Raw genomic sequence first — 72,089 nt, 5'->3', positions numbered from 1 at the left:
CCACACACACAAACTAAGGTAGTTTATCATCTCAATAAACAAAGTCTAAAGGTTGGGGCAATTATGTTTGATTTTATGATTCAATAGTGTCATAGTGGAGTGGAGCCATACTTTTGTTTTGTTTTGTGATTCTTAGCTCTGACATCTGTAATGTGTCAGAATTTCCAAAGTTTTGATTCCAGTAGGAAACATGGAAGCAAGTGTTCCAGATTCAATTCTAAACAAAATTATGTTCATCTTTTTTTTTTTTTTTCCATTGCTTTACTTTCTTTCTTCTTTTGCTTTTTCTCTTCCTTCTTCCTTCCTCCTCTGGTGCCTCCTTCCTCCTCTTCCCTCCCCCACCCCTCCCCCTTTTTCTCCTTGTCCTTGTCCTTGTCCTTTCTTTTTTTGGAATGAGGAAATCTCTCTGGGATTTACTAAGCTCATTTATCCTTACAGTTCATTTGTTCAAATTAGACCATATGATCACTGTCAAGGTCAGAATGACCATACTAGGCTTACACTAGTCATCTGTGCTCTAATGAGGGCTTTGGTGTCAACCACTTCACTTGTATCTCTCTGTCCGAGAACAAGACTCAAGCTCTGTGGAGACATTTGGAGAAATGGTAATCAGTAAAATGAATAATGCATAAGAATTCTGTTCCTGTGTTTATACCTGGAGACTGGAGGAAATAAGTCTCATTGTGGTTTGGGACCTGGGAAACTGTGTTTGGTGATACAAAGTTAAGAGTAAGCATCTGGTGACACTATAATTTATTCAAGAAAGAAACCAACAGATACAAAGAGCACCTTTGAATTTTTCCCTTTAAAAGTCATTATCTCTTTTCCCTCTCCTCTATGTAAAGCTAGACACAGTAGCATCATTTTTCCACTGAAACCTACAACCTACCTGGAAGAAAAAGGTGATATGGTAGAAAAATTATGAGTGAAAAACACAATTTTGCTATTTGTTTGACTCTACTCAATATAATATAAATATTTAATGCAAACATCTTTTATATATTAAATGTTTTCCTGGGAGATAAATTTTAAAACTTCAATGACGTTTTTGACTACTCTTCTAAAATTGGAATTCTATTCATACAGGAAGCAGATGGTCTAAACATGTAAAAATATAATTGTGAACACAATAATTATTTTAAAATGAGATATTTAAATAGAATTATTTTATGCACATGTTTTAATATTATTAAAAGCACAAATACTGTAAGTAAATACACAACATTGTATATAAAGTGTGGTTGCCTTCAGGGCAATCTTGTGGCAGAAGGATCTGCATTCTGGATACTATTAGGTCCATTCAGTTATTCGGATTTTTCTCCCTTACTCCATCATCACAAATTTATTGATTTATTAGTGGTAGCATCTCTTCTGTAAAAGAGTACTTAATCCTCTTAGTCAAAGAACTGCTCCATCATGTGGAGTTACCTAATTTAAAACATATACCTTGAGTATGGGGCATATTATCACATTTAACATTTAAAATGTCTTGCATTAAAGTGGTATATTTTAGATTACATGTATTTATGTTTGTAATATTAGGTCTAGCATAAAACTGTGAATATAACAGTTACTTAAATGATATTTGGGAATTGAATTCATTCTCTTCATGTAAAAAATTTGGACTTTAACTTATAGTTAAAAGAATTTATCTCAGCTGACTTATCACATGTTCCCTAAAACATTAGTTCTTTGAGGTAATTTAACCTTATTACATACATTAGCTAACGTGATTGCCTTGAAAAGTCTTCCCCTTACTTCATAGAAAGAGCATCACTTTGCTACTGTTAGGAGGATGACTCAGAGAATGCTGGCCTCGTGGACAATAAATAGGAGGGTGCCTAGAAAGTTTTATGGGGATTAAGTATATCATAGAATACATAATTATTTTGGGGGGAGTTTCTTTCTTCAATTATGAGAGTTTCCATAAACAGAAGAATTGGAAGAGGCAGATATTCAACAAGTGTACGATGTGGAAGTAAGATGATTTTTCTGGGAAAGATGGCCAGTTCACTGTAGCAAGATTTGGACACAAGACTTGGATTGAAGATGAATGACACTGGAAATGTGCATTGAGGTCAGGTTTTGATGACCATATATTTTGAGCATATGTTTGGCTTTCTTGATAACACTCCTACTTAAATGCAAGCCATTAAATTCTCTTATCCTTCACCACTAGAAAGTATTATTTGCTGTCATATGCCTTCAAAAATTTTTTTGATAAGAACTTGAACATTTATATTCAAGTTTCCCCCTCTTTTATAAACTTGAACATATCTTTTACTTTTCACATCTCTCTGATTCCTTTTGGTGTATAAATTACTCTTAGTATATTTACACCTATTGTTTTGCATAGAAATACTAATATCAAGATGTTTTTAATTTTGTGAATGTACATATAAGATAGCCACAAAACATTTTAGTTGGAAATAAAAAAGTCTCTTTGCTTTCTGCCCAAATGATTATTTCAACAAATTGAGAAGAGAGTTATCAGCAAAATCCTACTATAATCAATTTTCAGAGAGTAGGTTTCTTGCTTCCTTTTTATAGCCCTTTATGTAACTGTGCATAGATGAACAGTTGATGAACAGACAGGAAGAGAAGTTGAGTGTGGGGAAGAGACACTAGGGGTTAAGAAATAGGTTTAAATACAATTTCCTCTCCATTATGCCTAGTACAAAATAATAAACCACCACTTGCAATAAAATAATGACAAAATTATTTACATGAAAATGTTACAACAGAAAAATCTCTGCATGTAAAGAGGGAACTAGTTTACTGTCTCACTGATATTAAGAGAATGTTAGCTGGAATAAATTGTCTTTCTTCATGCTGAATTGTGATACTGCATATTTTATGCTTAAGTAATACTGTCACTTTTTATTTGCTAACTTATCCATTTTATCTATAGAATTTTTGTGTATCCATTCATTTCTAATGAATCAAACCAGACCTTAAAGATATGGGATTCTTAAGTCAGATACTTATACTCATAATAAAAGAGAGCTGAACTCAACTTCTCAACAACTAGATATCCTTTCATTATTCAAATATCATAAATGAATCACTTATTTTTAAATCACACTGCGTTAAACATATATAAATAAGATACATTTCTAATAAGTCACTTAGGATACAATTAAATTTGCTTAAAAAGTCTTGGCCCTTATACTCTTTTTTCAAAGGCAACTATCTCTTCTTTTTCATGTTTACTATTTGGCCCAGTAATCATGTATTTGGGTATTATTTTGGAATTTTAAGAGTTGTAAAAATCCATGTTTTAAAATATTTACTTCAGTGTTAACACAGTGAAAAAATGAGAGCCACTCTAAATATCCAATGATAAATTATAATGAATTTAAGTAGGGCACAATCTCAATTTATTCTCTCACCCACAATCGTATAGATTGTATAACATAGAAATAAGATCAAACAGGGCAAATTTTTGACATAGATTCTGATGGCAATTATATACACTCTGCTATAGAAAAAATGGTTAGAAGGATGGTTTGAAAAATGGATACTCATACACAATCATACAGAAAGGTAAAGACAGAAACAGACATAAAACAGCTGTGTGTAAAATGGTAAAGTAAAATTCAACATTTCTACCATGTTGAAATAACTTTATGTGAAAAAGTAGCTAAAAATATAGCCATTTTTACAATTATTTATTGTTCTTAATTGTGTATTATCTATAACTGATGTATTTGATGACTGAAGGGTTTGGTAAATAAAATGTTCTCCATGAGCAAGTCTCCAACAATTATTGAGTGAGATATAAAATGTGACACATTGACTTCACCAAGAATTTTTTGATATGATAGTAGTGTTAACATTTGGAAATCATTTCACTGTTGTTGAATATAATCTGTGTCTTGAGGGTGGTATGAGATGTTCTTGTAACTTAAAGGGAATAGACTTACACTTGTGATTATTAAGATTTGTTAATGGGAAACACCCAAAGTGTTGAGAAATGGGTAAGATTTCAAAAGAAATCTAGGGCTAAGGGAAAAATATTTCATCTTTAAAAAGGCTATTTTCTTTTTTTTTTTTTAATATAATTACTGTCAAGTTGGCTAACATACAGTGTAAAAAAGGAATAAAGATACATATGTGCACCTAAACAAACAAACAAACAAACAAACATTGGAACTCTTCAAGAAGGAAAAATGGGGTCCTATTATCAGAAAAAAATAGCTATATGATGTTAAAGGTCTTTCCTATTAAACTGTTTAAAGAACTCCAAAGTAAAGTATTTAAAGAATTCCACAAACATAATTTAACACTTGAAATGACTTGCTATTAAATTTCTTAATGAAGAGATTATTTTAGTACTCAGATGTGTGAGCAAAATAAATTATTTCAATGGTTATTTGAAAAAAAAAGCTATTTTATATAACAGTACTATAGTAGAGCACTTTCCATTTTGTTAGCACATATCAAATTAATGCTCTTTTTGAGGTATAATTATTAATAGCACTATCTTTCCCTCTCAAAATTGCAAGTTTAAATGGTAAATCCTCTGGTTGACTTATCATTCTGTTTAGGTGATTAACGATCACAAAAAGTACACTTGAATTTCATCTGTGGAAGGGGGCAGAAGTGATTTTGAAAGTAACTGTGCAAAATTCTGAGAAATATAAACTTGGTAGATTGCTGCAGATGTTCTTAGAGAGATCTATTTCAGACCCAGGTCTTGTTTACCTGATTTTTTACAACCTTCTAATGGGGGTTATATTATGAGGACCCTGCTTTTTCAGCACCAAGCTCTCTGTCTGCTTTGAAGTTGTTATGTTTTGCTTTGATCTTGAAATCATTTTTCACAGTGTTTTGATGATTATTAATGGTTAAAGTCACAAAGTCAGGAGATGACTTTAGTCATTCTCTTTTGTAGACTTAATGGGAATGTCATAGCTAAACACCTAAGTTCTTTGATGATATAGCTGAAGTTGTTTTTTCAAACTCATTGTTCCATCTTATGGAGAATAAAATTAAAAGAGACAGGTATTTGTCGGGGCGAGGGAAGGCGAAACCAAACATATCTTGGAAGTTTTGCTTTTTCTTATATGGAGCTTACGTTATCACGAAAACATGAACATGCCTAGACGGAGACAAAGTATGCAAAGAGACTAAACTATGTTTAGCATGGTTTTAGCTGTTGGCTGAAGAGACAGATTACAGAAAAATTCAGAAAAATTTCAAATAGAAGGATAGAGAGTTAAATCTGTAATTAAAAGGTCTTAGAATATTTTTCATAAGATAACAATTCTTAGGTTGAAGTTTGTACTGGGCTCTGACAAAACAGTCCATTTCCTGTGCCCTGGTTTTTAAAGGCAATTTTAACAGCTTTCCTATATAAAAATGGTGGGTAATCATTATTATCAAATGGGATATATACCTATATACCTCATAAAACTTCCTATATACCTCATAAAACTTTGCTATGATTTGAGTAGTAGATTAAACAGACATAGTCACTGCCCTGTTAGTACTTAGCTCCGGGAGGCAATTATTAGCAAGCAGTGGGAACCAGTGGTGACTTTCCACTGAGGGGGAAACGAGAATGCAAGCAATGCCCACTTAATTGTGTTTACTATGTTTCTGGAAATGCCAAAGTAGTTTCTTGGAATTAAAAATTGTTTGGCTGAAGACCCACTTAATTGAGAACTCTATCTGGGAGAGATGAAATTTAAAGGAAAAGGCGTGCTAAGCACACAAAGCAGCAGGTGTATGGATTAAACATCAAGTTAACAGCATACAAAGTAGGGAAAATTTGTGAAAATCAGTGACACAGGGTGTCTTTCAATAACTAAGGCTTTCGTGACACCCAATATAGTTCATTGTTTCTAGACAGAAATGCAGGTTGAAGATAAAGGGGCATAAAAGAACCCAGAGCAATTATCTGTCCCCGCTTCTGTTTAAAGCCAATTATTCCACCTATGACATTGATCTCATCCCCTGCTACCTTCTCTGGGGTTTGCCTCTCTTATCTTCAGGTTTGCTCTTCGTTCTGAATCTTTCCATTCTTCTATAAACATTCTCAAGTCTACCCCATACTTTATCCAGACAAAACAGGCCAATCTTTTTTCACCCTGCACTCCACGTTCCTGTCTCCACCCCTTTTGGTTGTCATTCCTTACTGGCAGTCTATCCAAAACTTCCCAGCTAGATTGAGTGCCCTATTTCTTTGTGTTTTTATTTGGTAGAAATGTATGCAGTTTCAATTAGTTTCATATTGTTCAGCATGTGATAAGGGGCAAGCACCATTGCAACCACTTTATAGTTAATTAATTTTCATAATAACACATGGAAGAAGCTACTATTATTAGCTCCATTTTATTTTTTAATGTTTATTTATTTATTTTGAGGGGGGAGGGGCAGAGAGAGAGAGAGAGAGAGAGAGAGAGAGAGGGAATCCCAAGCAGGCTCCGTGTTCAGCGTAGAGCCCAACATGGGACTCGATCTCACAACCATGAGATCACGACCTCGGCTGAAATCAAGAGCCAAACACTTAACATACTAAGCCACCCCGACATCCCTTACTAGTCCCATTTTAAAAGGGAGAACTATGAGGGCCAGTGAAGTTAAGTAACTTGCCTCGTTAGTAAACTGTAGAAGGAGGATTCTAATCCCAAGCACTCTGGCTCCAGACTTCCTGCTCTTAACGCCTGTGCTGTGTTGTTTCTCAGCAAATTCTCTATCACTGTTTTAGAAACTGCCAAACTGTCAGGAATGTAGAAGCCCTGGCAAAGAGCTCCATCAGTTGATGCTAGAGAATTAAACATGGCCCAGACCATACTCCTTTGTTGGCTACACTGGCTACTCAAACATTTCTCCTTAAACCCATGAAAAATACGGGCAGGCATTCACGGCCCAACAGTCTGTGTTTAGAGAATTATCAACAGAATATCTGACTGATACACATGCTGAATGCCACTCTATGCACAGCGCCAAGCACTTTCTGAAGTAAATTGGTATCTCTCTACAGTATTGCCTCCACAAAGTTAGTTCTTACTAGATTCAAGCAGAAGAAAACTATGGATCTGCACCCCTTTTAAACAATGAAATTCACTAGGTAACCCTCCCTTCTTCCCTTCCTCCTGTTCTCCCTCCCTCCCTTCCTTCTTTATTCATCTGTTGAACGCATAATCACTAAGTACCTAATAAAAACCAGTAACATATCAGAAGAGCCCAGGTTCATATGTTGTAGGAGACCATCCTGATATTCTGACACATAAGTTAAAGGAAGAAAGTGACCAAGTTACATATTCCATCCCTCACCTCCCACAATACACCAATACATTTCCAGCTAATTACAAGGAGAAGCAACCCCAGGCAATATTCCTATTGCTAGGTCCCTTGATGTGTTCAAATTGAATGCATCCTCCTTTAAAGTTGGGTTTTTTTTTTTTTTTTTTTTGGTTTTCTTTTTCTACTTGCCAATTCTCCATCCACATTCCACCTTTCAAACAAAGTTCTATGTCATTGTCTATTGAACTTGGATATTGATTCCACTTCCCTAAGGATGACTTTCATTATTTCCTAGTTTATTACTGAAGTCTCCTTGATGATGACTAGTGCCTCCTTGTTGATTGCTCCCGTTATCTGCCACCAAAGTCTGAGGGCCATTTCATGCCTTTGAGAGTATTTTATACCTACCTGCTAAGTATCTCAGAGCAACTAATAAAAAGGAGCAGAGGAAAACTGATTGCATTAATTGGCTTGGGAATGCAGTAACACAATTATTTATCTCATTGAGACTACAAATTTTATTGATTTGTGTCTAGGAAAATGAACAAAAAAAGTATAGGATAATAAATGTCTGATAAGGTGAACGCTATTTCCTTTTTATTAATATCCTATATTTTCCTAATTCTGATAAAAGTGAATGAAACCTAATAGAATGCCATACTCAGAGTATTTGATAGATGCTAACTTATCATAATAGAAATATTTTCAACTAGGTTACTTTTCTCTTGATAGTCACAAAAAGGTATACTTTATTGTTAACAAGGTTGATCACGTGCAAACTTTATGTACTCAGTTCTGTGAAAGAAACAAAATTGATTTCCCTCAGTAAAGACTGACTCCATTGTGGTTGACTAATTTATTGATTAATAGAATCTGCTTACTAGAGGGCCAGAAAAGGACAGCCCTCTTTCACTTAGCAGGATATAGTAGAAACAACTTGAATTTTGGTATCAAACTGGATTTAAATCCCTCCTTTCAGGGCACTTACTATTACTGTAAATACAGAAGTTACCCAACATGTTTGAGATCTCTTTCCTTACCTGTAACAAGGAGAGTATTATCTAACTTTTAGGCCTCAGGTTATCATGAAATTAGATATTTTATCTAAAATGTCTGGGGGTTCCTGGGTGGCTCAGTTGGTCAAGCATCAGACTTCAGCTCAGGTCATGATCTCACAGCTTGTGGGTTTGAGCCCCGGGTCAGGGTCTGTGCTGACAGCCCAGAGCCTGGAGCCTGCTTTGGATTCTGTGTGTGTGTGTGTGTGTGTGTGTGTGTGTGTCTGTCCCTCCCCCAATTGAGCTGTGTCTCTGTCTCTCATAAATAAATCAACATTAAAAATTTTTTTTTAAAATAAAATGCCTGATATATTATCATGCACATCACAGGCATTTAATACGTGGTAATCATTATGGTTTACAGTGTCACCACCACTGATCACTGAAAATTACATTTTTGTCCAAAGCACCATTTTCAAGGAGGCACAGTTTTTCACTTAGAATTTTTCTCTCTAGCTTTTCATTATACATAAAATAAAACAGGAAATACTCTTCAGAACAAACTCTTCATTCCAAATAAGTTCACCTTCTTAACCCATGAACAAACCTTGCTCTCTCCCCTTCTTCTTTTATGATGTTCAGCCTGCTGAGACTCCAATTCTCTCTTTTCTGTTTAAGTCCTCTTATTTTTTCAAGGCTGAGCTCAAATCCTTCCTGCCCATGAATCCTTTCACTACCACTCCACTCCACAATCATCTTGCTCTTGAACATTTTTTTTTATTCATTTTCTACTCATATTGTCACTTTGCTCTACAGTGAGAATAGCTGTAGACAGTACACTGTTTCCCAAACTGTGGGGTTGGCAACGTATTCTCACATGTGGCCATGACTTCTCTATCCAATGTTACTTTGAGTTATTGAAGATAATAAAAAATTCTTATTCTGAATCATCTCAGTGACCACCTTTTAACCAAATATTGTCTAGGAGCTCATGGCTCATACTTGCATTTTGTATTTACGATTATTTTGGGGCCAAGAGAGCATCTATAGAAATGGCAGTCTCTCAGTTTCAAGATATGAAAGGCAGAGCTTACTGCCCATAGTTCCAATATTAAAACAATAACAAACATCTGTATTTAATCTTGTATTCATGTTTAGTAATTTACCAATAACAGAAATTAAACTTATTTTATGTGATGGTAATATAGTTTGAAACCATTTAAGAGTACAGCATTTCAGTTTTGGAATCATGATAGTCATTATTTGTACTCACCAATATACATGATAATGTCATTCTTGGGACATACAGCAGCCAGCCCTCTTATATTTAGATGGGGCCATGTGACTAGTTCTTATCTTAGTCTTGAGCTGTGTCTCTGTCTCTCAAAAATAAATCAACATTGGGCGCCTGGGTGGCGCAGTCGGTTAAGCGTCCGACTTCAGTCAGGTCACGATCTCGCGGTCCGTGAGTTCGAGCCCCACGTCGGGCTCTGGGCTGATGTCTCAGAGCCTGGAGCCTGTTTCCGATTCTGTGTCTCCCTCTCTCTGCCCCTCCCCCGTTCATGCTCTGTCTCTCTCTGTCCCAAAAATAAATAAACGTTGAAAAAAAAATTTAAAAAAAATAAATCAACATTAAAAACATAAAAAATTAAAAAAAATAAAATGCTGATATATTATCATGCACATCACAGGCATTTAATACATGGTAATCATTATGGTTTACAGTGTTGCCTCAAAGATGAGGCAGGGAAAATTACTCTGCTTTGGTGCTAAGCATGGAGATCCCAAATTAGCATCGTGAAATCTGCCCTAGAGAATCAACGATGTAAGTCATGTGATAGAATTGTATGTGTTAAGGCACTGATATCTGAAGTCCATTATCAATGTAGCAGAATCTACCTATGCAGATAATAAACAGCTTAAGCTATAGCTATCAATACAGAATTCACATTTTAGGAATTTAATTTTGCAAATAATAATGTATTATAATAATGCTGTTAATTTGAATTAATTTTTTACACTTTTGTTTTTACTTGATTGTCATATTTTTTTTAGGGTAAAGGCTTTATTTTGTTTAATATATGTTTAATATACTCATATTCTACAATATGACGTACAGTCTTTATAGATGATGAGAGATAGGATTATGAAACATTTTTTTAATATGTAATTTATTGTCAAATTGGTTTCCATACAACACCCAGTGCTCATCCCAACAGGTCCCATCCTCAATGCCCATCACCCACTTTCCCCTCACTCCCATCCCCCATGAACCCTCAGTTTATTCTCAGAGTCTCTTATGGTTTGCCTCCTTCCCTCTCTGTAACTTTTTTCCCCCATTGTCTCCCCCATGGTCTTCTGTTAAGTTTCTCAAGATCCACAAAAGAGTAAAAACATATGGTATCTGTCTTTCTCTGACTGACTTATTTCACGTAGCATAATACCCTCCAGTTCCATCCACACTGCTACAAATGGCCAGATTTCATTCGTTTTCTTTCTCAAGTAGTATTCCATTGCATGTGTAAACCACATCTTCTTTTATCCATTCAACAGGTGATGACATTTAGGCTTGTTCCATAATTTGACTAAAGTTGAAAGCACTGCTATGAACATTGGGTACATGTGCCCCTATGCATCAGCACTCCTATATCCCTTGGGTAAATTCTGAGTAGTGCTACTGGTAGATCATAGGGTAGTTCTATTTTTAATTTTTTGAAGAACCTCCACACTGTTTTCCAGAGTGGCTGCACCAGTTTGCATTCCCACCAACAGTGCAAGAGGGTTCTCATTTCTCCACATCCTCTCCAGCATGTATAGTGTCCTGATTTGTTCATTTTAGCCACTCTAATTGGCAGAAGGGGGTATCTCAGTGTGGTTTTGATTTGTATTTCCCTGATGAGGAGTGACGTTGAGCATCTTTTCATGTACCTGTTGGTAATCTGGATTTCTTCTTTGGAAAAATGTCCATTCATGTCTTCTGTCCATTTCTTCACTGGATTATTTGTTTTTTGGGTGTGGAGTTTGGTGACTTCTTTATAGATTTTGAATACTAGCCCTTTGTCTGATATGTCATTTGCAAATATCTTTTCCCATTCCACTGGTTGTCTTTTAGTTTTGTTGATTGTTTCCTTTGCAGTGCAGAAGCTTTTAATCTGGATGAGGTCCCAATAGTTCCTTTTTGCTTTTAATTCCCTTGCCTTTGGAGATGTATCAGGTAAGAAATTGCTGCAGCTGAGGTCAGAGAGGTTTTTGCCTACTTTCTCCTCTAGGGTTTTGATGGTTTCCTGTCTCACATTCAGGTCCTGCATCCATTTTGAGTTTATTTTTCTGTATGGTGTAAGAAAGTGGTCTAGTTTCATTCTTCTGCATGTTGTTGTCCAGTTCTCCCAGCACCATTTGCTAAAGAGACTGTCTTTTATCCATTGAATACCTTTTCCTGTTTTGTCAAAGAGTAGTCGGACATACATTTTTTGGGTCCAATTCTGGGTTCTCTATTCTATTCCATTGGTCTATGTGTCTGTTTTTGTGTCAATACCATACTGTCTTGATGATTTCAGCTTTGTAGTAGAGGCTAAAGTCTGGGATTGTGATGCCTCCTACTTTGGTCTTCTTCTTCAGTATTACTTTGGCTATTCGGGGTCTTTTGTGGGTTCCATACAAGTTTTAGGATTATTTTTTCTAGCATTGAGAAGAAGGCTGGTGTCATTTTGATTGGGATTGCATTGAATGTGTAGATAGCTTTGGGTAGTATTGACATTTTAACAATATTTATTCTTCCAATCCATGAGCACAGAATGTTTTTCCATTTCTTTGTATCTTCTTCAATTTCCTTCATAAGCTTTCTATAGTTTTCAGCATACAGATCTTTTACATCTTGGTTAGGTTTATTCCTAGGTATTTTATGCTTCTTGGTGCAATTGTGAATGGGATCCGTTTCTTTATTTGTCTTTCTGTTGCTTCATTATTAGTGTATAAGAATGCAACTGATTTCTGTACATTAACTTTGTACCCTGCAACTTTGCTGAATTCATGTATCAGTTCTAGCAGACTTCTGGTGGAGTCTATCAGATTTTCCATGTATACTATCATGTCATCTGCAAAAAGTGAAAGCTTGACTTCATCTCTGCCAGTTTTGATGCCTTTGATTTCTTTTTCATGTCTGATTGCTGATACTAGAACTTCCAACACTATATTAATGGTGGTGAGAGTGGACATCTTGATTTACAAAATTTATAAAACCAAATGTTGCTTTATTTTTGTTTCCACAAATCTATTAGTACAAGAATTTCACCACTATATTTCTATGTTTAAGTAATATCACAATGCTCATTTAGTTATACAGTAGGAATATTCAGAAATATTTTGATATTTAATGAGGGTACACACATTACTGAAATATGAGAAGCTCTGGTTTTAAATTTTAATTCATTGATTTTGGAATAAGATCTGTGGTATCTTCAACACAATAGCCTTGCTGTGTGGGCTAGGATATAATTCATAACATTGTGAAGACTCAACTTTTTTTTCTATAAAACTGATAAATTAATGTCTTCTACCAGACTTATGAGGATTAAGTGATATTTTTGAAAGTTTATTACAGGCAGGGGCCAACATGGTGGATAAGTAGGGGGATCTGAAGTTCCCTCATCTCTCAAACAAAGCAGAGTTGAAGCCAAAGGACTTTGAGCCCCAATAGTCTGGGAGGCAAAGAGACAGAATCACTTCCAGAGACCCACCGGGACAACCTGATGGGCCATAGGTAAGTGATGGTGAACTGGGAGAGATAAACAGAGGGGAGGGATCCCCTTCTGCAGAGAGACAAAGGAAAGAGAAAGAGAGGCTGGGGAAGCACAAAACTGTATCTGGACGACAGAAAGACCTCAGACTGGGATGGAGAAAGATCCAATCTCTAACCAAGGGGCTTTCTCCGGACTAGGGTCATCTGCCAGCATCAGGCACCTGGGGAGGAGGGGAGCCAGCCCCGGGCCTGTGGCTAGGTCAGGGGTGCAGTCTGCACTAGGAGAAAGCTATCCCCATCCTGGAATGCTGTGATACAGGACAAAGCCTGCCTGTATCCGCCAACCAGAGACCACATATTGGGTGGCACTGAGTGGTGCTTCTCCAGTCCAGGGGCGTGTAGAATGGCAGTTTGAATCCCAGCCAAGTACCAGGGCATGGGAGTCGCAAAGCGAGACAAACCGCCTTATTTGCGCTTGCGGCACAGTGAGGAAGGCTCAAACAGAGTGCTTTGGGATACCACGTCCCTGGAGGAGAGATGGGGGTGTCGCCATTTTTCTCCCCACCACCTCCACCGAGTGGGGGCCTCAGGGACTGGCCCATAGGGACCCAGTGGAGGCGGGACCCGACTATTCCAAATCATGCCCTCTGTGCCAGGTACTGGAGCAGGCTAGACGCTGAGGAACCAGACAGCCCCTCCTCCAGACCTGCACTGCTGCAGTGCCGGGTTTAAATCTCTGACAATTCTTATAATATAGATACATTCTTCCTTCCTTTTCTCCTTCTTCTCTCTTCCCTCCTCTAGCCCGGTTACTCTGGTTGTTGGTTTGTTTAAACAGACATATTTAATCAATTTTCTTGATACATGCTCTACACCTCCTTCCTTATTTTTCTTTCTATCTCTCTGGATTAAGCCGTATAGTTTCCCTGTCTGGACTTTACTTCTTTTCTTTTTCCCTGCCTCCTTCTTTATTTTCCTTTCTCTCTCTTTGGATTAAGCTGTACAGTTTCTCTGCCATGTCGATTTTTTTTTTTTATTTCCCCACCCCTGTTATTTCTTTGTATGTGCTCTTCCATCAGTACCACCTCCATCCTGTTGTTTACTTGCAGCTGGTGTTTCTGGATTTTTGTTGTTGTTGTTGTTGTTGTTGTTGTTGTTGTTTTTCTTTGTATGTTTGCATTTTTGTTTTATGTTTGTTGTTTGTTTTCCTTTCCAGGCTACTTCAAAAAACAAATCAAAGCACACCTGGTGGAGGGTCCAAAACATCACTGTGAATAAGGAGATAAAGTAACCAAAGTCACAACAATAGAGAACAAGTAACACTCTCCAAAAAAACACCTCCTGAAGGGCTAGTCCCTGAACAATGTATGACCCCTCTTTAATATAGTAGTGCTTGCAGGTGCAGGGCACATAACAAGACTTTAAAACACATTAGGGACAGAAAACTAGCCAAAAGGATGAAGCAGAAGAATTTTCATCGAAAGAAATTCCAGGAAGAAATGACAACTAAAGAATTGCTCAAAACAGATATAAACAATATAACTGAACAAGAATTTAGAATAATAATCCTAATCGCTGGGCTTGAAAAAAACATAGAAAACAGCAGAGAATCTATTGCTTCAAAGGTCAAGGAACTAAAAAATTATCATGATGAATTAAAAAATGATACAAATGAGGTGCAAAATAAAACGAAGGTGGCAACAGTGAGGACTGAAGAAGCAGAGGGGAGAATAGGTGAAATAGAAGATAAAATTATGGAAAAAGATGAGGCTGATAAAAAGAAAGATAAAAAAAATCTGGATCATGAGGGGAGAATTAGAGTAGTAAGTGATTCAATGAAACAGAACAATACCTGTATAATAGGAGTTCCAGAAGAAGAAGAAGAGAGAAAGGGGACAAAGATGTACTTGAACAAATCATAGCTGAGAACTTCCCCAATTTGGGGAAAGAGACAGACATTGAAATCCAGGAGGCACAGAGCACACCCTTCAGACATAACTTCAATCAATCTTCTGCACAACATATCATAGTGAAACTGGCAAAATACAAAGATAAAGAGAGAATTCTGAAAGCACGAGGGATAAACGGGCCCAAACATGCAAGGGTAGACACATAGGGTAGTATTAGATCTATCTACTGAAAGTTAGCAGGCCAGAAAGGAGTGGCAAGAAATTTTCAATGCAATGAACAGGAAAAATATGCAGCCAAGAATCCTTTATCCAGCAAGCCTGTCATTCAGAGTAGAAGGGGAGATAAAAGTTTTCCCAAACAAACAAAAGCTGAAGGAATTCATCACCACTAAACCAGCCCTACACAAGATCCTAAGGGAGACTCTGTGAGTGAAATGTTTCAAGGACCACAAAGGACCAGAGACATCATTACAAGCATGAAACCTACATATAACACAATGATTCAAACCTATATCTTTCAACAATGACACTGAATGTAAATGGACTAAATGCTCTAATCAAAAGACATAGGGTATCAGAATAGATTAAAAAAAAAAAAACAAAACAAGCCCTATCTATTTGCTATCTACAACAGACCCATTTTAGACCTGAAGACACCTTCAGATTGAAAGTGAAGGGATGGAGAACCATCTATCATGCTACTGGAAGCCAAAAGAAAGCTAGAGTAGCCATACTTATAACAGACAAATTAGATTTTAAACTAAAGGTTGTAATAAGAGATGAAGAAGGGCATTATATAATAACTACAGGGTCTATCCATCAAGAAGAACTAACAATTATAAATGTCTGTGCACCAAATTTGGGAGAACCCAAATATATGAAATAATCACAAACATAACCAATATTATTGGTAAGAACATGGTAATTGCAGGGGACTTTAATACTCCATTTATAGCAATGGACAGATCATCTAGACAGAAAATCAATAAAGAAACAATGGCCCTGAATGATACACTGGACCAGACAGACTTGACAGATATATTTAGAACTTTTCATACTAAAGCAGCAGAATATACAGTATTCTCAAGTGTGCATGGAACATTCTCCAAGATAGATCACATACTGGGTTACAAAACAGTCCTCAATAACTATAAAAGAATTGAGATCATATCATACACACTTTCACAGATCAGAACACTATGAAACTTCAAATCAACCACAAGAGAAAGTTTGGAAAAATCTCCAAATGCAGGGAGGTTAAAGAACATCCTACTACAGAACAAATGGGTCAACCAGGCAATTAAAGAAGAAATTTAAAAAAATATATGGAGATTTTTTTATGGGGCAAGATGGCAGCATAGGAGGACGCTGGGCTCACTGCGTCCTGATGATCACTTAGATTCCACCCATATCTGCCTAAATAACCCAGAAAACCACCAGAAGACTAGCAGAATGGACTCTCAGGAGCCAACTGTAGACAAGAGACCCAGGGAGGAGGGTAGGAAGGGCGGAGAGGCAGTGCGTGCTACATGGATTGGCAGGAGGGAGGCGGGGCAGTGAAGGGGCAGCCCACCCTGCAAGGCAGAGCCCCCGAGTCTGGCTTGCAAAAACGGAGTGAGTTCTGACAGCCCGTGGGACTTAACATCTGGAATGTTATAAGTCAACAGCTCTGCTCAGAGAGCGGAAGGGCAAGAGGACACCAGGAGGGAGAGTTGTTGAGCCCTGGAAGACAGAGCTCAGCTTGGCAGGGGAACAAAGCTGCTGGCCAGCACCATCTCCCTCTCCCATCCCCCAGCTAAAATCCCAAAGGGAACCAGTTCCTGTCACTGAACTTGCTTGCACCACGCAAATACCCAATGCTGTGCTTCTGTGGATCCATCACTCCAATGGTCTGCCTGCCTCTGTCCCAGTGCTGCAGGTCCCCTCCTGCAGGGGACCACCAACAAAAAAGCGAGCTATGCCTGCCCCTCCTACCCCTGTGCACTTTGCAGATCCACCCCAGCTAATACACCAGATCCTTCGAAGCAGCACCACAAGCCTGGCATTGTACAAGTAGCCCAGACAGGGGCCACACCAGTCCACAGTGAGACCTGCCCCTGGGAGAGGGGAAGATAAGGTACATACCAGTCTGACTATGGCCCCAGCGGTGGGCTAGGGACAGACATCAGGTCTGACTGCAGCCCTGCCCACCAACACAAGTTACTCCAGACAGCACAGGGGAAGTGCCCTGCCTGCAGTCCTGCACCACCCCAGGGACTATACAAAATAACAAAATGGAAGAATTTTCCTCAAGAGAAACTCCAGGAAGTAGAGACAGCTAATGAATTGATCAAAAATGATTTAAACAACATAATGGAACATGAATTTAGAATAATAGTCATAAAATTAATCGCTGGGCTTGAACAAAGTATAGAGGACAGCAGAGAATCTATTGCTACAGAGGTCAAGGGACTAAGAAATAGTCACGAGGAGCTAAAAATGCTATAAATGAGGTGCAATATAAAATGGAGGAGACCACAGCTCAGATTGAAGAGGGAGAGGAGAGAATAGGTGAATTAGAAGATAAAATTATGGAAAAAGAGGAAGCTGAGAAAAAGAGAGATAAAAAAAATCCAGGAGTTTGAGGGGAGAATTAGAGAACTAAGCAATGCAATGAAACTGAACAATATCCGTATAACAGGAATTCCAGAAGAGGAAGAGAGAGAGAAAGAGGCTGAAGGTGTACTTGAACAAATCAAGTACAGCTGAGAACTTCCCTGGTCTGGGCAAGGAAAAAGGCATTGAAATCCAAGAGGTACAGAGAACTCCCTTCATACATAACTTGAATCAATCTTCTGCACAACATATCATAGTGAAACTGGCAAAATACAAGGATAACGAGAAAATTCCGAAAGCAGCTAGGGATAAACACACTCTAACATATAAAGGGAGACCGATAAGACTAGTGACAGACCTATCTACTGAAACATGGCAGGCCAGAAAGGTGGCAGGACATCTTCAATGTGATGAAAAGAAAAAAATATGCAGCCAAGAATCCTTTATCCACCAAGTCTGTCATTCAGAATAGAAGGAGAGATAAAGGTCTTCCCAAACAAACAAAAACTGAAGGAATTCATCACCACTAAACCAGCTCTACAAGAGATCCTAAGGGGGACTCTGTGAATGAAATGTTACAAGGACCACAAAGTACCAGAGACATCACTACAAGCATGAAACCTACAGACATCGCAATGACTCTAAACCCATATCTTTGTGTAAAAACACTGAATGTAAATGGACTAAATGCTCCAACCAAAAGACATAGAGTTTCAGAATGGATAAAAAAAAAAAACAAGACCCATCTATTTGCTGTCTACGAGAGACTCATTTTAGACCTGAGGACACCTTCAGATTGAAAGTGAGGGGATGGAGAACTATCTATCATGCTACTGGAAGTCAAAAGAAAGCTGGAGTAGCCAAGCTTATATCAGACAAACTAGACTTTAAATTAAAGGCTGTAACAAGAGATGAAGAAGGACATTATATAATAATCACAGGGTCTATCCATCAGGAAGAGCTAACAATTATAAATGTCTATGTGCTGAATACAGGAGCCCCCAAATATATAAAACAATTAAACACAAACATAAGCAACCTTATTGATAAGAATGTGGTAATTGAAGGGGACTTTGATACTCCACTTACAACAATGGATAGATCATCCAGACACAGGATCAATAAAGAAACAAGGGCCCTGAATGATACATTGGATCAGATATATTGTCAATAGACTTGACAGATATATTTAGAACTCTGTATCCCAAAGCAACAGAATATACTTTCTTCTCGTGTGCACATGGACGATTCTCCAAGATAGATCACATTCTGGGTCACAAAACAGCCCTTTATAAGTATAAAAGAATTGAGATCATACCATGCATACTTTCAGACCACAATGCTATGAAGGTTGAAATCAACCACAGGAAAAAGTCTGGAAAACCTCCAAAAGCGTGGAGGTTAAAGAACACCCTACTAAAGAATGAATGGGTCAACCAGGCAATTAGAGAAGAAATTTAAAAATATTTGGAAACAAATTAAAATGAAAATACAACAACCCAAAGACTTTGGGATGCAGCGAAGGCAGTCCTGAGAGGAAAATACATTGCAATCCAGGCCTATTTCAAGAAACAAGAAAAATCCCAAATACAACATCTAACAGCACACCTAAAGGAAATAGAAGCAGAACAGCAAAGATACCCCAAACCCAGCAGAAGAAGAGAAATAATAAAAATCAGAGCAGAAATAAACAATACAGAATCTAAAAAAAACTGTATAGCAGATCAATGAAACCAAGAGTGGTTTTTTTGAAAAAATAAACAAAATTGATAAACCTCTAGCCAGGCTTCTCAAAAAGAAAAGGGAGATAACCCAAATAGATAAAATCATGAATGAAAATGGAATTATTACAACCATCCCTCAGAGATACAAGCAATTATCAGGGAATGCTATGAAAAATTATATGCCAACAAACTGAACAACCTGGAAGAAATAGACAAATTCCTAAGCACCTATGCACTTCCAAAACTCAAACAGGAAGAAATAGAAAACTTGAACAGACCCACAACCAGTGAACAAATTGAATCAGTTATCAAAAATCTCCCAAAAAATAAGAGTCCAGGACCAGATGGCTTCCCAGGGGAATTCTACCAGACATTTAAAGCAGAGATAACACCTATCCTTCTCAAGCTATTCCAAAAAATAGAAAGGGAAAGAAAACTTCCAGACTCATTCTATGAAGCCAGCATTACTTTGATTCCCAAACCAGACAGAGGCCCAGCAAAAAAAGAGAACTACAGGCCAATATCCCTGATGAATATGGCTGCAAAATTTCTCAATAAGATACTAGCAAATCGAATTCCACAGCATATAAAAAGAATTATTCACCATGATCAAGTGGGATTCATTCCTGTGCTGCAGGGCTGGTTCAACATTTGCAAATCAATCAGTGTGATACATCACATTAATAAAAGAAAAGATAAGAACCATATGATCCTGTCAATTGCAGAAAAAGCATTTGACAAAATTCAGCATCCTTTCTTAAAAAAAAAACCCTCGAGAAAGTCGGGATAGAAGGAATATACTTAAACATCATAAAGCCATTTATGAAAAGCCCACAGCTAATATCATCCTCAATGGAAAAAAACGGAGAGCTTTTTCCCTGAGATCAGGAACACGACAGGGATGTCCGCTCTCACTGCTGTTGTTTAACAGAGTGTTGGAAGTTCTAGCTTCAGCAATCAGACAACAAAAGGAAATCAAAGGCATCAAAATTGGCAAAGATGAAGTCAAGCTTTCACTTTTTGCAGATGACATGATACTATACATGGAAAACCTGACAGACTCCACCAAATTTCTGCTAGAACTGATATATATGAATTCAGCAAAGTCTCAGGATACAAAATCAATTACAGAAATCAGTTGCATTCTTGAACTGCATGAATGAAGCAACTGCATGAATGAAGCAACAGAAAGACAAATAAAGAAACTGATCCCATTCACAATTGCACCAAGAAGCATATAATACCTGGGAATAAACCTAACCAAAGATGTAAAAGATCTGTATGCTGAAAACTATAGAAAGCTTATGAAGGAAATTGAAGATATAAAGAAATGGAAAAACATTCTGTGCTCATGGATTGAAAGAATAAATATTGTTAAAATGTCAATACTACCCAAAGCTATCTACACATTCAATGCAATCCCAATCAAAATGACACCAGCATTCTTCTCGAAGCTAGAACAAGCAATCCTAAAATTTGTATGGAACCATAAAAGACCCTGAATAGCCAAAGTAATTTTGAAGAAGAAGACCAAAGCAGGAGGCATCACAATCCAAGATTTTAGCCTCTACTACAAAGCTGTAGTCATCAAGATAGTATGCTTTGGCACAAAAACAGACACATAGACTAGTGGAATAGAATGGAGAACCCAGAATTGGACCACAAAAGCATGGCCAAATAATTTTTGACAAAGCAGGAAAGAGTATCCAATGGAAAAAAAAAGAATGTCTCTTTAACAAATGGTGCTGAGAGAACTGGACAACAACATGCAGAAGAATGAAACGAGACCACTTTCTTACACCATACACAAAAATAAACTCAAAATGGATACAGGACCTGAATGTGAGACAGGAAACCATCAAAATCCTAGAGGAGAAAGTAGGCAAAAACCTCTCTGACCTCAGCTGCAGCAATTCTTACTCGACACATCTCCAAAGTCAAGGGAATTAAAAGCAAAAAGGAACTATTGGGACCTCATCCAGATAAAAAGCTTCTGCACTGCAAAGGAAACATTCAACAAAACTAAAAGACAACCGATGGAATGGGAAGATATTTGCAAATGACTTATCAGACAAAGGGCTAATATCCAAAATTTGTAAAGAACTCCCCAAACTCCGCACCTGAAAATAATCCAATGAAGAAATGGGCAGAAGACATGAATAGACACTTCTCTAAAGAAGACATCTAGATGGCCAGCAGGCACATGAAAAGATGCTCAACGTCACTCCTCATCAGGGAAATACAAATCAAAACCACACTGAGATACCCCCTTCTGCCAATTAGAGTGGCTAAAATGAACAAATCAGGACACTATACATGCTGGAGAGGATGTGGAGAAACGGGAACCCTCTTGCACTGTTGGTGGGAATGCAAACTGGTGCAGCCACTCTGGAAAACAGTGTGGAGGTTCTTCAAAAAAATTAAAAACAGAACTACCCTATAACCCAGCAGTAGCACTACTCAGAATTTACCCAAGGGATACAGGAGTGCTGATGCATAGGGGCACATGTACCCAATGTTTATAGCAGTGCTTTCAACTTTAGTCAAATTATGGAAAGAGCCTAAATATCCATCACCTGTTGAATGGATAAAAGAAGATGTGGTTTACACATGCAATGGAATACTACTTGACAAAGAAAACAAATGAAATCTGGCCACTTGCAGCAGTGTGGATCAAACCAGAGGGTATTATGCTATGTGAAATAAGTCAGTCAGAGAAAGACAGATACCATATGTGGTATGTTGAGAAACTCTTATGTGGATGTTGAGAAACTTAACAGAAGACCATGCGGGAAGGGAAGGGGAAAAAATAGTTACAAACAGAGAGAGAAGGAGGCAAACTATAAGAGACTCTTAAAATCTGAGAACAAACTGAGGGTTGATGGGGGTGATGGAGAGGGGGAAATGGGTGATCGGCATTGAAGAGGGCACTTGTTGGGATGAGCACTTGGTATTGTATGTAAGCCAATTTGACAATAAATTGTATATTAAAAAAAAGAAAATAAAAGAAAGTTTATTATATAATGCATGTCCATATTAAGTGTTAAGTGAATGTCAAATAAAAATAAATTTTATTAGTTTACTTTTGTCTTATTTCTAATATGTTTTATAAGTTTTTTTAAAGATGTGTCAAAAGGTTTGTATATTTGCTGTTGCTCTTACATTTTTATTATACTTCACACCGCTCACTAGAGGGCTGCGATAAAGTAAGCTATGTTTCCTAAAAATATATATTGCCTTTAATTCAATCATGACTTATTTCCCTGCAAACACATGGCATAATCCCTAACATTTACTCTATAACTCAGTAACTGCCTCAGTGCTATGAGGGAACCTGCCCAGGTACAAGACCCTCTCAGCTTTTTTTTCTATCATAATTTCTCAAAGCATTGTTTTCTGTACCAAGACTTAAAAAAAAAAAAAAAAAAAGAAAAAGATAAAATCCACATGTACATGATAGTCAATGTATTACTTCTCAAGGTAACATAACCCAAATCATTCAGCAACCATGCTAGGTGCTAAAATTAAAGGGTTTAACAAAAGGAAAACCTTTCCTTGCCCTCATGAAGCTTATTATGGACCGACAGAGATAGATAAATCAAAGGACCTCATACAAAAGTGTGAATTATAACTGTGATAAAGTACTTAATACTCACAAGGAGAAGTGTATGGGGCTAAAAGAGCTTACATTTGGAGGAAATTCATTGTCAGAGAAGTCAGGGAGAGTTTTTCTGAAGAAGCAACAATTGATGTAAGACCTCAGGAGCATGAACTAGCTGAAGGGTCGGTGGACAAAGGTAGAAGATTTTGGAAGGAGAGGACAACACAGTCAAAAGCCCTGTGTGGGAAGGAACATGCCTGGAATGCAGAACTGAATGGAGACCAGTATGGCTGAAGCAGACAATCAAGAAAAGAGGAATGTGTTATGAGACTGTAGAAATAAGCAGGGTTCCATATTCATGACATTTTGAAACCTAAATATTCTTTCCTATAAAGTTGATACATGAATGTATTCGTTCTATTAGATTTATGGAGATTAAGTGAGATACTTTTGAAGGTTTATTATAGTTCATGTCCATAGTAAGTGCTCAATGAACATCAAATAAAAATAACTTACTAGTTTACTTCTGTCTTGTGTCTACAATGTTTCAATAAGGGTTTAAAGATTTGTAAGACAGAGGTTTTGTTTGTTTTTTAATATTGTAAGGTCTTTCATTTATCCTAAGAGGAATGGAAAGTGATTGGAATGTTTTAAATATGGCAGGGGAAAGTTACATGGTGTTTTTTTTGTTTTGTTTTGCAGTTTTTTTTTAACGGAGGCTGTGTACAACAGAATGTGTAGAAGCCAAAAGGGATGCATGTGAGCAAATACAGCAGCTATAGCTATAGTCCAGAAAAAAGGTGATGATAGTCTGGATGATAGGTGATGGTGGAGATGAAAAGAAAATAATGTATTCAAAATCTGTTTAAGAAGGAAAATTGACAGAACTTGGTGATGGGGAAGGAGAAAATGTCAAAAATGGCACCTACATTTCTGATTTGTGTGTATGGTAGTCATGCACTCAACCAATTTAGAGAATGTTAGAACATAGGATTAGGGAAATGATCACAAATTACATTTCAGACACAGCAAGTCTAAAAGATCTTCAAAGAAAGAAAGATACTAGAGGTAGTCAGGCGAACATATATTTTGGTGTTGGAGAGATAAATTTGTATCAATAACTGAAAATGTGGATTTGGAAAAGATTGCCTGAGTAAGTGGTTTTCCATAAAAATTTGAGTGGGCCCAAGTCCAAGATGTAAGGAACTCCAATGTTTAATGTCCAGGGAGAAAGATCTGAAACTGCAGAAATCAGTAAATAAGGCGATTGAAATTAAAGAATGTTTAATCAAGAAAGGAATAGTTAACAGAAGTCAAGTAAGATGAGTAGTGAAAAGTGACCCTAGAACTTACAGGCACGGATAAATCTATCAGTGACCCAAGGGAAATCTATTTATTTAAATGATGGGAATGGAAGTCCAATTGAGGTGGGTATAGGGGTGAAAAGGAAGTAAAGAAATAAAAGGCAGATATAAATAATTCTTCCTTAAGTTTATTGGAAAATATGAGAAAAGGACCAGAATTTGGAGTACCTAAAGGAAGTCTTTAAACATTGGTATCAAGGTAGAGATGTGGGTGTATGAGTGGTTACTAAAGTAAAAATTGTCTATTTTATTTCCATCTCATCTTACGTAATAACTATATCTTTCAAAAGTGAATACAGATATAAGTTTTGTCAAAATGTTTTATATACAATAGGAAAATGACTGGGAAATAATCTCTTGATGAATTGCTGATTACTTTTGAACTATTTTCCACTTCTTTCTGTGACTATTTAAGAAGTCTGTATACCTACTTGTCTAACTTTCCTTAAATCAGCTACACCCATCCACATTCATGTGCACTAGACATTGGCCTTTCTAAATTCACACAACTTTAAGTTCTATCTCCCCAATCTCATGGCTATCTGAATTTATTTGCTACTAAAATTGAACTCCATTCTCTTATTGATTAGTGTTGTGTTTTTACATTCCAGCTAAGGGTTAATCAAATAATATTTTTTAAATACAAAAAGGACTTGGATTCCTTGGAAAATTACACAAATATAACTAAACTGCTCTGAAAAAGGTAGTGTAAAGGTGTTAACTGTTATTAATATCCTTATACTTCATCTTCCTATACATGTTTTCTAAATGGTTTTTAATATCAAAACAAAAGGAATCAAATTTCTCCCCCTAGAAATAGGTATGTAATCATGAACTACAACAAGGAAGAATGTTCAACCCTTAAAAAAAGAATTTAATGGCTAAATAAATAAAAACTCACATGTAGAATTTTCAGGACAGGCTTAAAGGAAAGCCACATATTTGACTGCAGTAAAATGTTAGACATCAATAGAAATTGATACACATATAAAAATTTGTTCTTGTTTGTGTAAACCTGAAATTCCCTATAACTTCTACTCATCATCGTTTAGGGCAACAGAATGTGTCTGCTTATGTGTTACCTATTCAATGCATTTCTGAGTATTTTAAGACAGTGTTTACAATGCTCTATTCCAATTATTCTTTAATGCTAAATATCCCTGCCTTCTTAACAGACAGCTTCCAGTCTTCTGTATCTCTTGATCTTCCATCTTCTCACATGTGTCAGTGTGCTTTTAATTCATCTAAAATGTGATGTTCAAAACCTAAGGTAGTATTCTATTAATTAATTATCATTAGAAAGGACACATGAAGTCAGTACAGTCACAGAATACAAAATCAATGCACACAAATCTGTTGCCTTCCTACACACTAATAATGAAGCAGCAGAAAGTGAAATTAAGAAAACAAATCCCATTTATGATTGCACTAAAAACAATAAAATATTTAGGAATAAACTTAACCAAAGAGGTGAAAGACCTGTACTCTGAAAACTATAAAACGTTGATGAAAGAAATTCAAGATGACATAAAGAAATGGAAAGACATTCCATGCTCACAGGTTAGAAGAACAAATATTGCAAAAATGTCTATACTACCCAAAGCAATATACAGATTTAATGCAATCTGTATCAACATACTAGCAGCATTTTTCACAGAACTAGAACAAACAATCCTAAAATTTGTTTGGAACCACAAAAGACCCCAAAGAGCCAAAGCAATGTTGGGAAAAAAAAAAAAAAAAGAACAAAACTGAAAGTAACACAATCCCAGATTTCAAGAAATAATACAAAGCTCTAGTAATTGAAATATTATGGTACTGACACTAAAATAGACATATAGATCAATAGGACAGAATAGAGAGCCCAGAAATAAACCCACACTTATATGGTCAATTAATCTTCAAAAAGAGAGGCAAGAATATGCAATAGGAAAAAGTCTCTTCGGTGAGTGGTGTTGGGAAAAATGGATAGCTACTTGCAAAAGAATGAAACTGGACCACTTTCTCTCACCATACACAAAAATAAATTAAAAATCTATTAAAGAACTAAATGTAAAACCTGAAACCGTAAGAATCCTAGAAAAGGGCACAGGCACTAATTTTTGTGACATCAGCCATGGCAACATTTTTCTAGATAGGTCTCCTGAAGCAAGGGAAATATAAGCAAAAATAAACTACCTGAACTACATCTAAATAAAAAAACTTCTACACAGAAAAGGAAATAGTCAACAAAACTCAAAGACAACCACCTGAATAGGAGAAGACAGTACAAATGGCATATCCAATAAAGAGTTAGTATCCAAAATATTTAAAGAACTGAAACAAGTCAATACACCCCCTGAAAAATCTAATTATGAATGGGTAAAAGACTTAAACAGACATTTCTCCAAAGAAGACATACAGAAGGCCAAAAGATACATGGAAAGATGATCAACATCACTCAGCATCAGGAAGACGAAAACCAAAACAACAATGAGATTATCACATCACACTTCTTCAAAAACACAAGAAACAACAAGTGTTGGCAGAGATATGGAGACAAGAAAACATTTTTACACACTTGGTGGGAATGAAAACTGGTGCAGCTGCTGTGGAAAACAGTAGAGAGGTCTGTCAAAAAGTTAAAAATAGAACTACCTTTTGATCTAGTAATTGCACTAGTATGTATTTACCAAAAAAAATAAATATTACAAAAAAACTAATCCAATGGGATACACACACCCCTATTCTTATTGCAGCATTATTTACAATAGCCAAATATGGAAGCAGCCCAAATGTCCATCTATAGATGAATGGACAAAGACGAGGTGGTACTTACGTACAATGGAATATTACTCAACCATAAAAAATGAAATCTTGACGTTTGCAACAATATGAATGGAGCTAGAGGGTATAATGCTATGTGAAATAAGTCAGTCAAAGACAAATACCATAAAATTTAACTCATGTGTAATTTAAGAAACAAAACAAATGAGCAAAGGGAAAAGAAGAGACTCTTTACTATATAGAACAAACTGATAGTTATCAGACAGAAGGTAGATGGGAGGACAGGGGAAATAAGTGATGAGGATTAAGAAGTACACTTGTCCAGGTGAACACAGGGTGACGTATGGAAAGGTTGAATCACTACACTGTACACCTGAAACTAATATATCACTGTATGTTAACAGTACTGGAATTAAAATAAAAACTTGAAATAAAAAACTATCATTAAAAGTCATTCCATAAATACTTACTGAGCCCTTGCTAGGTACTATCCTAGGGATTGGGGATAGTGAACAAAGTAGAGGACAAGTCCCCGTCACTTACATACCACAGGATATTTTTACATTTTAATTTAGAAAAAGATTTGACCACCCTTCTCTCATCATTTCTCCAAGTAGTTCAGTAATCATTTAGGTTTCCTTGGGATTCCTTTAAATGTATTTTTGCCCATTTCCTGGTTTCTCATTCATTCAGAAATAGAGTAGGCGACAAGGAAAGATTATGGCAGAGGATATATTAACTACTCTTCACAGGTGTATGGAGACACATGTTAGTATGGAGATGAATATCTCAGTTATTAGAGTTGCAGCAATCATACATTTGAATCTCACAGTGAATTCACTTTGTTGTTCTGAGTATTTGTTAAGATACAAACTGGTATGTTATTCCTGATCATGTTGCAATAAATAATCACTTAACTTTCTAGGCATTCGTTGATAATGAGTTCAATCTACTCTGAGAAACTGAAGAGTTCACCTCTCTGAAACTTCAAGGCGAAAGAGGAACCAAATCAGGCCCAAAGTCCTTGAAGAGTCCCACCTTAGGGGCTAGGATTTCACCAGGGAGCAAACCTCTACTTTACTATGTGTCTCGAGATCCTTTCATTAATAAAGACCCAGGTCTTCCTTATCTATCCAGACCCTTTATTGATGACCATTACCACCCTCACAGTTTCATGCCTCACCAAGGGAGAACTTTGCTCCCCTGTTCTGTTCAGTTCCTGCAGGTTCTCTCTTCTCCAGGCAGAGGGTGTAATTCCCTAAACCCTCTCAATAGGACCTCCATGTCCAGAGCCCAGCAATTTGTCCACAGATGTTGAGTCAGCAAAGGTAGGGTAAAGGGCAGTATTCTTTAATGTTCCTTTTATTCTCCTCCTGAGCCCTTTTTTAACTTCAACTTTGTCCTTTCTTTTTTGAATTGCCACTCTTCTGGTTTCCTTTCTTGTCTCCTAAGCTTCTCTTCTCTAGATTCTTCAGGATTAAAAAAAAAAAAAAAGTAGTTCTTTGACTACGGATCAGAGAATTTTCTTCAGTTGCCTTAAATATTAGTGTTTCACTATAAGGTAGGTTAGAGAAGTGGGGTGGAAAATGACCTCTGGAGTGTAAATGAAAGATAAGAGGTAAGAAAATGCAAAGAAAGTAATCAGATTAATACTTAGATAAAATTGAGGCACAAAAAGATGAAACACTTGGCTCCGTGTAAGTAAATTACTTACTGAGTTTCTGAGTAAACCATACAATGCTTGCTTGAAGAGTTGTTCATTATTGGACCATGCATCCCAGTTTAGCGAAAGATCCTTTGTCTGCATCTGTCTTTCTGCCCCCTTGCACTCACTAATTTATCAGTCCACTTTTACTCTCAAAAATGTCTCAGTTGGTCAATTGTGTGTACAGTCATGTTCATCATACTTGGAATAATTAGGGTTTCTTATTTCTGAATTTATTCATTGTTGGTAGTTTGTGTGTGTGGTTTTTGTTGTTGTTTAATCCTGTGTTTGTTTAGTATGCTGCCTATGCACTCTTGGGACACATCGAATTGTTAGAAGTACAGTGATCCTCACACTTGATAGATTAGTTTGGTTCATCCTTAATTACTTATCTGCTATATTCACTAATGGCACTGGATGAACACTTGTCATTCTGCACTAGTTAAAATTAAAGGTAAACTCTGACACCATTTGAAGCACTGTTGAACTTTAGCTCTCTTTCAGTTAAAAGATTCTAAAAGAACAGGTGATCCATTCTGGATTTTAAAAATAAACACAAATTATTTCTCTGTTGAGTAATTAATGCATGATTACATAATTACTTTATCACATGGCTCTGATCAAATCATTAAGTGTGGCCTTTATACAAGCTCTCTGTGCTCTAAGAGTTTCGCACACATGATTAACTGGCTAGGGAATTTTTTTCTCAAAGAGAAGATTATCTACTAGATTATTTTTAACACTAAGTAATCATATACTTACACATACATTTAATAATTGGTTCATTGATTACAAAAGTGGCCAAAATTCTGCATCCTTCCCTACACCACACACTTTGCAATGTGACTTTGCAGATCATCCTATCAAAAGGTAGAACTCATATTTTCATTTCTTGATTCTGGGCTGGATTTGTGACCTGCTTTATCTAATAGAATATGGCAGAAGTAATTTGTGAGATCTAAGGCTAAGCTTCCAGGGGCCTTCCACACCAACAGTAACCTTCTTGGAACTCTGCTCAACCACCATAAGGACAAGTATAAGCTAGTCTGACGAACTAAGTCATCTCAGTCATATCTGGATAGCCAGATGAATGTTAGACATGTGAAGGAGACCATGCTAGGAAAGTCATTCTCTAGCCAGCTAATCTGGTAATTAGTAAAATAAATAAATAAATAAAATAAGCAAACCCATCTGATATCAACTGAGCCTCAGATCAGGAAAATTACCTAGCTGACTCTTAGACTATGGAGTAATAGTAAATGCTTATTGTTAGAAGTCATTAAGTTTTAGGGGCACCTGGGTGGCTCAGTTAAGTGTCCAACTTCACTCAGGTCATGATCTCATGGTTCTTGAGTCTGAGCCCTGCATTGGGCTCTCTGCGGTCAGTGCAGAGCCTGAATCCTGCTTTGGGTTCTGTGTCTCCCTCTCTTTCTGCCCCTTCCCCACTCGTGCTTTGTCTCTCTTCCTCTCTCAAAAATAAACACTAAATTTTTTTCAAGTTTTGAATTAGGTTGTTACAAAGAGATGGCTGATACAACACTTTTTAGATATTCTTACTTTAGTAAACAGAAAACATTTCAAAATAGTACGAATGAGATTATTTTCCATTACTAGCTCAACAACTCAATCCCTGAACGTCCATATGGCACTCAAACTGAAGATGTCTGAAACACTTTTTTTCCAAATTATGTTTCTGTTGTGTTGCATTCACTTTACTTAAGCTAAGAAAACTTAGTATTTTTTCTACATTTGCTAGTTCACCCCATTCAATTATTTACCCCAGTCAATGGATTCTCCACTTAAACATTAACCAAATATATTCCCAACACTGCATTCACACATATTGCCATAATTTGGAACTATATCATCTCTCTCCTGAACTAACTGCCTTGTGTTGAGTGTCTCTCTCTCCAAATCAATTCTACCAATTTTTTTTCTATGACACACACTTAATTGTGGGCCTTGTTTGATTAAAAATCATTCTATGTAAAATTTAAATATATATACCCTTTTTATCAGTGTGTGTGTGTTTGTATATATGTATATATACGCATAACATACATACACATATATGGCATATGTATATATATTCTGTATTGGAAAAACACAAATTTCCCCAATATAGATAAAATAATATTCACTACAGAACTATTAGCTTTTATTTTCAAAAGGGTTCATCCAGGTAGTGAATTTCTGGGCCACTGAAAAATTTCTTCTTTCTGGTTTGATGCACTGAAGAACAGTATCAACCACATTAACAGATTACATGATAGGAGTCAAAACTAGTTCTTCTTGGTACTTGTTGCAAGTTCATATGGGTTGAAATTCATACGGCTTTATAAAGCCAATCTTAAATTTTGTCTCTTACATTCCCATTTTCATACCAAACCCACCATCTCTCCTAAATTGTCTTTACCACTTGACTCAAGATGCTCATTCTGCCTCAAATATCTTTTCTTATTCTTCACTTGGAAAAAAATTGTTCATTCTATGAAACAGCTTTAAAAACACCATCTCAGTGACACCTTCCTTGGTAATGCAGTCAGAAATAACCCGCATCTATGTGCTCTCCTCACAGCAAGATTTTGCTAATATTAGCATAGTACTTACCTTGTTGTAGTTATTTGTATAGAGTGTGTCTTCCCTGCTTGCCCATGAGCTCTTTGAAGGCAATGATTATGTAATTTTCATTTGTGTATTCTTAGAATCTGATAAAGGGCCTGACAGTAGATGTGACTATATGTCAGTAGTAACATATTTTATGTAAAGTGAGTAGAAGTTTTCCTCATTGATTCTTAGTACATGTCTCTATAGAGTAATTGCAATAGGCAATTCATGAGCAAACCATTCTATTTGGAATTGTTTTCATGTTCCATATTTTATTTTAGAATAACAGGAGCTTTGATGTGGGTATTATCCTCAGTTTATAAGTGAGGAAACTTGGAGAGGTAAGAACTGACGAAAGTTACAAAGGTCCTTTAATTCTACAGTTTGGTATCTTTTTACTTGACTAAAATCTGAAATTAAAAAAAAAAAATCATCACTGGGGAGCCTGGAAGGCTCAGTTGGTTAAGCACCTGACCCTTGGTTTTATCCCAGGTCATGATCTCATGTTTCGGGAGCTTGAGCCTCATGTAGGGGTCTGCACTGGCAGCATGGAGCCTGCTTGGGATTCTCTCTCTCCTTCTCTCTGTCTGCCCCTCACTGGCTCATGCTCGCTCACTCATATTCTCTCTCTCTCTCTCTCTCTCTCTTTCTCTCTCAAAATAAGTAAATTAAAAAAAAAAAAGAAAACAATTTCATCACAACATAGCATGAGTTAAAATCCCCAAAGTATTCAACTCACTTCAGGGTTCACATATATTGAAAGGATAAAAGTGTGCATAAATATTTTAAGGTGCAATTTCCACAGCATAGGAGATTACACTGGTATGTTTTCCCACATACCCACATATAGGCTTATTGTAATTCCAGTGTCTTGCTAGCCAAAAATTAAAAAAAAAGTCTCTGCTTATAAAAAAAATGTGATATTACAGTGACAATTTCAAATTATCTCATACTTTTCAAAACATGAAATAAGTAAACACTTTGATTTTAAATATAATTCTCATAACAATAATAAAACTACAGTTTGAATTTGAAAGGACTTCTTCAAAAGTTTTATGAATGACCTTCTTTATGCATGGCTGTCATCTTCATTTCCTTGAAAGAATTTGCTTTGTTCTTATTGCACCATGTGCGTGTTTCCTGTCTTGAAGTTCAGGTTTCTTTGCCGAGTCAGGCATTGGAATGCATAAGGCAGGGATTTGTTGCCTCTGCCGATTCTGTGATACCAGCTCATTCTTTCCAGGCAATGAAAATAAAATAACTATAATGCTAATAACATGTAAAAATAAAAGTAATAATGATACTGACAGAAAACTGACAAGAAAGAGAGCTATATAACCGTCAGTACATCAAAGACACCTGTTGGTATGGAGGAATGGATGAATTCATTGATTTGGGCTTGTTTGCTTATTTATTTATTTTTTGGTCTCTGTCATTGTAAAGTAGAACTCTTGCCGACAGTTAAGTATATTCTTATGGGATACTGTAGCTCAAAGTCAAAACAAATTTAAACAAGTTATATAACGCTGCCCTTTAATGAGGTACAATTCAGTAGCTGAGATCACATCCTAACTTCATAAAGGGGTCACATACAGGACAACGAGGCAATATGTTCATCAGGTGAGTCCACTGATAAAGTTTTGGAGCAGTTAGGTGACATACTTTTCAACCACATGCTTATCTGCTGCTTATCTGAAATCGTATATTCACAGTGTAGGAAATACATTTGGAGATTATGCTATTTTGAAAGGGGAAGTTCAATTTAGTCTCTGTGGAAGAGTGACCTTAATTGTGAAAGCAAGATCCACACAGCTGTGAGTGAATGACTTAAATTTCAGACTGATAGAATTACCTATTTAAAATACCTATGATGAAAACCCACTAGACTAACCTCTAGCATTTCTCTCTTAACATGAAATTTTTAATGAAGTTTTTCACCTAACACCTTACTTAGTTAATCTCCTTCCACTCTCATGGAGAACAGACACAAGATTAGATAGAAGGTAGAAGTTTCTCATGATACCCAGTTTTTTCGATGTTCAAGTCAGAACTGAAGATGTCATAAAAAGCAATGCAAGCCTTTGTTTCCCTTAAATTCCACGTAAGCAAGACTGTACATGGCATTTTTTTCTCCCAATAAAGTGACAGGATTCTGGGTGACTGTCTCCGTTATAGTTCTTTGGATATAAATAATAGAAATTTATGATAAATTATTCAAACAAGAAAAATGGATTCCAAGCAGTCCACAGAACCAAAGCAGAGCTGAAAACCCAGGTCTGTTGGAAGAACAAATGTGATTTGCCCCATGTGAGTTATCTGTTCACCCTGGCTACTAACGGTGGTGCTGGTTACTGGGGTTTCTACTCTTTGGGATGATGAGTCAGGACTTGTACCAGAACAAAGAGAAAAGGGATTTTAAATAGACTAAGACAATATATTCTACTGAGGTAATAAGCGAGTCATCTGCCAAATTTATTCTCTTAGGATTATCATCCCACTTATTAGCCTCCTTTATTCTTTATATTTAGCTTTCACAAGGAGAAAGGAGATGAACTGTTATTAGCCAACTGAAAGGCCTTGTTACATGAACCAGGACAATAGGAGGAACAATCTGACCTACCCAATAGCACTGTGAGAAGAAATAGATATTTTACATGAAATAATTTTTGAGACACAAAGACTTAAATGAGTATGAGTTATTAAGGTCCGCCTAAGTCAACATTTGTTTATTTTATATGTTTTCTAAATTGCTCACAAATTAAATTTTGGAATTTGAAATCACTAAAATAACAACACAACCACAGTGTTAGATAATTTCTACACTAGAAGGTTCAGGAGGGCAGTGATGACCTCTGATTTATTTATAGCTTTAGCTCTATGTCCTTCAGAGCCCAGCATTTTGAAAGTACTAAATAAATATTTCTTGATTGAATGAAATTCATTTAGTGCTTGAGATTTAGTGCTCAAGAAATCCATTTTTATCCTGAGGTTTAGAGCATCAAATATAGGGATTCAAGAAATTTCTGTTTGGGGGAAGTTCAACAAACTTGTAACAACTTTTACTATGCTCTATTTCATTTTGAATGTAATGGAGTGACAAAGGCAGGGGTTCAGTTTTGAAATTAAAAGAGTGTTCCAGAAAACATCAGTTATAGTTCTGTTTCCTGGAGAAGTAGCACCAATTCGCTATTGTGCCCTGTTTGTATAAAGAAATAATCACAATGGTATGTCCATTTACACAAAAGTAAAGCAAATACTTCATTCACCTACTTTTTTCTGGAGAAAATGCAAAGATAACACGGTGCAGAAACTCAAACTCAGATGCTATGTGTTTTATGAAGCAGTGTAAGTTGGGTGTGCATTTATGCAGTGTTTCAGTTGGGGTCGCTATAAAAATTTCCATAGACGAGGCTCTTGAAAATAACATTTCTCATAATTCTAGAGATGGGGAGGTCTAAGTTCAAGATGCCAGCAGATCCAGTGTCTGGTGATGCCCACTTCCTGGTCTGGAGATGACTGTTTTCTTGCATTCTCTATAGAGGAGATGAGAGCTGAAGATAGCAAGCCTCATTTTTCTTCTTATAAGGGCATAAATCCTATTCTTGAGGGCTCCGCCTTTATGAACTAAATACTTCCAAAGGTCCCACCTCCTAATCACCATCACATGAGGCGTTAGAATTTCAACAAATGAAATTTGGTGGTTGAGGGAGCAGGGGGACGTAAATATTCAGTCCATGGTAGCCAGACTATGATACAGCAGAGTTACAAAATAAGTTTCCCATGTAAGGATCCAAATGTAAATGCCCGTGATAAAGTGTATTTTTTTTTTTTTTTTTAGACAAAATGCTATCACAGGTAATCTGGCAATCCAGGGGACTGATCTTTACCTTATGCTGGAAGTAATGTTGTGAATAGGATTCCGATTGGATTGCCCTGTCTCAGCTCAGACTTTCAACCACCCTCCCCCTGCATGTTATTTAAGGTTAAATAATCCAGACTTTGGAAGTGTACTGGCAACTATTTTGACTGCCTTTGTGGAACCATGTAGGCCAGAACATATCTTGTGTTTCATGGTGAACAATTTTCCTTCAGGGCATCACCTAGAGCAGGAAATGAGGGAAGCCTTTATTAAAAGAGAGGATGAAAAAGAATTTTTTCTGGGATAAGTAGGGTAGAGTTTTCAACTAGGGTTAAGTTCCAAAGCTCTTCTCTCAGTGAAAAGGGATCTTGCCCCTGCTAGAGGCAGCTGACTGGGAAATAAGGAGAACTAACTAACTCCTTTGGTCTGTGGACACTAGAAATGGCTATCTTACTTTTTAAAATAATTACCTTTGTTCATAAACATAAATAAACGTAATTAACTTTTGTGTGTAAATTTTTATTTCTGTGTGTGAGAATTGTATCTAGCACAAAACAAACTGTATGTTCAAAGTAGCAGCAAATCTAAAGAAGTCCATCAGATGATGGCAGGTGGTAGAACCCTCAAGTAGATATCTAGAGAGAGAAGTCTGGTTGAGGTCACGATTCACAACCATCATGGATGTCTAGAACCCATATGTGTTCCCTTGGGACCCCCATAAGTAGGTGGGGAAAAAGAAACATGCAACTGTAGATTCTTGTTTTTATATACAAGATATCAGCTGACGCTATGGCTACCTGGCTGTTACCATGTAGGTTGACCCACGATGGCTGGATAATATGAGACCATATGGTCATGATAAGGGCTAAATAACAATTTCACTCTTTTTCCTCCTCTCCCCCACTCTACATCCAGTACATACATTCCTTGAGCCCAATAATAACAGATCATTTGAGGCTCTATAACTACAGGCATGCATTATTTATTTCGATACTCAGCATGGAACTAAAGCAAAGTCTTTAAAAAATAAATCCATCAAGCTTGTATAGTGGCCTAAATTAAAAGAGATGAACATTGTATATAAATGTGGAAAGCTATCACATGTGATTTTGGAGTAAAATAAGAGCTGTTTTTGTTTCGAATGATTTCTACCACTCTTTGTTTAAAAAATATCTTATTGTGGTAAGAGCATTTACTTAACATGAGACCTACCCTACTTAAAATGTTTAAGTGTACTATATGGTATTGTTGATTATAGGTACAATGTTGTAAAGTAGCTGTCTAGAGTTTATTCATCTTGCTTCACTGAAATTTTATGTCTGTTGATCATTAATTCCTCATTTCTCCCTCTCACCAATCCCTGCAAACTACCATTCTACTCCAATTCTGTGAATTTGACCTTTTTAAGCACCTAAAATAAATAAAATTATACACTACAGGTCTTTCTGTCACTGACTTACTTCACTTAACAAAATGTTCTCGAAGTTCATCCATGTTGTAGCATATTGCAGAATTTCCTTCTTTTTAAAGGCTGAATAATATTCCATTGTATGTATAGACCACATTTTCTTTATTCATCCATCAAAGGACATTCAAGTTATTTCCACATCTTGGCCATCTGCAATGAATGTGGGAGTGCTAATAGCTCGAGACCCCAATTTCAATTCTTTTGGATAATATGCAGAAGTGAGATTGCTAGAGAATATGGTAGTTCTATTATTAATTTTGGGAGGAATCTCCATACTGTTTTCCATAGCAACTACAACATTTTGCATTTCTACGTATCCCTTCTTAAAACAGCTTGGCTCTGGAACACACCTGTGTGCTCTTTCCCAATTATTTCTCCATTTTTAAAAATTTAATTCCTATTATTTTTGTATATGCAAAAACTTAAAGCTACCTAAAATATCCTACATATTTCTATATATGTTTATTTGCCTTGGAAATAGCTGTTTTGAAAACACTGTTTCATGGGTAATAAAATACATATTTTTAATTATATTATTAGAAAAAAGAGATTCTATATGTAAAAAAAAACTTAGTTCTCATGTATTTTGAGTTCAGTTTGGAAAAATTCAGTTGCTGTAAGAAGACAGATTCAGAAAGAGGTTTCCCTCTTACCCCGATTATAATTACTAGAAAGGATTTTGTAGGGAATCGAACATCTTCATAGAATGCAGTGAAGATCACACAGAAACCCTGACAGTGCAAATTACTGTACTTGTTGGGACTTTTCAAGTGATGAAGTACTTAGCTATATCACAGATCAATTTCTTGCCAAGGATTATTTTTATGTCTCTATTTTAGCAGGGATTATAAACTCTTGTTTACAATAACTTCAGGAAGACTAATGACATAGCTTGTTATCAAGCGTATACAAAATGCAGTGATTGATATTTTTCAAAATTAAAAAGCTAACATGGAATTGTGAATGGAAACACCTTGCTAAAGAGATCTGCCCATGCTCCCTAGAGCAGGAAATCAGGTTAGGTATATCACTTTCCTTTTCTGCCTTTGTTTCTCTATTAATTGATGGAGAGAACATAAGGGGTCACTTATTCAAGTGCCATGGGGAGGCCAAATGTAAAGTAAATGAACAAAGAGAGCCACTGTACCACAATGGCAGTGGGGGCGATCTGTGGAGAAGCAGTAAGGATACGTCATTTTAAACAATATCAGCTGCTATTTAGCAGCAAATTACTGTAGAAAGGCAAGCCCACTTTTCAAATTTGTCAAAAGCAGCAGAGAAATTCTGGTTCTGAGGTAAAATATCCTGGTTTTTAAATGTTGACAACTCTGGTTTGCACACTATCTACCGCAATACATCATTAGCATCGTGTTTTTGGCTTATAAGCTGCCAGGTGGCAACCTATGAGTGAGAGAATGTCCAGTTATGGTGCTAAAATGACTTAATGGGAAGTGTACTGAGCATTTAACATTTCTTGTATTCAGAATCACGCAAGGATTTCTAGGGACTTTAAGGATATTGTGCTAGAGACTATGGAAAAGCCGGTTAATTAATGCCAAAAACTGGTTGATGAAGTACCAGTTACATTTATCAACGAGAATTCTTAACTGGTTGTATACTTGGTACTAAAATTCACTATCATTTTCATGATTTTCTTTTAATATTCTTTATGCCATTTGTGGTTACAAGCATGTAAGTATCAGTGCAATATGAAATAGACTAGGTAAGCTGAACGTGCAACACATTGTTCCATATTCCCTATTTTCCTTTTGCATTTAAAGCTCCTGAAAAAAATGTATTACCAAAAGCAATCTCTAGTATTATAATTCAGTGACAAGTGTAGAGCTCACTGCACCTGCTAATAATGGTAGCCTCTACCAGAGACTTTGCCTACAGTCTCTTTGTCAGAAAAAAAAAAAAAATAGCTTTTTGATCTAATTATCATCATTTCCATTGATTATGGTGTTTTTTGGAGAATTAGACTAAAACATAGTGTTGCTTATATGACGAGATCAAGTAATGACAAAGGCACACAAACAAAGAATGTCTGATCTCAATGACAGACTAAACCTTCCAAATTGCTAATCATTAAGACATCATATTGGGAAAGGTTTTGTGTGGCACAGATATAAAGCTTTAGCATGCAATGTGGATGAAAACAACAGGCTTCTCACTTTTATTTTTTTTTTTGAATGACTAATTTGCTTCAGAAAGCTGTCAATAAAAGTATATGCCCATACCTAGATACCTTTTGAATTTCTAGAAAAGATTATAAGCTCTGGGAAGTGGGACTGTAGGTGATCTTTCGTGATAGTCATGGTGTCCACACCAAAAAGAAGCTAATTCATCTGATGAAATTTAAAACTGATGAAACACACACCCAAACCATTTCTTAGCTAGCCTTTTCTGCATAAACCACTTTGTGGTTTATGCTGAAAGCATTTTTATTCTTTGTATTAACATTTTCACAAGGATATGTATTAATTTGCAGACCCCATTTGTTTCCCCCTGCTCAGCACTTAACCAAAATATCAATTTGAAGCTGTGAGATTTGTTTTTTATTAATGGATTACCTTCCTATTTTTTAACTTCTCTTTCTGAAAATATATTTCATGTCGATGTTGTATATCCCAATCTCTTAACGTTGCTTTAAAATTATCCTTATTTTTATCTTTGTCTTTATTTTGCTCTTTATCCTTTAAATTTTCCACAACCACTGGACTAACTTGTCTAACATACTTAGTCCTCAAAACTTTCAAACCAAACGCACATAAGCACATAGACGCACACACAGAAAAGGAGGGATAAGGAGGGACAGGGAAGGATTTTTTTTAACTTCATCAATAGTATTTGGGAAGCTTCTATTTTGTTCTTTCAGAATGCTCCTTCATTCTAGTAGTTTCTTCTTGTTTTGGGGAACATGCTATTTTCTCTACTGTTTGTGAGAATGCTACTTTGAAATTTAAATTTATTTCTGTATTTTCATATAGCAAAATTCTCTTTGTATTTCTAGCTCCATGCGTTATGACGTATGATAGAGCTTTATAGTCACTACTCCAATCATGACAGAGAAGAGTTTTATCAATCCTCCAAAAATTCCCTTTTGCAGCCCTTCCATACCCCCAATTCCTGGCAACTGAGATAAGTTCTCCAGCCCTAGAGTTTGCCTCTTCCAGAATTAAGTGGAATCATATGATATCTTGTTTGAATCTAGATTTTTCACTTAGCAAAATGCATCTGAGCTTCATCTAGGTTACTTCGTGTATCAATACTTCCTCTAATTATAATGTTTATTAAAAAGATTTCTCTTTTGGGGTGCGTGGGTGGCTCAGCCAGTCAAGTGTCCAACTCTTAATTTCGGCTCAGGTCATCATCTCATGGTTCATGGGATTAAGCCCCAGTAGCATTGGGCTCTGTGCTGACAGCAGGAGTCTGCTTAGGATTGTCTCTCCCCCCACCCACCCCACCTCTCTCTCTCTCTCTCTCTCTCTCTCTCGCTGCCCCTCCCCCACTCGTACATGCATTTCTCAAAAATAAACAAATAAACATTAAAAAAAAGTTTCTCTTTTACCAAAAACATGTTTGATCTTCCCGAGATCAACTGTTGTGTTTTGTTTTTATTTTTGTTTTTGGCTTTTAGCTTACATAAATGCCTGGTGGTCCTTAACTGCTATTTATATTTATAAACAAAGAGCCATGTTATTAATAAAAGTCACTGGCACAAGCCTTTCTACCTGGAGTAAGTCTGTTTTCATGATTGCCTTTCCCCAGAAGACAGAGATTGACAGGTCTGTGTGGCGCCAAAGGGGATACTGACTGTCAAGTTTTTTGGGGAGTGGATTTGGGGGTCACACACATTGGGTGTAGAGAGTCAGGTGATCCTTACATCCATTCAAAGGCCAAAGTAAGGACTCTTTGGTGGTATCAAAGTTTCCACTAAAAACATTGGTCTTTCCTGGCATATTTTTCAATTTCTTTCTAGAGCAAGATTTTGCTCATTTCATTTTAACTAGAAGCATAGGACCCTGCTCACTTTTCTTCCCCTTCTCCCTCCTGATGGATGCATGTGTGTGTATGTTCAAAGGCTAAGAGCCAAGGAAGATGAAGATATATGTTAGCTGTACTAGCCCAGTGACTATAGAGAATGTCCACCTACTTCAAGCTTGATGTCTCTTCACAGCTATGCTGGAAAAGGACATCTCCCAGTTTAGCACCAATATTTTTCTCTAGTTTTTCAGCAGTATGTATCAATTGGTTTTTGTTCTCAAAATTCATCACAATTTCTGAAACACTGCGGTTCCTGCTTCCATCCTCAGTGCTACTATGAATAGTTTCTTCTATACATATTCATCATTCTTTCACTAAGATTTGGGAAGGAAGAGGCAAAATTGTGTGTGTTCTCAATCATCCAGAACCAGAACCCAGAGACAGTATTGTCATTGTGGGAATGCCTGATCTCACGCAAGAACTGTGTGACCCCATATTATGAGTTATAGAATAGTCTTCATTATTTGCCATGGTACTATGGATCTCCCTTACTGTTTGTTACATATCACCAGAGTCTAGATTTAGCTTAACTTTTCTATTTAATAGTAACCTCTTGAAAACGGAATAATCTTTGGACGCAGCATATGTGTGGGGTGGGGGGATGTCAAAAGAAGACATACAGATGCTTCAATAGGTAGTTGAGCATGTTTAGTGTAGGGAGCCTTCCATACACCCCTTAAGTACCATGGAGAAATTTTGTACCCTGACTTTTCGTTCAGAGTAACAGAGAACAGCTATGGGGGCAAGTACTACTGGGAGGAAAACAATGCTAGGTTGGTGTTATCATGTATTTTAGTAATTGTTTTTCCTTAAATATCTTCTTCAAAATAATTCACATCATATAAGAAAATTGAGCCCTAGGAAGTATTCCCCAAATCACTCAGCTCATAAGTAGTAGAGTCACCACTCCAACATATTTCTTCTGGTTCCTAAGCCTGGACGCAACAAAAGGATGAACCATGTCCTGCTTAGGAAGGGAGACTTGGAGACAGGGCTTCAACTCAGATTAATTCACACAGTAAAACAAAGGCAATTTAGCGGGGCTCTGAAAATTATGTGCTTTGATTTCTCATCCTCTCTTTTTCTTTTCCTTTCTTAACAAGATTGATGCTTTTTTACAGCTTAATTGAGGTGTCATTTATTACCATAAAACCTAACCATTGTGAGTGTACAATAATTTATAGTAAATTTATGATGTACAACCATCTTGACAACCCAATTTTAGAAAATTTCCATCACTCCAAAGAATTCTCTCATGTCTATTTGAAGTTAATATACACATCTACCCTAACCCCAAACAGCAATATGTATTTTCTCTCTACAAATTTGACTTTTTCTGGATTTTTAAAAAATTAAATCATATAATATGTAGTATTTTGTATGGATTCTTTCACTTATCACAATGTTTTTGAAGTTCATACTTTTTGTGGCATATATAAGTGGTTCATCTCTTATCACCAAAAAAGTAACCCATTTTATGGGGTTCCACATTTTGTTTATCCATTCACTAGTCGATGAATCATTCATTTGGATTATATATTGATTTTATACTATGCGACTTTACTGAATTAATTGATTAGTTCTATAAGATTTTGGTGGAGTTTTTAAGGTTTTCTGTATATAAAATCATGTCATCCACAGATAGTGACAGATTTACTTCTTCTTTTAAATTTTGATGCCTTTTATTTCTTTTTCTTCCCTAACTGTTCTGTCTAGGACTCATCATTCTATGTTGAACAAAAGTGGCAACAATGGGCACCCTTGTTGTGTTCCTGATCTTAGAGAAAAAGTTTTCAGTTTTTCACTGTTAAGTATGTTATAACCTATGAGCTTCTCATATATGGCCTTATTATGTGGTGGTACATTCCTTCTATGCCAACTTTGTTGAGAGTTTTTACCATAAACAGATATTGAATTTTGTCAAATGCTTTATTTGCATCTACTGAGATGACTGTATAATTTTTATCCTTCATTTTGTTAATGTGATCAATCCTGTTGATGGATTTGTAGATGTAAAACCATCCATACATCCCTGTGAATAAATCCCATTTGACCATGGCATATGATCCTTTTAATGTATTTTTTGAATCTGGTTCGCTAATATTTTGTCAAGGTTTTTTTGTGTCTTCATCAGGGATAGTCGCCTATGATTTTATTTTTTGTGTGTGGTGTCCTTGCCTGGTTTTGGTATCGGGGTATTGCTGGATTCATAAGATGAGTTTGGAGCACCCCCACTTCTTCAATTTTTTGGAAGAATTTGAGAAAAATAAGTATTAAATCTTCTTATAATGTTTGGTAGAATTCACCAGTGAAGCATCTGGTCGTGAACTTCAGTTTGTTGAGAGGTTTTTGATTACTAATTCCTAGTAATCAGGTATAATTACTCCTTACTAATAATCTACTCAAATTTTCTATTTCTTCGTGACTCAATCTTGGAAGATTGTATGTTTCTAGAAATCCATTTCTTCTAGGTTACATTGTCCAATTTGTTGGCATACAAATGCTTATTACTAGTCTCTAATGACCCTTTGTCTTTCTGTGGTATCACTTGTAACTTCTGATTTATTTGGTTCCTCTCTCTTTTAGTCTTAGTGAGTCCAGCTAAGGTTTTGTCAGATTTGCTTATCTTTTCAAAGAACCAACTCTTAATTTCATTGACCTTCTCTATTGTATTTTTAGTCTCTATTTCATTTATCTTGGCTCTAATTTTTATTATTTCCTTCTAACTTTTCACTTTGTGCTTCTTTTTCTAGTTCATTTGGGTATAAAGTTAAAGCGGTAATTTTGAAATATTTCTTGTTTCTTAAGATAGGCCTGTATTGTCATGAACTTCCCTCTTAGAACTTCTTTTGCTGTGTCTCATAGATTTTGGTATGTTCTGTTTACATTTTCGTTTGTCTTGAGGTATTTTTAATTCCCCCTTTGATTTCTTCATCGACCTATTGATTGTTCAGTATTATGTTGTTTAATCTCCATGTATTTGTAATTTTTTAGTCTTCTTTTAAATGACTTCTAGTTTTATACTGTGGTAGTCGAAAAAAAGATGCTTGATATGATTACAAATGACGATTTCCTTTAGCTTTTGTTTATCTGGAAAACTCTATCTCCCCTTCAATTCTGAATGATAACATTCACAGGTAAAGTATTCTTGGTTGGAAGTTTCTTTTCAGCACCTTAAATATGTCATGCCACTCCTTTCTGGCCTGCAAAGTTTCTACCGAAAAATCCGCTTATAGCCTTATGGGGTTTTCCCTTGTATGTAACAAGTTGCTTTTCTGTTGCTGCTTTGAAGGTGCTCTATTTAACTTCCAAAATTTCATTGAAATGTGTCTCACTGTGGGTCTTTTTGGGTTCATTTTAATTCAAACTCTGTGGTCTTCCTACACCTGGATGTCTGTTTCCTTCACTAAGTTAGGCGTTTTCAGCCATTATTTCTTCAGGTATGTTTCCTGACCCCTTCTTTTTCTCTTCTTCTGGGACCCCTATAATGTAAATGTTATCTACTTGATACTATCCTATAGGTCCCTTAAGCTATCCTCACTTTCTTTTTTGTACACACGTCATTTTTCTTTTTGCTTCTCTGTTTGGATGAGTCTAACTGTTCTGAGATCATTGATCCTTTCTTCTGTTTCATCTAGCTGTTGTTGAATCCCTCTAGTGTATATTTTCAGTTTAGTTATTATATTCTTCAGATTTGTGACTTCTTTTTGGTATTTTCTCTTATTTCCATCTCTTTGTTGAAGATCTCAGGGTGTCCATCTATCCTTCTCTTGAGTTAGGTGAGCATTTTTATGACCATTACTTTGAACTCTTTATCAGGTACATTATCTATCTCCATTACATGAAGGTTTATTACTGGGATTTCATCTTGTTCTTTAGTTTGAAATATGTTCCACTATTTCCTGATTTTTACTTGACTCTGAGTTTGTTTCTATGTATTAGGTGAATCAGCTTCTCTCGTGGTCATGAAGGAGTGGCCTTGTGTAGAAGATGAATCTTATCCTTCAGCCTTGCCGTAGGTGTTCTTTGTCTCTTGAACCCTTGTATTGGTCTAAACGATCTGATTTATTCTTGAAATGTCCCAGTTGTTTAGGGTATAACAAGACCTGTCAGTGTTTCAAAGGGAGGGATCTCAGTCAGCACTTAGTTTCAGGCTCATTGAAAGCTGTTAAACCCTCAGCCAGCAGCTTTTAAAATGTGCAAATATATACAGTCCTGTGGGACTGCAATCATATATCCTGCTTGCCCCCAGACCATGTAATCTGGAAGTATTTCCTGATGAATATTGCCAAAATCAGGAAAAGTGTATAAACTCCTTTTTTGGAGTACCAGTGAGCTGTAGGAAGGTCTAGGTAGAGTGCAAAGATAGTGACCCCAGCCTACATTCCTGAGATCACCTCTAAATTCTGTAAATGTTAGCCTAAAGGCTGTCCCTCAGGCTGAAGCTCCAGGACAAGTAAATAGGACATTTTCACTGAAAGACTAGGGGTTTGCTTCAGTCTCTTTACTGTGTCATTCCCGGGGGTGGTAGCCTGCCAAGAACTGTGTCTCCAATTGTTTTGGCCCTGGTCACCAGCACCAGTCACTTAAGGGATGCATGGACTGTGCACATGTCTGCTGGCTTTAGCAGAGCCACAGGAGAGCACAGGGGCAGGACAGCTCCACTGGTGTTAGTAAGGTAAAAAGAGAGTGCAAAATTGTGCATGCCAATAGGATGGTGAGCATGACAGAGAACACAAAGATGGTGTCTACCAGTGTCTCACTCCCCAGATAGAGTCCCAAAAGACCCTTGCCCCTCTCTCAGACACTAAGATTATAAGATATAAAATGAATCTCCTTCACATACAGTCTGGGCACATTTTATTTATTTATTTATTTATTTATTTATTTATTTATTTATTTATTTAAATATGAAATTTATTGTCAAATTGGTTTCCATACAACACCCAGTGCTCATCCTCTGGGCAAGTTTTAAACTGCTGCTTTTGCATTGGGTTTCAGAGTTAGTCTATGTATGAGCCCTTTCAGTGTGAAATCTCAGTTCCCTACAGACTTTTGGGTTTCCCAGACATAAGACCCACTGGTTTTCAAAGCTTGTCTCTCCAGTGCATGTCCTAAGGATTGGAGTACCTAATGTGGAGCATGAACCCCTTGCTCCTCAGGGAGAAGTTCCCTGTTTGTGAGATTCCTCCCAATGAATGGTTGACACCCTGGGAGTAGGGTTTTTAGCAAGACTATATCTCTGCCTCTCCTATCAGTTCTGATGTGGACCTTTTATCCTATGTTGCAGAGGAGCTGTTGAGTTAGTTTCCAGGTCTTTTTCAAAGGAAACCGTTCCACATGTAGTTGTAGATTTGGTATGTGTGTGGGAGGAAGTGAGTTCAAGATCTTCCTACATCACCATCTTGAGCCACCAATAGGTCTGTGTCCTATAATGCTTTTGCATTTAGTATATACCTTTATTTTAACCCCATCTCCTAGTTATATATGTTTATATATATTTATATAACATAAAATATAATATATAATATAAACATTATGTGTGTGTATATATAGGAGTAATATATACAGTAATAAATATGTTAAAAAATTAGCTATCTAAAACGGAATGCTTTTAGTATTTATCAGCAACAAGAATTATACAAAAGAACTGCAGTAGTAGTACGCATTTCAAATGTTTTTGGAATGAGTATGTTCCCACGGACATACTTCAGGGCTTTTTGTTTCTTTGTTTTTTTCTGATCCACTCTCCTTTTATTGTTCCACCCTGGTGAAGGTTTTGCAGAGTACAACTGTTATGTGCACAATCCTGGGTCAAAGGCTGGAGAGTAACTTTTTAGTTGTGCTTCTTTTAATATTTCTCTTACACACACACATGCATGTGCATGCACATGCACACACACACACACACACACACACGTTTAAAAAATATGTGCAATCCTGCATGGAATATTACAAAATTTTAATTGATGTATGAAATTAAAAAAAAAAAGTACCCTTGTCTAAACACCAATACATAGAGTGCAGATGTTCTTGAACTGCTCTTTGTAAGACAAACTCTGAGAACCATTTTCTCTAAATAATGGACATTAACTTTTTAAAAAGGAACGTTGAGAGAGAGAAACTTTGTAGTTTCTTTAGAAGCTGGTTTTGGTTATCTTCTAGAAAAGAACTCTATACCTCTCTCAATGGAAATATCATACATCAGGTACACTAGTCAATATTTCAAGTTAAATACTGGATGGAACAATCAATTTCTATTGCTTTTAACCTATTCAAATGCTAGGAAATGTATTATTCTATGAAGCATTTTTAGTGTTAGACTGGGATACCACTACACCTGCCCTACATATGGCAGCAACTTTTATACATAAACTCTTCCTCTTTGGTGTATACACACACACACACACACACACACAGAGTTCACCATTATTGCCATAATTTGCAATTATTCACATGCATATTCTACTACTTCAGAGATAGTTTTCTTAGATCCTGTACATACACACTAAGTCAATTTGACTCTTCCTCTTTCGTGTACACACACACACACACACACACACATTGACTGTTCACCATTCTTGCCATAATTTGCAATTATTCACATGCATATTCACTACTTCAGAGATAGTTTTCTTAGATTGTGTACATACACAGTAAGTCAATTTGAAATAAATTCAAGGTGTAAGGTGCAGAAATATTTATACACATTATATTTTGACATTTAGGATGGGATTGATGTTTACAAAGTAGTTTCTTATTTAATATCAAGGTTTTCAATCTTTCTTTCTATGAGATTTACTCCTAAGGAAGAAATTAACATTCTGGACGCATTGCCATGCTATAACCAGATTTTTAAAGCACGGTGGTATTGATGACAGAAGCAAATATGAGGCAGATAATGCAAATTTCCAACTAACTGTCTAGACACCTTTCCAGTAACTAAGGGCTCATCTTTGTAATGTATGGTTTATCAAGCAGTGAGCTGCGGTCGTGGATTACAGCAAATGCCAGCCTAGTCCACGGCAGCAAATGAAAATCTCAGAAGTATTCTAATTCAACTCCTTTTAAGCTCCATTTTACTCCCTAAGTCTTTCCCTGGAAAGAATCTGTACCCGTAATTGGAAAATTCTTCTTTTCTGCTATTCAGCAAGTTGGAATGAGGAGTTTCTGAGAGTTCAAGGAGTTCAGGTTAATGGTTCTTGGTATAGTAACTTGGAATTCAAAATGCATCTACCTATAGAAACATACTAGGTGATACTTCCTCTATTACGATATAGGATTGACAAAAGTAAAATTGACTCATAATGTTAAGAGTAATTTTCTGTACCTGAGTGTCTATCCATCTATTATAATTTTGTTTCTAAAAGAAATATTAGGTAAAGTACAATCAAAGGACTTTTTGAAAATGGACTTCTGTAATGCAATGAAGTTTTAAAAAGATGTCCTCTAATGGAAGTCCTACAGGAAAATAATCCTATTACTTTACACTAATTCTTCATAGATTTCAGAATACTATTCAAAATTTCTAAAAGGATTTGAATCACATTTTTAAAAGAAGGTTGAGCCCTCTCAGACCCATAAGAAAGGTAAGAAGCAAAAAGAATAAAAATCTTATATTTTTAAGTTAAAAGCATGTGATCTCTGAACAATAATAGTTGCTAACTGTGCTTTTCCATCTTTTAGCTGGGTGAACTAAGATATTTGACTAAATTTTTCTTTTGTTTCATTTACATATGAATTTGATAATACTGATAGGAAAAGGAAGTCATAAGACTAAGGGACATGACGTAAAATTTTAGCGTGCTGCCTGGCATAAAGTGATCCCTTTAAATCTGAATCCCCTACATTTCACTTTCCCTGTGGGTTTTTTTGAGAATATCTCTAAGCTTCTGCTATTTTGGGGGTAAGCCCGTTTTATGATGCAGTGACTTTTATTTAGAGATTATTATTGCTGAGTTGTGTTATTTATTAAGCACGCTTTATCTATTATGAGGAAGACAGACACCTGTTTTGCTCTGCTAAGCCATTTGGCTCACCTCCAGAAAGCTGACATGAAAACCATCAAGACTTTGATTGATGGCCCAATAAACAGATTATTGGTCATAGTAAATTCATCCATCTGATATTCTGAGTGATGTACTAGTTATTGGCAGCTCCTGTAGGTATTGTTTCCAATAGGTAATAGTTCAGTTTGTGTCACCACCAGGAATACAGGAGCGGGTCATTTATCACATCTCCTCAAATACCTTTAATATCATTATCTACATATGGTAGATCCTCATTATTCAGGTAATTATCTTTTATTAAGTCTCTAAGTACTTAGTATTAGTATTAACTGAATTAGTCAATACTGAACCATTATTGTAATCCTCTGGTCACGACATTTTCATCAACTAACCAATATATAATCTTATTTTATGTGTGCTTGTTCAAAGACACAAATATATTTAGTATATATTTGTGATTCACGAACATTGAACTAATAAATAGCAACACTATAAATCATGCCTGAGTATGAGTTTCTCTGTAATTTCCCTGCAGGGTGCATCACAACCTTCTTGTGTTTAGAAACCTGAGACAGCCCTTCAGCACTATGCTTGGGGACCATGTTATATGGTGAAATCTCCAACAAAAGGCACAAAAAATAAGGCATGAAAAAGACCACAGAAAGGATGCATGGTTATAGTATTACAGTCATAAAAGAAGGCAGTGTCACCTTGTTTCTCTTCAGCTGACAACATGAATGTCTGGCAACTCGAATTTTAGCCCCACTGTGTATGTCTTTCAATGACTGCAAAAGCACTGTATTGATTTGGGGGTTACAAGTACATTTTAACAAGTAAATGTATTTGCAAATAAGGAATCCACAAATAATGAGGATTGGCTGTAACTTTAGGTGGGAAAATTCTTGAAAATCTGCCTCTATTTTCTCTCCTCTCATGTTCCTTTTAAGTAGATACTGTATTTCTAATTTTAAAATTGGTAATTAAAATAAAAATTTTCAAGATAAATTGGATGACTTGTGGCTATCCATACTATGAATGCTTTGTGTGTGGATCTTCAGAAATTATTAAAACTGATATCAATATTATACTGACCTTATTTATTTCAGTCCTAGGTATAGGAAAACCATCAAGGAGTCCCAGAAAGAGATTTATAAAGAACGGTTACCATTTGGGACACCTAACTACAAAAATACTAAAAAGATGATGATAAATATGGAAAATTGCTCGTATGTAATATTGACAAACCAAGAGTAAATGCCTTGAATTTGAAGTGGCTCTGATCCACTTCCCATGTGATTTTCTCCAAAAGTGCTTAGTAGCCAGGGTGTAAGATTAGAAGTGTTGAATGGCTATATTGATCCAAAGAGAAAAGTTACAATAAGTATAGTAGAGAACAGGGTACAAAGAATTGAATATGTGACAACAGAATAGTTGAATTGTAGCATGATGTCTGTACTCGTTTAGGAAGTTGATAGAGACAAAATGAGTTGGGTTGGAGAAACAAGGCTTCAGTGAAATCAAAAACATTTACTTAGAATACGAATGGAAAGAGGTGGAGACAAATGAAGTTGTAATCAGAGGTATAATAGTTTGGGCTGCTCACAAAGCCCAGAGCTTCCCAAACAGTAAGAGGGTGAGTGGGTTAAACTGATTGATTCCTGGTAAAGACATTTTCAATGTGGAAGATGGTTCACATTTATCCTAATGATTAAAGTTCCTGGATAGAGAATAACATGAGTTACATGCCAACATCAATTATGTGTAAAGGATGGGAACTCTGTAAAAGAAGTTACAAGTAGTGATAGAAGATGGTGTAGTCTGAAGTCACGAACCTCAGGAGGGAAGTGCTTTATATGTAAGGAAAGTCGAAGAACCATCTGAAATTGGAAATAGGAACCTGGGAGGACGCCAATGTCATCTCAGACTCCTGTGTTCTCAGTAGTGTAGGAGGATAAGAGAATATAGTGTTCCCTTTAGGAGAGCTGCAGGGGAGATTAGTATGCTGAGGCTGAGAGCCAAAGTTAAATTATGTCAACTATGTTCAGAGAAAATCATGTGAAGAGGCTTAGATTTAAGGTGTGGGTTTATAATGAAAGATGGGGGCGCCTGGGTGGCTTGGTCGGTTAAGTGTCGGACTTCGGCTCAGGTCATGATCTCACGGTCCGTGAGTTCAAGCCCCGCGTCAGGCTCTGTGCTGACAGCTCAGAGCCTGGAGCCTGTTTCAGATTCTGTGTCTCCCTCTCTCTCTGCCCCTCACCTGTTCATGCTCTGTCTCTGTCTCAAAAATAAATAAACGTTTAAAAAAAATTTTTTTTTAAAAATTAAAAAAATTATAATGAAAGATGGATTCTAGAGAACAGAAAGGAAGTATGGGAGTGACAGTAAAAGGGAGAAGCAGAGGACAATGGGGAGAAGGTTGAGCAAGAAGGAAAAGAACAAGACAGGTTGAGTTTGTATATCTACTTGTGTTTAGGGATAACTGGAGTTAAAGGACTTGGTGGATTTCACAGGTATCACGATTCCCAGCAGAAACAGGTGGAAAACTCAGGTAGTAATAGAGACCTGAGGAGTTTAGCAGTCTGCAGTCCTCATTTACTAGGTATATCTAATCTTCCCAGGCATGTGGCTGTGATGGGACCAATTGCTGGGCATGTATGTTTAATGAGAAAAATTCTGTGCATGTATGTTCACTCAACTAGGAGTAAAGTACTGATGCAAGCTGGGTCAGTGCCTTTTTCCCTGGGAGATTTTGAGGTTTTGAAAAAGACAGATGACTGTGTGTATCTGGTAGATAAAGCTTTAAGATGCCACATTCAGGATCTATTTGGAGTCATGTATCCTGTCATGTAGACCAGAGGGGGGGGACTTAATTTATTTTAAAGAGAATTGGCAGATTTGTCTCTGGAGGAGAGTGATTTCTCTAGGTTAAGAGAATAAATCTCAAAAACCTGAAGAAGTTGTAAGCCACCCAGGCGCCCTTTTACTCAGTGATTTCTTAAGCAACAGCAATGTAACAACAACAAGAACAACAACAACAACAAAGTTAAAGCAAATAGTAAAGCAAAGTAAAGCAAATAGCCATAGTTTTGGCAGAACATATTGTGTTTATGTTATAGGCTAAGGTTTAATTTTAAATAATCAATTCCTCACTCTAAAATAAAGGAAATGAACTTTACTAATTTTACTGTGTTTATGTGTGCATGCACATGCACTGTGTGTACACACATACGTACACACATATGAGTATATGTAGTGTGTGACTACCTCACATATATCACTTCATGCTATTATCTTATTTGTAAACTGTTATTTTTAATTTGTGGTTTTGTTATGCTTTCTTCTCTTTCTTGACTTACGGTATTTTTTTTTGTACACTGTATTCCCCTTCAGTATTCTTTAATGCCAGGTTTCTCTTTTCTTCTTCTTCTTATAACTTTTACAAATAGTAGTTAGTTTTATCTTTTATTTGGTCTAGTAAAATTCAATTGCTTTCTCCTTGACTTTTTCCACCTTATCCGGAAAAAAAAAGCCTTTCTAATCTGTAACATTAAACCTGTTCTAGCTTCTTGATTTTCTATAATCTAAGGGAATGGGACAGGAAGTATAGAGGATGGTAAGCTAAGGCTATAAACAACCTTTTTTGTTTTTGTCCTTGTTTTTGTTTGAGAAGATGGACTCATACCTTTTTGGGGATGATGCTAAATGACCTATAAGAGTGTTAACTAAAACATACACAAAAGCATCTCCTATTTCTAAGGAGAATATCCCTGAAATTGGACCATTCCCAGCTTGGAGCCCTGGAAATGGCAGGCTTCAGTACTTTATCCTGCATCTACTCCTGAAACGTTGAGATACTGACATCCTTAGTTATTGGCTAGATGTTCTATTTTTAGGTGATTTTTCATCTATGACCCTAGTGCATTTCTATTCTAATTGATTACATGTGCTTTGGGAAGAGAAGTGAATTAGTGAAGATTACAAGGTATTTTTCCTATTTATCCCTTTTCCCCAGTACAGCCTCTGGGGATTGGTGCGGGGAATCAGGAACCAGTCTGACCAGGAAGACATTTTCCTTTGCTTCTCCATGTTTTTAGGGAAAATAACTGTATTTCAGTGATAGAAAATTTGCTAAAGTCCACTCTTACGAGTTCAGATCTGTCAGAATTTGGTGAGAGAACTTCTGTGATCTGGTTTTATTCTGCCACCTTAGCCCAGGACAGTCAACGCTCCTTTCAAATAAAGGGGGAAAAAATGAAGTCAAAAGTAGCACCTTGTTTGCCCAGGTTTACTTAGCAAACAAGAGTGTGTTTAATTTACAGAAACTGTAGAACTGCTAGGAATACATTTCAGTGAAACTTTCTAGTGAATACATTGAAGAAAAACATAACTGGGCTCATTTAAAAAATACATAAACTTACTAGTAAATATCATTTGAGAACTCCTTGAGTGTTGTTTTTCTGTGCAATTCTTCTGATTTTAAATTCACTTGAATGTGAAATGTGATATGAAACGTGAAAATATTAAATTTATGTCAGGTAAAACGTAAAAACCCTAAATCTAATTCCCATTTTTATACCATCACCAAAGCAAGAACTACAATCTTTACCTGGATTGACCAATAATACAAAATAGTTACTAGTACTTTGCCCAGTAATTTCTTTTTTTTTTTTTTTTAATTTTTTACTGTTTATTTTTGGGAGAGAGAGAGAGAGGAACAGCACGAGGGGAGGAGGGGCAGAGATAGAGGGAGACACAGAATCTGAAGCAGGCCCCAGGCTCTCAGCACAGAGCCCGATGTGGGGCTTGAATCCATGAAACCACTAGATCATGACCTGAGCCAAAATCAAGACTTGGATGCCTAAATAACTGAGCCACCCAGGTGCCCCTTTACTCAGTAATTTCTTAAGCAACAGCAATATAACAACAACAACAACAACAACAACAACAACAACAAGGTTAAAGCAAATAAGGCTACAACTTCTGGAGTTACCAATTGTTTACCTTAATATCTGAAGCATAGTTTTGGCAGAACATATTGAATTTATTATTATTCTTTTCTCAAGTATTGAGTGAAGACTCCCCAGATCTAACCACAAGATCAGAGTCTTCAACGCTTTGTTTGTCAAATGGTTTTAGGTCCACACACTATATAGAAAAGAGTCATAGACCCTTAGGATAAATTTTCAGTAGTTGATTTAAGAAATAAAAATCAAACTATCTCTGGTAGATGTTAGATGTTCTCCTTTAAATTGTATGGATATGGTAACATTCTAAAGGTCACCTGCAGTGGGAAAATATCTTTACCCTGAGGAGCTGTAGTCATGTTTAAGGTCTTAGAATTTCTTTTTTTCTCTTCAACTTTTTTTCTTTTTAATTCTGTTTAGACTAGTGCTTCTGTGCTCCCCATTTAGCTTCCAACTGAGGCTTTTATTCTTAACCAGTGGGTTGGATGGTTCCCAATTTCTTTTTGTTTTGGGGGAAAAAATCTTTTTTCTTTCACTGCTTTGGCTCAGCTGGTCTGCTGTCTGCCAGCCTTTAGAGATGACTGCCTCCATTATTATTTTATATGTATTGAATTTGGCAAATATTGTGACTACAACTGTTGCCTATACTGAGTTCCTCTTTTTCACTGACAAGAAGCTGTTGCATCATCCACAGCTGAAATATCCATCCATGGCTCACAACATCTACTTACTGAGTTGTAATTTTTATGGGAAAACCTCAAGTTTAATCATGCTCTTCTATATTTTACATGGCTGTTACTTTATTAAATAAAACATTAACTCCTTTTTTTAAACCGTTTCCATAAATTCCAAGTCATATTTCACATCTCACTCTACCCAAGGGGGCCTAAACATGCAGGTGAATACAAATGAGAGAAATGGAAGATATGAGAAGAGAGGAAACATACTAAGAAGCAGAATGCAGACAATTGATGCAGTGGTTGTACTCAGTGTAGCAACCACAGCCGGAACCGGGGCTGATGCGGTCTGCACACTGGTCTATCCGATCTCATGTGGGCACAGACCCAGCCATTGGTGGTGAGTCACCACGGTCCAACATGACCAGTAGCAGCAGGTCCACTGTCATGGTTTCCCACGCATGCGTGAAAGCACAGTGGCAGTCCTTAAGTGGCGGTCTGAGTGGAGGACAATTCACCCACCCAAAACTCAACAGAGCCTGAACTTCCTCAGTGAGGCCTTCTCCAGTGCTGAGGCAAAGGTTGGTGACTTGCCACAGAAGATGAGGCCTACGGCTCATATGATACCTGTAACATGCTGTTGCATGAACTCCTCACTCATCCACAGGACCTCAGTTGGAGAGAGGAGATACCAGAATCTCTGTTGATTTTTCAAACCATAAGCATCTGTGCAACTGCAGCAAGAACTTTGTGATCTTTCTGAATTTTGCTTGCCAAGACCCCCTATTCACACCAACACACAAATTATACTTTTTTAAAAGTTTTTACTTATTCATTTGAGAGAGAGAGAGAGAACACATGGGGGAGGGACACAGACAGAGGGGGACAGAGGATCTAAAGCAGGCTCTGCACTGACAGCAGAGAACCTGATGTGGGGCTCGAACTCAGGAACGGTGAGATCATGACCTGAGCCGAAGTCAGATGTTTAACCGACTGAGCCACCCAGGCACCCACAAACATTACTTTTAACTGTCCCTTCCATGTATACTGACTTAATAGTTTACCTTTGCTGTCATACTACCTGAACCACAGAACTCAAGCCCTGGGTTATATGTTACAGTGACACAAACAGTCTTTTTTTTTTTTCATGTATATAAATGTCTCTTCAAAAGGAATTTGACTATACACTCGGTATTGCACCACAATCATGAAGTATGGGACAGCAATCCTTTGCTACAGTCCTAAGACCTAAACTCTGGGAAAAACAAAGTTGTGAGCTTTTTTGTTATTGCTTTCTTTTTAAAAATCTCATTTGGGGGGCGCCTGGGTGGCGTAGTCGGTTAAGCGTCCGACTTCAGCCAGGTCACGATCTCGCGGTCCGTGAGTTCGAGCCCCGCGTCAGGCTCTGGGCTGATGGCTCAGAGCCTGGAGCCTGTTTCCGATTCTGTGTCTCCCTCTCTCTCTGCCCCTCCCCCGTTCATGCTCTGTCTCTCTCTGTCCCAAAAATAAATAAACGTTGAAAAAAAAAAATCTCATTTGGCAACACAACCTAATTTCACCAGAACACATTTGCTGGCAAAACTGATCCAAAATTGACATATGACTAATGGCAGTCTTTATTCTATGATATTTGAAAAGTCATATGTTTCATGTTATATAAATAAATAAAGTGCTTAATTATGGGGTGTCTCAGTCCCCACTGAGATGTTATATGTCATAAAATATATTTCCCATGTTTCCTTGATAAAATCTGAAAGATTCCAAATTTCCATATTTTTCGTGTCCCAATTGTTTGTATGAGAAATTGTGGACTTATAAATGTTTCATAATTTTTTGGTTAAGTTGATGACTTCTACCCATGTTCACTTTAAACTCAAAAGTGTTTCATGCGCCAACTGATGATATCTACAGTATGCTACTACCAACCTAACTCCCTTCCCCTTTACTCCCTCACCTTCTCCTCCCTCCCTCGTTTACTTCCTGACTTGACTGATTATTTTGACACCATGCAAAATGGAAGTGTCTGCTTTCATGGATTCTGTGACTTCCATTTATAATTACAATTGCACAAGGTATCTTTTAATGTACAAATTGACTAGTTGTAAGTCAATTTCTCCAGGAATCTGAAGTAGAAATGGGGCAATTTTCATAAGCAGCTCATAAGATTCTTCATAGCAGCGCTGGTAAGTTGGCCTAATATTGATAGTTTTATGCAAATTATCACAACATGCCACAAATTCTTGAAAAGAAAATCTTCTAAGAATACACAGTATTTAATCTCCCTTTTACAGACTTTCATCAAACAGGATATCTTCTAAATGCAATTATCTAAATTATGCATGGATAGCTCAATAATTTAATGTCTACATATTTTTACTAAAACAATTTGTTTCAGTGCATCTTTTTAAAAGTGCTTTAAGGATTCTAAGTAAAAGTAACTAGATAAAACAACTATTTCTGCAACCATATACTTGAAATTGACTTTCACTTAAAAACTTCATGGAGAATTTATGATAAATAATATATACTTTTACTATTATGCATTAGATGAGACATGATGTTTAAATGATTGAATAATGCACATTTTGAGATGTTAGATTTATAAATAGGTACTTCAATGAATATAAGGACAAAGCAACTTTAATCAAAAATTCATCCAATTCCTTTGGATGTTATTGTTATTGTTTAATTTGGCAGGTCTTTTAATATACCCCATTTTGGAATATTAAGTGTTGATATATATATATATATATATATATATATATACACACACACATACATACATATATATATATACACATACATATATATATACACATACATATATATATATACATACATATATATATACATACATATATATATACATATATATATATATATATATATACTGTTGTTAATATATACTGTTGTTACTTTAAAAATGTTTTTAAATGACAGTATGGTCTATGAAGTATAAACCTATAACTTATGAAAGTGTAAGTTCAATGGCTACTTTGAAGTGATGGATTAGTTTTATCTTTTGACCTTTTGAAAAGAGTTGGCCAATGAACACATAATATATATTCGTTCTTTTATTTATTCATTAAAGTACCTATATACACCAGGCCTTTTGCTAGAAAATGCAAGATATGGGATTAATTAGACAAACCCTATTATTCAAAATTAAAATCAAGTGGAGTGAGATTAATTACTAAATAAATGTAGTAGGTAGGAAATGGAAAAGAGGTTAAATAGAAAAAGCAGTGGGCTTAAGAGGCAAAAATGGGTGGATAGCACAAGAAAAGCTTTAGAGAGGAGGCTATTAAAATGTTTGATGAAAGACATATTGGTAGGATAAGAATGTATGTGTACAGGGGCGCCTGGGTGGCGCAGTCGGTTAAGCGTCCAACTTCAGCCAGGTCACGATCTCGCGGTCCGTGAGTTCGAGCCCCGCGTCGGGCTCTGGGCTGATGGCTCAGAGCCTGGAGCCTGTTTCCGATTCTGTGTCTCCCTCTCTCTCTGCCCCTCCCCCGTTCATGCTCTGTCTCTCTCTATCCCAAAAATAAATAAACGTTGAAAAAAAAATTAAAAAAAAAAAAAAAGAATGTATGTGTACATGTTGGGGGGTGGCTGGCAGGATAGAGCATGATGGTAGGTATTTAATACAACAACAAATGTGAACACTTACATTAAGTGTGAATGTAAGTTTCTTTGTTATGTTGGAGAATAGACAGTAAGATTGAGAAGAGTTTCATGCAACTGACAAGGTTAAAAATGCACCCAATGGGGGCCAAACCATGGAAGCATTTGTGGCCTTGATACGTAGTGGGGCCATTTAAGGGATTTTAGTTCAGGGAGAATTAGGATCAGATTTATACTATAGAAATATCTATGCAGATATATACTTCATGATAAAGTTGAGTCCCTTAAGGTGAGAATCAAAGAAGACTTCCACAAGAGTCCATGTATGATATAAAAAACAGCCCAAGAAGAATCGATTATAGTAGGCTGGACAAAATGGAATTTAAAAGTCAATATGCTTGAGCACTGACTATAATTGCTACTTACATTACGACGTTTGGAAAATGATTTAATCTGTCTATTCTTGGATCCCATTTGCAAAATGAGAATCACAGTATATATTCATAAGGTTATTGTGATGATTAAATGAAATAATGCCTATAAAATCCTAGGATAGACCTGAAACATTATAAGTCTCAATAAACGTTGATTTGTTTTATTAGAAACACCCCAAATGAACAAAAGGGCAAAGCAGAAATAAAAATGGCAAGTTGAAAAATATCTCAACTGCAAAATTGCTCAAATATCTGCAAAGTAAATTGACACCAAGGGATAATTTACACCTGACAGATTAGCCAGCACTAAAAGAATGGTTAATACCCAGTGTGAACAGATAGATGAGACTATGAACCCTTAAGCTTCAGGTGAACAGTGTGGTTGTTCTGGAAGGTACATAGATCTAAAGCCTGAAAAATGTCAGTTCTTTTACCTACAAGTTCCACATCTGGAATTTTATACTGTTAGAACTAAACAAATAAATATGAAAATATAAATAAAGATGTCATTTGTAGCATTGGTCATGGTAACAAAATACTGGAAACAACCTAAATATTCAATAACTAGGAAATGTTTAAATAATTTATGCTGTAATTTATGGAGTAAAATAATGTTTAGCCTTTTTTTTCAATGTTTATATATTTGGGGGGGGGGGCAAAGAGAGAAGGGAACAGAGGATCTGAAACAGGCTCCACACAGACAGCAGAGAGCCCAACTCTGGACTTGAACACAAGAACCATGAGATCATAATTTGAGCCAAAGTCAGATGCTTAACCAACTGAGTCACCCAGGAGGCCTGATGTTTAGCCTTTAAAACAATGAAATACATGGATATTTATTGCTGTGTGAATATCTAAGTGGTGTTTGGTTTTTTGAAAAGCAGGTACAGTGTAAGCTAATTTTATACTAAACTCATAAACATACAATCATATATAGTAAATTGGATAGATTTGACTAAATTTATGGACTTATTAGAAGTTGGTAGAATAGGGGCGCCTGGGTGGCGCAGTCGGTTAAGCGTCCGACTTCAGCCAGGTCACGATCTCGCGGTCTGTGAGTTCGAGCCCCGCATCGGGCTCTGGGCTGATGGCTCAGAGCCTGGAGCCTGTTTCCGATTCTGTGTCTCCCTCTCTCTCTGCCCCTTCCCCGTTCATGCTCTGTCTCTCTCTGTCCCAAAAATAAATAAACATTGAAAAAAAAAATTAAAAAAAAAAAAAGAAGTTGGTAGAATAAAAGAATGAGGTTTAAAATGGAGAAATGTGAAGGGAAAATTGATTAATGAAATTCCCTTTGGAAACAAGAAATTCTTTTCATGGTATTTGTGTTATGAAAAAGGAAACAATTTTCTCAAAGATTGAAATAAGGTGAAGATATATCATGTGATCTAATAATTTCCTGACCCCAGAGAAAACAACTTCAGAGTTTTTGTTTTTGGTTTTGTTTTGCTTTTCAATCATTGTTGTTTTGATATTTTGCTATCCAGCCTGGACTACTCCATTCTTTTCCTCTCCAGTACTCTGGCTTTCTCTATTTTTCCCTTTGCCACACATACTCTACAGGCCTTAAACATGCATTTTTTAATTAAATGTTGGGGCCAAGAGGTAAAGCATGACTTTCTTTGTTACCTCAGCTGTTTTTGCTAAATTGTTAATAAGATCCTTTACTAAGAGAAAGGAAGGCAGAAGTGTAGGAATGTTTTAAGAGCCTAGTAAAAAGATGCAAAACACACTGAAGAGGTCATCAATCTAACCCACATTCTCTCTTTGGGGCTCTCCTTTCCAGGTCCCTAGTGATATAACTCGTCTAGGTTGGCTGTAGTAAACCCAACTCCCTCCAGTTTCTTTTCTGGGGTTTTATAAAAGTTATGGGGAAAGATAAGCTTTTTTTCCTCTGGGTGTATGAGTTAAAAAGGATATTAAATCCTGGAACTCTTGGTACCATTTTTTTCTGTCATGGGACTAGACATTGCCTGAAAAATGAAGCCAACACAAAGGACCAATAAGGAAGAGAGCAAATAGATATATTCATATGATATGTTTGAACACCTGTGTCCCAACATGTTGAAAGATAATGCTGTTCCTTGACTAGTGGTTCTCAAAGTATGGTTCCCACTCTTGGAAACTTGCAAAGTCAAATTATTAGTTCCCATCTTAGACCTACTGAATCGAAACTCTTGAGTAGGCCCAGCAGTTTTAAAAAGACTCTTAGGGGATTCTCAGGAATGCTAAAGGCTGAAAGTCACTGCCCAAAATTTCAAATACATGAGCCATTATATACCTTATTTATGTCTCTTTCAATTGAAAAGTGCTGATTAACACAGCCACTGGGATAAATTGACTAGGTGGGGTTGTCACAGCTGATTAGTATTACAGACCCAAAGGAAATTGAAATCATTTTTTAGCGGCATCAAAATGTATGGTTATGTGATTTCTATGGCAACTTTCACCTGTCTAGATGTATGAACAAAGGTGGTAAATTATAAGACTTTTCAGAGAAGCTGTCTCAGAAAAGCAAGATCAAGGAGTGGGACCTTAGCTGAAGGTCCAAGAAAGAAATGAAACCATAGAGGAGGTGACAAGTGAAGATATAAAGGTAAAATAAAGGGACAAGTTATCAGAATGACATCAATCAATGTATGTAGAAGGCTGTGGTTAGTCATCTTTATGTCTGAATTTGAGTTAGAGCAGTTATAAGAGATAACAGTACCTATGGTAAGGCTTTAAGAACAGATGGCAAGAGGGGCGCCTGGGTGGCGCAGTCGGTTAAGCGTCCGACTTCAGCCAGGTCACGATCTCGCGGTCTGTGAGTTCGAGCCCCGCGTCAGGCTCTGGGCTGATGGCTCAGAGCCTGAGCCTGTTTCCGATTCTGTGTCTCCCTCTCTCTCTGCCCCTCCCCCGTTCATGCTCTGTCTCTCTCTGTCCCAAAAATAAATAAATGTTGAAAAAAAAAAAAAAAAGAACAGATGGCAAGAGTTGTTGGTGTTGATTCCTGGGATTCCTGGGTCAAACATGGAGGCATCCACAGAAGTTCAGCCAACTGACAAATTTCAAAATGAGTAAGGGAATAGTTAGGACATAGGTAAAGAAGAGTAAAAGGTATTTTGAGGGTATCACAGCTGGATGAAATGAGCCTCAGAGGTGGAAATAGTTTTGTAAAAGTGGACAGTTTGGGTTAAGAAGTAACACAGGCAGAACTGTGACATGGTCCGTGGAAGATGCCACATGGAATGCAAGATTATAAACCTCTACCCAGAAGAACTAGGAGAAGCAATGCTTCAAGGTCAGGGAGAGGAGGCAGGGTTTCTTGAAGACCCAGAGTTGGAGGCAGCATCTTGGGATGCTCAGTAAGAAGTGACACACCCATTGTCTGGAGAGAGTGTTATGATGTTAAAAGAGGAGAGAGAAGAGGCAGGAATAAGCATGCTCTTTTTAGCTTCCATTTTCTCTGCTAAAAATAATATTCAGGATGGAAGCAAGTCAAAGAGGAAATTGAAGATGAAGAACACTTCTGCTATGTTATCGTGCATTAACATTTACCTTAGTCAATTCATGATTGTAGTTGATCTATTTCTATAAATAATTTCACAGGAGGTTCAGTGTGTGTGTGTGTGTGTGTGTGTGTGTGTGTGTGTGTGTGTGTGTGTGAATAATGGGGCACATTTACTTGCCATTTAGACAAATTGGCTTTGGCGTTTAGCGAGTGGTAAATGCTGGCTGCCATTTCTGTCAGTTCTACCTCTGAGGCTGCAGGGGCAGTAGTCTCATGCCTCTTTACGGGTTTAGCACCTGTGGCCACCCTCACAGTGGAGGGCTAAATTGTAAGTAGCTTGGTTTTTAAAGAGTGCTCATTATGATAGACATCAGTGGATCACGATTAGTGTTGAGAAACTTGTTTCACGTTGTGAATGAAAATAACTCGTTCAAACATGGTGTAGATAGCACAAAGCCCTAAGTTTGTACATGTGTCAAACCATTCTCTGGGTTAATAGTAAGCGGTCATCTTTCTAGCCCTTTCCCCAGAAAATATTCTTAAAAATAATCCTGGGTCAATGACACGACAACCTTAGCCAAAAAGAGGTGTATTATTTTCAACAATTGATCGGACTTGCCTAGATTTTACACTCTTGAGAAAAGGGTAAAAATAAAAGTCGAAGAAAGCACAAATCAGAAATGTGGCTTTCAATTTTTTTCTTCATAATATAATATATTCAGTAATGTTTGTTTTTTTTGTTTGTTTTTTTTGGCAGTAACAGATAGTACCACTGCCAGGCTTTAGCTTCACAGACCCAGGCCAACAGAATAAATAAAATAATAAAGTGTATTCTATCCCGAAAGTTGTATTTAAGACGGATTCATTTCTGCTACATATTCATGGAAGTCTACTTGTCCTTAAGCTACAATGTTTTTCTTCCCATTTAGGCAAGCACCACATATGTAAATCTAGTCCCACCACATTAAAAAGCACATATATTAAGAATGTTAAACATTCTCTATACATCAAAAAATGTTTCTGAGTGGCTCCCAGCAGAGCATGTCTATCGGCAGCTAATGAGTTTTAATGTATGATTTTCTTGTACCTCGCTTTTCTTTACACATCAATCTGTTCATGGCATCTGTCATGCAAACAGTAACAGGGAAACCGCTGGGGCTGTCAAGGAAATGACACCTTTCTCCTTTACCAGAGTCTGAAAATGATGCCCAGATTTCTCTGAAATTCTCCAGGCAAACTATGTCTTTCTTTTAAAACCAATACCATCTGCCCAGGCAGACATTTGTGAGCCAATTGTCACATAAAAGATTTTAGCCGATTTCTAACGTCCAAGCTTGTTGCATTAGGTTATCAAGCTTTTGCTTAACTAGATGACTTACCTTACATATTTCAAATTGAACATAGGTATCAGAGAACATAATGTTATGGGTTCATCTTAGCCAAACTATAGAATGCTTACAGAAGGAGCCTTGGCTTATATTTAAAAATAAAATCACTCAGTATTTGTTTCAACTTACATAGACACACACACACACACACACACACACACACACACACACACACATGCACACATATATATGATTTTTGAATTTTTATGTTTTTTTTCAGAATGAAAGTTGACATTTAAAGTATTATGGTATATACTATCAATGAGTATAAATGAGTATTGTTCATTTTCATATTTCTTGATTAAATTTTTATTCAGATATACATTTAACCAATATAATATAATTAAGTACAATCTCAATAAAACACTCAGCTGCAGTGAAAAGATCCCCTCTTAATCATTTCCAATTACATAGCTAATTGTATTCAGCAGATAATTCATTCACAAGGGTATTCTTTTTTACCTGATTCAGCTAGCTAATTCAATTAACCTAATTATTTTCCCCCCAATCCATAAAGTTCCTTAAGTATGTATCATTTTAGACAAAATAATATATATGTTTTCTACCAGCATGTGTATGTATATATATATGCCATATAAATACACATACAAACACACACACACATTATATATCATGTCATAACTTTTTTCAGTTAAAAATTGTATCATATTGCGTAAGTATATTTGTAGCACAAATTTTATCGTTGCCTAGGAATTCCCTCTGTGCATGTATCACATAAGTAGCCTCCTTAAGGAAATGTTTTTGAAGTTGGTGTTTTGCTGTTGCAAAAAGCATTCTGATGAGCATTGTAATAAACTTTTGCAATTCAGTTCATTTTTATAACTCCTCAAGGGTTATGACTGATCATTAAAAAGGTGTGACTAGTTTAAGAATTTTTATGTATACTATCATATTCTAATAATTGTAAAATTAAAATCCATCATTGTATGAATGTTTCCATTTCATTACAAACTTGTCAACATTTGATATTTTAATTAGTTACTTCCTGATAATTGAAAAATGTTCTCATCATTTTGTTTCCTTAATAACTAGTAGGGTTTAATGTTTTCCTTAAGTTTCCTTAAGTTTCTAGAACAATTTATTTGAGTGTGTGTGTGTGTGTGTGTGTGTGTGTGTGTGTGTGTGACTATTGTCCTTGCCCATTACTCCATAAAAGTGTTGATCAATAACTGTGTACTTTTTAAAGATATGCATATTTTGTATATTATATAAATCACACAGATTTTCCTGGTTTCCATTTTCATTTTAGTAAGGTTTATGGTCATATTTTACTTGCATAGTTGGTCAATCATTTCTATCAATATTGTCCTTCATGGTTTCTATTATTCTTTATAGCTTGTTATCACCCTTAGAAAATTTCTCTCTGCTCCACAATTATATAAATGTTCAACTATATCTTCCCTTAGAACTTTTATAGTTTTATTTTATACACCTGATTTTAATATCATTTAATAATAAATCTTTCAACTATTTATTTGAAATATCATATGTAGTATATGCCATATTTTTTATAAATCATGCAATATAAATCTCTGCATTATACCCCTTAGGCTATTTGTCTAACATATTCCTTTGACAACGTATTCTTTTGTTATTTCACATACTTAAGTCTTTATTTTTTTTTAGGAAAAATTCTTTCCCCAATATCCTCCCTAAATCTATTCCTTTTTGTTTGTAGGATTCTATAATTTTTCTTACATGTCTATTATGCCAGGTCAATTTTAGAAAAATTTGATTAAATTCTCAAGAAACAAAAAAGGTTGTCAGTTTTTTTTTTTTTATTTTATTTTTGGGACAGAGAGAGACAGAGCATGAACGGGGGAGGGGCAGAGAGAGAGAGGGAGACACAGAATCGGAAACAGGCTCCAGGCTCTGAGCCATCAGCCCAGAGCCCGAGGCGGGGCTCGAACTCACAGACCGCGAGATCGTGACCTGGCTGAAGTCGGACGCTTAACCGACTGCGCCACCCAGGCGCCCCAGGTTGTCAGTTTTTTACCTGGATGTCATGGAAACTTCTAACCATCTCCTATTATCTATTCTCCCTTCTTCGTTTTGTATTAGAAGACCCAAAATGTTAGCTTCAGACAGGCTGTCTAGCCTTACAACTAACTCTTTATGGTTATATGATTAAATTCATGCTTGTGAGAGGCAGCAATGAGTAGTGAGTGCTATTTCTGAGTCCCTTCATTACGATCTGTTTGTTGCCTTTGACCATTCATCCTATAATTGATACATGGGAGAAAAAAAACCTTCTCTTTTATTTAAGACAGTAGATGATATTTCTTATACTACATTGGCCCAAAACCTAACCAACAGAATTGTATTCTCAGATGTAGGAGGCTAACAAAAAACACAGAATATGAAAGATTGCCTTAGCAATTGTTTAGGAACTAGAATGAACACATGTGATGCTACAGACCCTCTATCTGGTCACCCATTTCATGGCAAGGAAAAGCACTGGCAGAACATTTGCTTGTGATAACCTGGAAGCTAGTTTCATTACCTACCAAAGCCATACTAATAGGGGCACTGGTTAATAAAATGGAGAATGACAGCACCTTGTTATTTTTAGTAAAATACAGTGAAAGAGACACGTAGGCAAAAATTGGCCAATCTGTAAGCAGAGATGGAGAGAAAACAGGCTCTGTTTATGGGAGGCTCTGTCTGCCAGTGTGGACTGAAATTTAAATTGATTGAATGTTGAGAAATCTGAAGACTTAATGGGCTGAAAGTTCCAACTGCTTCTTTATGGAAACAGCAGGAAGTAAGTTTAGGGCCCCCAAACAGACTGGAAGCAAACATCAGATTAAGGATATGGCCTTCAGACATGAAGTCATGGTTACAAATCCCTCAAGGGAGCCCCAATTATAGGACAGAGAGGGATGGCTGACTAAATCCCAAAGCCATCCAAAGTCAGAAGAGATTCAGCAAGCTTAGGAAATGGTACCAGAAGAGATCGTTGCAAATGGTTATTTCACATATTACTGACTAGAAGCAAGTAGACCAGAGACTACTAAATTTTGGAGGGAATTGTATTGCCAAATAAATTACAAGACTAACCACAGAAGCCTATGATTGTGCTGGCTCCAAAGCAACTCTTAGGTCATCAAATTCCACATTCTCCAATAGCCACTGAAAGAATGGCTGCAGGGCATAATAAGTGAGAGAAAACCTGCAAAGGGAGTGCCATGTAGGGGCTATGAAGGACTGCTGAGAAGGAGGTTCCCTCTATAGAGATTGGCAAAATAGGATTAACCAAGGAAACTACTCCCTCAGGGGCAAAGAGTCTTCCTCCAAGCAGGATTTAATGACTGTGATAGACAGCTCAATGTCCCTTTACCTTCTACTTTCCAAATAAAAGTTTATTTAAGCTTTCTTGCTCCTAATCTTTCATGAAAATTGGTGCGTCTGTCTTTGATAATATTAGTTTTCCAATTCTTAGTACTTCTTCATGGAATTAATGCAATGAAAGAGCATTCAATTTCTAGCTGTGAGCTAGGTACAGAAAGTGTGTGGAACACTGGGTTAACTTTGTAAATAAAGTGTGTGTGTGTGTGCGTGTGTGTGTGTGTGTGTGTGTGTGTATTTATCTATGGGACACAAGCGCACTGACACAGACTAAAAAATATTTCTCTGCTTCTATTCTTCCATTCTTTTTAGTAAGCATGACAATTTTAAAATTTGGTCTCAGATTTTTGACACTTTTCCACTGAAAGTATGTTCCATATCTTCTCCTCTTGAATTTGGTGAGACTGGTCTGTGTTTACCAATAGCATACAATGGAGATGACACTAGGTGATTTCTTAAGGTTTCTTAAAGTGATTTATTAAGGCAATGAATTTTCTGCCACATTCACTCACACACACACACACACACACACACACACACACACACACACACACAAACACAAAGTCTCCCTAAGGAGCATCAGTTTGCCATGTAAGCCAGCCAAATGCCCAGAGGCTGCCATGTTGAGAGAAAGCACCAGCTGGTACATGTGAAGGGACCACATGGAAAAGTTCTGGGATAACAAGACAGGGGAATGTCTGAGCAGCCACCAGCTGCTCCATCACCCCACAGCTCTCTCTAACTCCCAATTTCTTATCACTCCAACTGCGAGAAAGATGCTCGGCCAAAACCACCCCGATCCATCTCATTTCCTGAGCCTCTGAAAGTTTGAGAAATAATAACATGACTGTTTTCTTTGAAGCCACTAAGTTCTTATTTGGTTTGTTACTAGAGATTCCACCCTATTTTGGAATAGCTACAGACTACATTCACTCCCTAGTCTCCTTGGCAGTCAGATGTGGCAACATGACAAAGTTCCTGCCAATGAGATGTGGGCAAATTCTGGGGTATCTCTGTAAACATTACTTGCCCTAATGTCTCTATCTCTTTCTTCCAGCTGAGTGGAAAATAGGAGATGTAAAGCAAATTTGGAAGCCACATGCTAGGGATGACAGAACCATTCTAATACCCCCCAGACCTCTCACCTCTGGATGGTAAGACTAAGGAGAAATCAATTTCTTTCTTACTCAAGTCACTATGTTTTGATGGCTGTTAGAGTACTTTAGCCTGTATTGAAATAAATGCAATGACACCACAGTAGAAGTAGACATCTGTCAACACTGAAAAAAGACAATAATACATATTTTCTCAAAAATGCAGACATCAACCTCCATTTATTCAATTTATCTTTTCTTTCTCAAGGGAAGTTTTATAGTTTGTTTTTTATGTAGTTATTATGCATATTTTGGTAACTTTGCCCTACGGTGTTTTATATTTTTGGTGTTATGATGAGGGAGATCTTTTGACATTTTCATTATATTTTCTAAGTGGTTATTGGTATGCTATAAAAACAAAGATTTTTAGCTACCGGTATTTAGTCAATCAACTCTATTGTTCAACCTCAAATGATCAATTGTTTCTTTTTGTTTTTATCAGCATGATGAGATACTATTTACTCTTGCTCTCTGGATGACATTGTTATTGAAAACATATGATTGTATCTGCTAAGCCTTTTTTTTCTAATGGTAAAAAACACAATATTATACACACATCTATATTTTTAACTTCTTACTATATTTTTAAATATACACCACGGTATCATTAATTACGTACACATTGTTGTACAGATCTCTAGACTTTTTCACCTTGCATAACTAAAACTCTATATCCATTCAACAGCACATCCAGATCTCCCCCTCCCTCCAGCCCCTGGTAAACATCACTCTACTCTCTGCTTCTATAAGTTTAACTACTTTAGGAACCTCATAGAAGTGGAATTATGCAGTATTTGTCCTGTGTGACTTATTTCACTCAGCATAATGTCTTTAAGTTTCACCCATGTTGTCACATATGACAGGCTTTCCTTCTCTTTTAAGGCTGAATATAATTCATTACATATATATATATACTGCATTTCTATCTTGGCTATCGTGAATAGTGCTACAATGGACAGGGATGTGCAAGTAAGTCCTCAAGATTCTGTTTTTAATTACTTTGGAAAAATACCCAGAATCAAAATTGCTGGATCACGTGGAATTTCTATTTTTAATTTGTTTGAGTAACCTCCATTCTGTGTTCCTGACAAAGAAATTTATCCCAAATGAAAGAACAGGACAAGGTCACAGCCAGAGAACTAAGCAAAACAGATGTAACTAAAATGAACTGATAATTTAAAGTAATGATCATAATGATGCTCAATGGACTTGAGAAAAGTGTGGAACACATGTATGTGACCCTTAACACAGAGGTAAGAGATAAGAGCAGAGATAAGGGATACAATAAAAGAAATGAGAAACATGCTTGATGGAATGAACAACAGGATGGAAGAAACAGAAGAACAAATTAGTGACCCAGAAGAAGAGTGATGGAAAGTAATCAAGATGAACAAGAGAGAAAAAATAATTATTCAAAATGAGAATAGACTTAGGGAACTCAGTGATTCCATCAAACATGACAACATTTGTATTATAAGATTCCCAGAAGAAAAGAAAGAGAGAGGGGCACCTGGGTTGCTCAGTTGGTTGAGCATCCAACTTCAGCGCATGACTAGTCATTAGATCATCACTTTGGTCATGGTCTTATGGTTCATGAATTCAAGTTCCACACCAGGCTCACTGCCTCACTGCTGTCAGCACAGAGACTGCTTCAGACCCTCAATCTCTCTCTCTCTCTCTGCCCCGCCCCACCCCCCACTTGCTCTCTTTCAAAAATAAACATTAAAAAAAAAGAAAGAGAGAGAAAAAAGGGGGCAAAACATTCATTTGAAGAAATAATAGTTGAAAACTTCCCTAACCTGAGGAAACAGATATCCAGATCCAGGAGGCAAAAGTGAACCCAACAAAATCAACAAAGAGTGAGTTAAAACTTAAACAACAACCAACACAAGATACTGCTATATGCAGAAGTGGCTGTATACAAACACAATGGTAACCATATATCCAAAACCACTAATAAATATGCAGAGAATAAAGAGAAAAAAATCTAAATGTATCACTAAAGAAAATAAGCAAACCATGAAAGACAAAAAAGTATCAAAGAAAATCTTCAGAAATAATCATGAAACAAATAAAATGACAGTAAATACATATCTATAAATAATTACATTGAATATAAATGGACTAAATGCTCCAGTGAAAGCCAAAGCCAAAGCCCATCTTATAATGGGTTATAAGATCTTTCTCTATACTACCTATAAGAGACTAATTTTAGACCCAAATTCACCTGCAGATTCAAAGTGAGAGGATGTAAACTATGTTAGTTAACTTGACAATAAATTATATATTTTTTTAAAAAGGAATATAGTCAATAATATTGCAATAACTTGTATGGTGGCAGACAGTGATTACATTTATTGTAGTGAGTATGGACTAACATACAAAATTGTTGAATCAATATGTTGTAACCTGAAACAAATATAAAATTGTATGATAATTATACTTGAATAAATGAAAATAAATTTTGAAAAACTAAAAAAAAGAAAGTGAGAGGATGGAGATCTATCTGTCATGAAAACTGATGTTAAAAGAAAGCCAGAGTAGCAATATTTATATTAGACACAATAGACTTTATAACAAAGACTGTGCCTAGAGACAAAGAAGGACACTAACAATAAAGAGGACAATCCAAGAAAAAAAGCCAATGCAAATATTTATTCAACCAACATGGGAGCAGCCAAATACATAAAACGGTTAATAACAAACATAAAGGAACTAATCAATAATACAATAATAGTAAAGAACTTTAACACCCCACATACATCAATAGATAAATCACCTAAGGAGAAAATCTACCAGGAAATGACTTTGTATGAGACATTGGAACAGATGGATTTAATGGATATATTCAGAACATTTCATCCTAAACAGAACACATATTCTTTTCAAGTGCACATGGAACGTTTTCCAGCATAGATCACAAAGTAGCCCACAAAACAAGCCTCAACAAATTCAAGAAGATCCAAGACATATCATGCATCTTGTCTGACCAGAGGACTATGAAACTAGAAGTCAACTATGAAATAAAATACATGGAGGTTAAATAACATGCTACTAAACATTTTTTTGGGTCAGCCAAAAAATAAAAGGAGAAATAAAAAAGTACGTGGAAACAAATAAAAATGAAAACACAACAGTGCAAAACCTTTGGGATGCAGCAAAAGAAGTTTTAAAAGGGAAGTTTATAGCAATATAGGCATACCTCAAGAAGCAAGAAAAATCTCAAATAAATAACGTAACTTTACACTTAAAAGAACTAGAAAGAGAAGAACAAAAAAACCTAAACCAGTAGAAAGAAGGCAATAAAAAGATTAGAGCAGAAATAAATGATATAGAAACAAACAAACAAACAGAACAGATCAATGAAACCAGAAGCTGGTTCTTTGAAAAGTAAGTAAAATTGATCAACCTCTACCCAGACTTATGAAGAAAAAAAGAAGGAACTCAAAATCACAAATAAGAGACGAGAAATAACATCACAGAAATACATTTATATAACTAACATCACAGAAATACATTTATAAGAGAATATTATGAAAAACTACACGCCAACAAATTAGACAATGTAGAAGAAATGAATAAATTGCTAGAAACTTATAAACTACTAAAACTGAAAGAGGAAGAAATAAAAATTTGAACAGACTGATAACCAGCAAAGAACTTGAATCAGTAATCCAGAAAACGCTCAACAAACAAAAGCCCGGGGCCAGAGGGCTTCACAGGTGAACTGTACCAAACATCAAAGAAGAGTTAATACCAAAAAAGAGAGAGACAGAGAAGGAGAGAGAGACACTTAATAGCTATTCTTCTCAAGCTACTCCAAATAATAGAAAAGGAAGGAAAAGATCCAAATTCATTCTATGAGGACAGCATTATCGTGATATCAAAACCAGATACAGAAACCACTCAAAAAGAGAACTGTAGGCCAATATCCCTGATGAAAAGAGATGCAAAAATCCTCAACAAAATACTAACAAACTGAATCCAATAATACATTTAAAAAATCATTCACAACGATCAAGTGGATTTATTCCTGGGTTGCCAGGGTAGTTCAATATTTGCAGATCAATTAATGTGATACATCACATCAGTAAGAGAAATGATAAGAATACTATGATCACTTCAGGAGATGCATAAAAAGCATTTTAAAAAGTACAACATCCATTCATGATCAAAACCCTCTGTAAAATAGGTTAAGAGGTAACCTATTTCAATATAATAAAGGCCATATATAAAAAACCCACAGCTAACATCATCCTTAGTGGGGAAAAACTGAGAGCTTTTCCCATAAGGTCAAGAACAAGACAAGGAGGTCCACTCACCACTTTTATTGAATATAGTACTAGA

This window comes from Leopardus geoffroyi, chromosome A1 (assembly GCF_018350155.1).
Source record: "Leopardus geoffroyi isolate Oge1 chromosome A1, O.geoffroyi_Oge1_pat1.0, whole genome shotgun sequence".
NCBI lineage: Eukaryota > Metazoa > Chordata > Mammalia > Carnivora > Felidae > Leopardus > Leopardus geoffroyi.
Note: the sequence above shows the minus strand (reverse complement) of the source record.